The sequence below is a fragment of the Epinephelus fuscoguttatus genome, linkage group LG12, assembly GCF_011397635.1.
Source record: "Epinephelus fuscoguttatus linkage group LG12, E.fuscoguttatus.final_Chr_v1".
Lineage (NCBI taxonomy): Eukaryota > Metazoa > Chordata > Actinopteri > Perciformes > Serranidae > Epinephelus > Epinephelus fuscoguttatus.
The window spans coordinates 43,464,417-43,536,505 of record NC_064763.1 but is presented as its reverse complement, the minus strand read 5'-3'; the positions used below and the strand labels follow the sequence as shown (position 1 = coordinate 43,536,505).

The window sequence follows — 72,089 nt, the reverse complement described above, 5'->3', positions numbered from 1 at the left end:
CTTATCTCTGATCCCCACGCTCAGTTTGGTCGTTGCCACAGTGCAACACAACACCACTGACACTAGGTGGCGCCAAGCTAAAAAAAATCCTATCTGTTGCCTCTTCAAGAGCAGAAAATGTGAGTAGGTGATGTGTAAGTTGATGTTGTGTAGTTAGACGTGAATCACATGGTAAATAGGCACAACTGCAGTGTTTCTGGTGCAGCCTGAGTCTGTGAAGGGTTAGCATGATGTTACACAACAAGTCGGACCTGATTCATCATCAGTGCCACTTCTTTATCTTGTTTTCTGTGAACTGGAGCCGTTTACGGGAAATCACTCACACACACACACACACACACACACACACACACACACACACACACACACACACACAATGAAAGTTTGGTATGATGTCTCTCTGAGGAGAAGTATAAAAAGTAATTTAAAGTCATTTCCTTCTGTAGAAGGGCATAAATAATGTACGCATTAGAATATATTCATATCCTCACAGAGGCGTGGGGAACCTTACGGGATAAATAAACTGCGTTTTTTTCAAATAGTCAATGAGGCACAGAATTAAATTGGCATTGGAGATACTGAAAGAGATTCATGAGCCACGACTGGGAGAGGGAGTAGTGGAAGCCAGCGTGGACAAGTATGTACACATGAGCACGGCCCGAGTCAATATGGCCTTCTTAAAGAACAAACAATTAAAGAAATAAATTTGATATCTGATAATCTATCAGTACATAAGATGATACCTAGCGGACTGACTTTGACCACTGATGGACTGACTATGTTTTATAAAAGTGTGTGTGTTGTCTGTGTGTGGAGTAGCTGTGTGTGTGTGCAGCTGAGGGATGTGTGAAACCACACGCTTGCCAAGCTTGATGCAGCTTCCAGCGGTGCCTTAACCTTTTCCTACCAAGTCCAACTCTGATACTTGAGTTGCTTTGCTTGAGTTGTTAAACTGTGTATGAATGCATGTTTAAAACTGAACAAAGTAACTCAGGCTCAAAGCTAATTTTTTATAGCAATCATGGAGAGTGCTAAGAGTGACGGGAAAAAAATTTGGCGTAATATTAATGAACTAACAGGTAAACAGAATAAACAAAATAACTGTGAACTAGAACTTGTTATTGATAATAAACTGGTGAGAAGTCCAGACATTCTGGCCACTGAACTAAACAATTTTTTTTTTTTTTTAAATCAGTGGAGGACATATCCAAACTTTTTCCCCTTCGGAGTATGGCTCGGTCCCTATTAATTATGCACTGCCGGTATTTAACTTACAACAGGTCACAGAAGTTGAAGTGGCTAACATTACCGGCTCGCTAAACAACTCCAAGGCCAAGGACATCTACGGCCTTGACACTATGTTTTTAAAAGCTAATAAAGATTCTCTTGTTTTAGACTCCACCGCAAGCCCGGTTCTAGGGAGGCACATATGACGGGGCAGTCATAAATGTGAAGGGGGCATCATGCTCCAGCACATTTTTACCATAGGTAGAGCTGACAAATAAAGGTCACTCACTCACTCACTCACTCACTCACTCACTCACTCGCAGGATGTGGGGACGCTGTGTGAGTGCCCTATAGAGGGTGTCAAAGCACCGTGGTCTCAAATGAGATCGCCGCTTGTTTTGTTGTTGATAACAGTGTTTTCGACATTGAATTGTTGTTAGCTGTGTGTCCAACCCCCAACCTAAAGAAATGGACTGCACTTTGTCAGGCCTCTGCCCTAAGACCTGTCCAACTTGGGTGTCCCACCTGAAGACTAAGCTCCTGCTGGTATAGCTCTTAGGGTCTCTGAGACACACAAACCCCCTGACTACAATAAGGTGGCAATCCCTCAGGGAGGAAAACTGAAAAATAAAATAAACAAAAAATAAAATAAAAATTAAGAAAAAATAAAATAAAAATATCCTTCATCCAGGCACAACCAACATCTTAACATTTATCTCATTGGATGGCCATTAGGCATCTAGACATATGAAATAAATCTGAACCTAATAATTACAATAACCTCACTATAGCCAGTATTTACCAAAGCTAGTCTTATAAAGAAAACTTCTCAAACTAACAGAACTAACAAACACAACAGATACAGGCTAGAGCAGAACATTTTATATTTTGTTTTGTTTATTTTGTTAGCAATTTAACAGATTTCTCTTCACTCTCCTCTGAGCTGCTGAAAGCTGCAGGAGAGAAAAGTTAATAAAAGCTTTGTAAAAATCGCTGTGATTATCAAAGAACAGCGTGCAGAACTAGAGGCTGGGCGGGGCTTTATGTAGGGGTCTGACACACACAGGGCATTTGTCCTCAGTATGTGACATGCAGCAGGCACTCATCTCTCGCTGTGCTTGTGTGATTGAAGAAACGTTCGCACTGACAGGCTCACTCTCTGTGCTCACACTTCTCTCTGCAGCCGACTGCAGACAGTAACGTTAGATCACACACAGCCGGCACACAGCAGGAGTGGAGTGGAGACAGATGAGAAAACTTTTCAGTTTTGGGTCATTCCTGGATATTGGTGACTTTTCTGTCCCCAGGAAATAAATGTTAATATTTTATTTAAAATAAATGAAATATTTATGATGAAAAGCTTTTATTATAGATTGAGGTCTTCTTTATAAGATTAACACAAAATAATGCATGCAAAATATATTTATTTTAATTTTAATTACCTTTTTTTGGGAACATACACTCCTTTTTACAATGTCCCCAAAGCAAATTTTCAGTTTCAATGAGACACATATATATAATATAAATAAACAGAAATGTGCCTTTATTATTGTATAAATCAAGTTAAAATCTCTACTTATAAATATATATCAATGGAAACAATTGTTATTATTTATCATTTTTATAATTTACTTCGTGTCCTTGAAATCGTGTTCCACCCTGTTGATTTGTGGTTTTTATATGATGGAATAAGGGACACATAAGGTGTTATTGTTACAACCCAGTATGTGTCTAGGGGTAAGGGAAGCAACATAAAACCAAACAATCAAGTGAATAAGGCAAACTGACGTTTATTCATATACACAATAATTAAACAATACAAGCTACGCTTTGTAAAAAAAAAAAAGCGGCACACAAAAGAAAATCGTGCTCGCAGGCTCAGCAACACAACCCGGAAATCGGGCTTCACGAACGGAGCCTCGGCGGTACATTACATTTAAACAAACTCAGGGAAGGGCTGTGGGTGACGGCAAACCATAAAACAAATAAAACAAAAACTCTGACCTGTCACCAACAAAATAAATTCCCCAACTAACTTAAATAACAAAACTAAAAACAAATCTGCCTGTCTACTCTATGACTTACCTGACCAAACAAAACAACACTCAGACCGACACCCATAAGGCTGGTGATCTATACAGCAAACAAGCTACGTGTGAGTGAAAAACGGGTATGTGGCTACGCTAAGGAACTAGATCCTAAAGCCCTCAGATTCCCAAATACCACAACAATAACGACGAATTACAGCAGCTGAAACACTAAAAGGAGCGAGGCGGACTGCTCAGGTTAAATCACAGCCGCAATGGCTCTTGACTCCGTGCAGCTTTTAAAGGTTCAGACGAGGGGCCGGTGAAGCGGTGATTGGCCGGAACCGATGACGACAGCGAGGGGGCCGGCCGACCAGCAAGCGGGGGAACACTGAACAGCAGCAGAGGAGAGCGGGCTGGAGGCGTGGTCCGCCGGGGATTCCCTCCAGAAGAGCAGACAATTAGATACACACATAAATGAACGACAAGTGCTGGCCGAATAATTCCCATACTGACGTGCACAGCACATTAAACACAGAAAAAATAAATGTACTAAGGTCCGGAGACCGTAACACCCCCCCACATAAATACAAACCTGCCGGATTTGTTACCAAACAGACCACACACGTGACAGGGCGTCGGCTACGACATTATCAGCCCCTTTCTTATGCTTAATCACAAGGTTCCACTCTTGAACCAACAGGGCCCACCGCATGAGACGCTGGTTGTGATTATACATGCGCGCAAGGAATACGAGGGGGTTATGGTCGGTGTAAACGACGATGGGGAGAGTACACGACCCAAGATACACCTCAAAATGCTGGAGTGACCACAGTAAGGCGAGCGTCTCCTTTTCTATGGTCGAATAACAAAACTGGTGAGTTTTAAACTTTCACAAGAAATAGCTGACAGGATACTCGACGCCTGCCGCATCCTCCTGCAGCAACACCGCACCGGCACCAACCGCACTAGCATCAACCTCTAACTTAAACGGAAGCGCGTAATCAGGAGCGGCGAGTACAGGCGCATGACACAAAAGGGTTTTCACGCTCTCAAACGCGTGCTGACACTCGGGGGACCATTGGTAATTTACCTTGGGACTGGTTAAATGAGTCAGCGGAGCAACCACGTCGGAGAAATTCCTGCAAAAGTTCCGATAGTAACCAGTCATGCCGAGGAATCGCCGCAAAGCACGTCTGGTTGTCGGAACAGGGAACTCCGCTACCGCACTGACTTTGGCCTCTATCGGACGGACTTGGCCTTGACCAACCTGCCTGCCCAAGTACGTCACGGTACCCTTCCCGAACTCGCACTTTGCCAGATTTAAGGTGAGCGACGCGGCGGCTAAGCGACAGAAAACCTCACGCAGGCTTTTGAGATGCTCACTCCAAGACGAGGAGTAAACAATCAGATCATCTAAGTAGGCGTTACAATTTGTCACACCGGCCAAAACTGTGTCAACCAAACGCTGGAAAGTAGCGGGTGCGTTACACATGCCAAATGCCATCACGGTATACTGTAAAAAACAGTCGGGGGTAACGAAGGCGGAAATCTCAGAGGCACGCTCTGTCAGTGGCACCTGCCAGTACCCTTTTAAGAGGTCCAGCTTACTGACATACTGAGCATGACCTAAGTTATCCACACAGTCCTCCATGCGCGAGAGAGGATACGAATCAGGCACAGTGACAGCGTTAACTTTGCAAAAATCAGTAATAAATCTAGGCGAGCCGTCGGGCTTTCCCTCCAGCAGACACAGCAAACTCCACGGACTGGAGCTAGCGATGGCTAAACCATGTTGTAACAGATACTGAGTTTCTTTTTTCATTACCTCACGTTTTAATTGATTAACGCAGTACGGGTGCTGCTTAATGGGTTTTGCGTCTTTTACATCAATATCATGTTCTATCACAGTGGTCCGAGTGGGGATGTCACCAAAGAGGCACGGAAACTCCGCCACTAAGCCGGTAATATCGCGCTGCTGCTCAGGCTCCAGATGCGTGAGATGTTGTGGCAACTCAAACAGCATTTGGGAATTTGGCAAACGCGCACCTTGAACAGAGGAAGGACGCACGCGTAAACCATCTCCCTCATCCGCATTGGACTCGGCTACAATGAGAGCAGAACAGGCCGGCACTACAGGACTAAGTTCACCACCACGGGAGTGATAACGTCTCAGCATGTTAACGTGACAGACGCGAGTTTTCCGTTTTCTATCAGGGGTGCCAATCACGTAGTCAGTGTCACTTAATTTTTTCAGAACACGGTATGGCCCGGAAAAGCGTGCTGAGAGGGAAGAGCCAGGGATGGGAAGCAACACCAAAACTTCAGCACCAACTTCAAACTGCCGAGCTACAGCAGAGCGATCAAACTGTATCTTCATTTCAACTTGGGAACTGGCAAGAGCTTTCTGAGCAAGCGAGCGGGCGTGATGCAACCGTTCACGGAACTTGCTCACAAAGTCAAGAACATTCCGCTCCGGAGTTGACTCCGCTGAGAGGAACCTGTCTTTAAGGACATTAAGGGGGCTGCGAACAGCGTGACCAAAAACAAGCTCAGCTGGACTGAAACCCAGGGACTCCTGCACAGCCTCACGAGCAGCGAATAAAGCAAAAGGAATTCCCTCATCCCAGTTTTTTCCCATCTCTAAACAGTATTTGCGCAGCATGGATTTTAATGTTTGGTGCCATCGCTCCAACGCGCCCTGGGACTCAGGATGGTATGCACTGGACACCGCATGCTTTACACCCAAAGACTTCAGGACTTGGTTGAAGAGCCTTGACTGAAAGTTCGAGCCCTGATCAGTCTGCACGATACGCGGCAAGCCAAAGGTGGAAAAGAACTTGGTCAGCGCCTTGACAACTGCACCAGCGGTGATTTTACGCAGCGGCACGGCTTCAGGAAAGCGGCTGGAGGCGCACATAATGGTGAGTAGGTACTGATTTCCTGTTTTTGTTCTAGGCAATGGGCCGACACAGTCTACAATAACACGCTCAAAGGGCTCTCCTATAGCGGGTATTGGACGCAGCGGGGCTGGTGGAATTACCTGATTTGGCTTTCCTGCTAATTGACAAATGTGGCATGTGCGGCAATGTTTGACTACATCGGATTTTAAACCAGGCCAGAAGAAGTGTTGCAAGACGAGGTTGTACGTTTTGTTAACGCCCAAGTGGCCAGACCAAGGGCTCTCGTGTGCTAAAGTTAACACTTGTTCGCGGTAGGCTGTGGGCACAACAATCTGACGCACTGTACTCCAATCTGCGCCCTCAGCAGTTACAGGTGACCATTTACGCATCAAAATATCATCGTTTACAAAATAGTGCGTGGACTCACCGTCAGTCGGATCACTACTTACCACCGCAGCAAAACAACTCTGTAGACTCTTGTCCGTTTTCTGAGCAGCGATGAGCTTCTCCCAAGTTACAGGCAACCGAAACTCATGAGAAGGCGGTGCGGCGCTCGGAGCCTTCTCAGCTACAGGTTTAGCGCTGGGAACTATCACGGGAGTTTTTAACTCAGTGTCCTCCGCACAGGCTTTTGCTAAGACACAATCGGACAAATCAATCTCCTCGGGCTCACAAGCCTGAGCCTCAGTACCGAGTTTCCGAGCCTGCGCGCGCGTAATTACGCAGGAGGGAAACAGAGCCTGAGAAGAATCAGTGTCGCAACAGGAGGGGAGGGGGGTGGAGGTCAATACTTCGAGGGCCGGAGTTACTTTACCACCCGCAATATCGTTCCCCATTAACATTACTATACTGCGAATGGGCAGAGCCGGGCAGACTGCTACGGGGAAAAATCCCGTCACTAATTTGGATTGGATGTGTACACGATGCAGAGGCCGCGGAATGTAGCCCATTTCAACGCCCCAAAGTACCGTACTGGAACCACAAGCAGATTGGTGCACAGTGCACTGGCCAGAATGATAGACTGGGACCCCCCGGTGTCGCGCAGGAACTGCACAGGCTGCTGATCCTCCGGCGCGCCAGTGAGGGACACCAGACCATTATGAATAAAAGGTTTGAAACACGGATCGAAGCTGTTGTCGGCGCATGGGTCTGTACTCCCCTTATCTGATAATGAATTAATTAAACCGACACCTTTTGGCTGGCGAGCACCCGGAGACGGTGGCTGCTCCTTGCGTTTTAATGCCAAGCAGTTGGCAATTACGTGTCCTGTTTTATGACAGTAAAAACACTCCCGCTCCTCTTTACGCGGAGTCAGAACCGGAGGTTTATTACCACTGCTTGGGGCAACTGGAGCAGAACGGGGTTTATCAGTGACAGGAGAGGAGTATGTAACCTTGTGAGTAAGCACAAACTCATCCGACAATACAGCTGCACTAGACAGGGATTTAACTTTCTGTTCATTTAAATACACCACCATGCACTCTGGCAAACATTTTTTGAAATCTTCCAGCAGCATAAGCTCACGCAGGGAAGAAAAGTCCTGAACCTCACAAGCAGCACACCATTTATGAAATAGGCTTCCCTTATCCCTAGCAAACTCAACATAGGTCTGAGCTGGAGATTTACGGTGGCCTCTAAATTTCTGGCGGTAGGCCTCTGGAACCAGCTCATAGGCACGTAAAATGGATGCCTTAACCGTGTCGTAGCACAAACTATCCTGTAGAGGGAGCGCCGAAACCACCTCTTGGGCCTTGCCATGAATCTTACATTGCAGTAACAAAGGCCAAACATCTGAAGGCCACTTAAGAGCCAAAGCGATGCGCTCAAACGCACAAAAATATGAGTCCACTTCAGATTCTCGGAACTGTGGCACTAAAGCAATATGCTTACTTATATCAAAGGCCGGTACAGTGGGAATCAGGCTTGATTTTACAACAGAAGAGGCTGCTTCAGACACCAGAGCTTCTCTTTTCAGCTCAAGCTCCCGCATCCTCACTGCTGTCTCTGCCTCAATTTCCAGCTTTTTAACCTGCAGGCGGTACTCAAGCTCACGGTTTCTCTCCTTCTCATCAGCCTCCATTCGGAGACGAGCCAGGCGGACCTTGAGGCCGGCCTCGTTACGAGTCCCCTCAGAAGATCCAGGCGAGAGAGGATCGTACTTGGGGAGAATAAGCGGGGGCTTAATCCGCTCCACTCTCTCGCCGTCCCCTCCACCCTCTGCCTGCTCAACATCCTCTACCGTGGCACTGGGGTCTTCTCCCCCACGGCTGCCCTGAGACAGGGTGCCACCAACCTGCACTACGGACGCTGGAGGCGGTGCAGCAACAATCAAGCCCAACTCCACTAATTTACTGACCACAAGAGCCTTAATCTCCTTTTTAACCAGCTGCCTAGAAGCCGAAACACTGAAGTGGCCTGCAATCTGCAGCAAATCATCTTTCCTACACACGTCAAGCAAATCAAGGGAGGGAGTCTGCAAAAATTTTTCGAGATTGAACACCATCCGCGCACCGGAGACCAATCAATCAATCAATAAACAAACATGCAAACAACCACGAGGAATCAATTAATAATAGGCATATCCCGGACGAGCCCCCATTTATGTTACAACCCAGTATGTGTCTAGGGGTAAGGGAAGCAACATAAAACCAAACAATCAAGTGAATAAGGCAAACTGACGTTTATTCATATACACAATAATTAAACAATACAAGCTACGCTTTGTAAAAAAAAAAAGCGGCACACAAAAGAAAATCGTGCTCGCAGGCTCAGCAACACAACCCGGAAATCGGGCTTCACGAACGGAGCCTCGGCGGTACATTACATTTAAACAAACTCAGGGAAGGGCTGTGGGTGACGGCAAACCATAAAACAAATAAAACAAAAACTCTGACCTGTCACCAACAAAATAAATTCCCCAACTAACTTAAATAACAAAACTAAAAACAAATCTGCCTGTCTACTCTATGACTTACCTGACCAAACAAAACAACACTCAGACCGACACCCATAAGGCTGGTGATCTATACAGCAAACAAGCTACGTGTGAGTGAAAAACGGGTATGTGGCTACGCTAAGGAACTAGATCCTAAAGCCCTCAGATTCCCAAATACCACAACAATAACGACGAATTACAGCAGCTGAAACATTAAAAGGAGCGAGGCGGACTGCTCAGGTTAAATCACAGCCGCAATGGCTCTTGACTCCGTGCAGCTTTTAAAGGTTCAGACGAGGGGCCGGTGAAGCGGTGATTGGCCGGAGCCGATGACGACAGCGAGGGGGCCGGCCGACCAGCAAGCGGGGGAACACTGAACAGCAGCAGAGGAGAGCGGGCTGGAGGCGTGGTCCGCCGGGGATTCCCTCCAGAAGAGCAGACAATTAGATACACACATAAATGAACGACAAGTGCTGGCCGAATAATTCCCATACTGACGTGCACAGCACATTAAACACAGAAAAAATAAATGTACTAAGGTCCGGAGACCGTAACAGTTATAAAAAACTAAGTATTGTTATATATTTACAGAATTAACACTGTGTAGTACCTATGAATATGTCCCTAACAGCGTGGAACTCTCTCACAGTCCATGTCTGAACAATCCACCCATAATTATTATTATTTAAATGCTTAAGCTCTATCAGTAAAAGCTCCTGAAGGTTAAACATGTCATTTACCTGATATAATAAAAAAAACACAAAAAATGTATTCTTTTTTCCACAAAAGTTAGCACATTGAAAAGTCACCAATAGCCAGGAATGACCTTTTTGTGCCTTTTTCAGCGGATTTCATTTGAGGGGGCAAGACATTTGTTTAAGGGGGCATTGCCCCCTCTTGCCCCTGCGGAGAACCGGCCTCGCTCCACCGTAGACAACGGCAGCATTTCTCCGACCACGTAGCGAGCCACAAGACTGATAGGTTTAATGTTATCTCCGTTATTAGAACCAAACGACAGCTGTTGCTGTTTCGGAGCTGAAGGACCAGCGTTCTAAAAGTAACAGAAGTAACGGATGTCTTGTTTGAAAATGTACTCAAGTATATGATTACTCAAACAGCAAACTAACGCGTTGGGTTACTCGTTACTGCAAAAAGTAATCAAAGTACTCTAACATGTTACTTTGCTCATTTTGGTCTTCTTGAGGGTTCTCACCACCTCCTCTGTGTTGATGAAGAGGACAGAGTCGTCAGATCTCCTTCATCTCATGGTTTCACTCCATCACCCTGCAGAACAGGAACCGCTTACTGAACACGGTTAAAGTCTGCTCCAAAATCATCGAACATCCTGTCCGAGCTCTCACCACCCTGGACCCCTCTCATGTCCTGTTCCCGGTGGTTGAGTGGCTCCCCTCAGGACGCAGACTTCACTGCCCAGGCTGCAGGACTCAGAGGAGAAAGACAAGCTTTGTTCCCAGGGCTGTCCAGCTCCTGAACTCCCAACCCCACTGATTCAGCATCCGCACCATTGCCCCCCCACCACCACCATGCACTTTATATTGACTTATAGTATTTTCATGGACTTAAGCACTTCCATCACTTTAATGCATATCATGTAGCATCCTTTTAATTGTCTATGTTGTCAATTGCCTGTATGTGTTGTTGTGCTACTCTATGTGCCTTTCAATTTTCCCTCGGGGACAAATAAAGTCTTTTGAAATGAACTGAATTGAATTGAATTGAATTGGACTGCTAGCAGAGGCTATGCTATGTGGCTCCGCACCGGCTACAGGGGGCTGGCTAACTGCCGCAGCTACTGAATGGTTTTCCATGGTGCGGAGCCGCGCTTCTAATTCACTAAGCCTCGCCTCCAACGCAGCAAATAAGCTACACTTATTACAATTACCACTGTCGCTAAAGGAGGCAGAGGCATAACTGAACATTTGGCACACCGGGCAAGAAAGAGCAGAGGGAGAAGCCATCGCTAACTGTAAAGCTAATGTAGCTACCAAGGCTAGTAACGTGCAAACAACAGCTAAGAGATTAGCGAGAAAGCCGTAGAAAGGAGGAGAGCTATAAGTGCTTCAACAGAACTAACGTGAGTTAAGACTTGAAGTAGACGTTAAAGCAACTGAAGTGAGAAAGCAGAAAGCAGGCTAGTAGGATTCACCAGAGCAGCACAGAGACGCTGTCACAGAAACACCGGAAATGACACAACACGCTTACCGCAATACGTCAGCACGTCAGCATGCAGGCAGGCGAGGTTCTGAAAATTCTGAACCCTTCTCATCAGATTTTATTGGATGCTGACCCTGCGGGATTTACTGGGCTTCCACCCTCTGGTGCATGACCCGTGTCCCGCAACCACGTTCTGCCCAGTCAGGATCTGCTTGTAGGTTCTGACAATGTTTATCGATGTGGCCAGGTTCAACAGACGCCCAGCAGCTTTTGGGAGGGGCTTGTCTACCAAATGTTCCTCTTTGCGCTCCCCAGGAGGGCCAAGCAAACTGCCAAGCCTTGAGGAATTTGCTGCTGATTTTGTCCACCTCCTCCTCAGTCCTGTTTTCCACCTTTTGAGTTGTTTGTTGATGTACACAGCAGGGTTCTCATTGTCCAAGAGGGGCTGCTGTGCGATTTGCATTGAACTCAGTCCCGTCTGTTCGTGGGCTCACACAGTTTTAATGTCTCCCAAAGCTAGAAATTTCCCAAATGTCTCCCCTTCAAATGCCCTGATCCTGCCCCCTCCTAGACATTAGGCAGTCACGTAACCAGCCCAACAAGGTTGAGTGTTTGCCATGATGTGTAATGGCCTTGGGTGCCTTTATATATTGTCCAGAGTCAGTGTATCTCTCTGGAGGGTGTATATTAGGCCCATATCTGAGGTCATATATTTTCCTCCCTGTTGTTCCTTTTTATCAGGGTGCACTATTCCAGCCCGTCTTGTTATTTGCATGTGATCCAAATTTCCTTCCTCATCCTCTCCACTTTCACACACTTAACTTCCTGTCACCAAACTCCAGTTTGACTTTCTTTAACTTCTATTCACACTTCCTTTACACTCCCTGTCTTCCTTCTCAACTCACTGCGTCCTCTGCTCTCGTTCTCCTGACACATAATTTTAAAAACTCATCTTGTCTGCCATCTTGACAACATTCCTGGACCTCACTCTCTGACACTCAACAGTTTCCTTTCTCGGTGGTATCGTTCTCAGTTCTTAGTGTCTAGCAGTGATTTGGTTTGGTGTGCGAGGGCCGTGGGAGGTTTGAGTCTGCACATATAGCAGGCTTCGGCTGTGGCCCGTCAAGGAGGAGGCAGTAGGACTCTAGTCAGACAGCCAGTCTCAGAAGACCTGCTCACATAGTAAAATCTACACATCACACTGTCAAACACATTGATCAGGTCAGGTGTGACTGGTTTATCAAGCTTGACACACTGAATTTTATCTTAGCGATCCTCTAGTTCAAGAGTCTGAAAGTCAAATCACCTGGGGCCCAGTGGCCAGGTTGTTTCCTCCTAGATCTCTGCATAAATGCTAATGCTGCTTCAGACTGTATTACCAGAGAACAGCTTTGTCCTCACAGATAAGAGAAAGAACTGAAATCCAATTCAAACAAATAAAAATCATCAGTTGCCCAGGACCCCCAAAACTGTCTGTGCTCCAGGTTAACCCTTCTCCTCGGGGTTTAACGAGACATTTAGGTGTTAGTTATGTTCTGCTAAACCTGTGTGCTGTTGGCCCGGGGGAAGGGGGGTGATTTGGCACATCTGCTATGATGTCATTTACCTGTGGCGAGAGAGCTGCAGTTCTAACAATAACTGTCTATGTGTGTGTACTAAGGGGAGGAGTGTCTTTCCTCTCACACCTTAGTCAGTCAAGGGAACATTTATCTTTGCTGAATCAAACTTGTGCCAGCCCAAGCAACTACACTCTCACACTTGCCCTTCATCACACTGAGACCGTATCTTCTTTCACTTGAACTGGACAGCAAATATTTAAGGCACAGGTATCTATGTGTAGCACAGCTTTATGTGTTTTGACTTAACACAGTTGTGTGTGTGTGTGTGTGTGTGTGTGTGTGTGTGTGTGTGTGAGTGATTTCCCGTAAACGGTTCCAGTTCACAGAAAACAAGATAAAGGAGTGGCACTGATGATGAGTCAGGTCCGACTTGCTGTGTACTCAGACTCAGGCTGCACCAGAAACACTGCAGTTGTGCCTATTTACCATGTGATTCACGTCTAACTACACAACATCAACTTACACATCACCTACTCACATTTTCTGCTCTTAAATGGAAACTATTATTATTATTGTTTCCTTATTGTTGCTATCATATTTTGCTATTAGCAGTTTGTAATCACTAGTCGACTAATGAACCTAAATGACGACTATTGGTCCAGTAGGAAAATTCTCCGTCAGGGGCAGCCCTACCCTTGTCCCTGTTTTTAAGTATTATACAGGCTCTTATGAAGTGCACTCTGTTCTATGTGCAGTACTGATCTTCCTGTTTTCATGTATTGTCTGTGTTTTCTGTAGGTGTCATCACACCTGCCCGAGGAAGACAGCTGGCTGATCTGGCACATTAACAGTAATGTTTATCAATGAGCATTCCCCCCACTTCCAAAGATCTCAACGTTTCCTTTAACTCCTGTGACAGATCATGAGCTCCACCCAAATTCTCCTCTCTATGATGGGTAAACATTTACAGATGGTTGAGTTCAAAGTAAAACATGTCAGACTGGAACTTCTCCACCCACACACACACACACACACACACACACACACACACACACACACACAGCTTATGTTAGTGTAGCCGAGCATCCGGGGTTCGCCTAACTGAATAATACACCAATAAATGGGACAGAAGACGGTGTAACAGTTTCAACAGCAACCACTGCCCATTAATTTTCTTCACACCCCAAAAACTCTCACACATGCATGAGCCCCTTAAAACAGCGTAATGTCACCCCAAAACTTTTTCTGCCAGACGGCAACTCAAGAGGGACACACGATACAGAACAGTCTGCTACATAAGCTTGTATGTAACCTCTACAGTGGGTGAATTTGTGGATGGCGAAGGACTGACGTCATTTCTTCATGTCCAGACATGTCCAAACATGTCTGTCACTTCAAATCAAACTTACACACCAAAAGGTATCAACTTTGTTATCAGTCAGGAAAGAGTTAAGACCTGTAACTGATGTAACATCTGACTCCACCCTGATATCGCCCCATCTCTTCCTCATCCAATCAGAGAGCAGGCTGAGAAAGATAGTGCAGGTAGGAGAGCTGCTGTCCTCATTTTCATTGAATAGTGAGGTCTACGCTACAACAATCGGAGAGAAATTTGAACAGACCGTCATGGCTTTTTGGCGAGATTTTGAGAATTTCATCCACATTTCAGATGACAGATCTGAGCTGCAGATTAATATATGTGGAGAAGTCATTGGCGTGTTATTTAAAGATCTAACTGGGCTCTTAATTAACATATTGATTATGGGAGAAAAAAGCGTACCCAAAATAATTTACAACTTCCTCAAGTGTTTTAAAATGACTGGAGAAACCCTCGGCCACATACTTCTCCAGAAGTTGCTGTCTCTGGGGTCTCGAGGAAGTCTGTGGCTTTGGGGCAAGCTTTCATCCGTTTTACAACAAAATATCCCAGATGATGGCGCAGAGGACGAAACATCAACCGCAAATGGTGAAGTAATACATAATGAATCAATGTATGACATCATAGATGAAACAGCAACTTTGACTGCGGAGGCATGACATATTACCCCTTGAATGGTGTCCTAATACAAATTTGATTGACGCGTGACGGACGAAACAGCAACCGCGAATGGTGAAGTAATACATAATGAATCAATGTATGACATCATATCATCAAATCGACGAGTACTATTGTGTAAATTGATAAAACTGCGATTCTGAAATAAAAGCAATTGCTCAAATCACTCGCTTCCTTTTGTTGTTACTTGTTTCCAGTGTTGTACAGCAGGAAAGTGTTCAGGTAAACTTTCAACAAAGAACTGGATTGTTCTGAATGTAAGGTAAGGTGTTGTTGTTGACTGATTATTTAATATATGGGCCCTAGGCGTTTTTGGGGTATTTTTACTGCCTTTACTTTTAAGCTCATATCACAGTCATTATAAAGGCTACACAGACATGCTATATCTTGTTTTTTTTTTCAGGACAATCTGGGCTAACTAGATTTGCCATCATTCCATGTCCTTCTATGTGCCTGTATTTTATATTAATTTTATATCAATGAAAAAAACAAATCCGTGTGACTAAATTCTTACATGTTTACATGTATCTCAGCATAGCAAGTTGGAAAATGACATATTCTGCCATATATGAAGAGGGGAGACTCTCTGGAATCTGGCAATATAAGAACCATGATGCTGGGACATTCTGTCTCTTCACAGCTGTCCAAAACATGTGGTTTGTGCCAGGCGGACATGATTACCAGTATTTTTTAATTATTGCAAGAAATTCCATTGACTCATTCACAAGTCAAAAATGTGTTTTATCTGAAAGAAACATGCAATATTTACATCTAAGATCACAGAAAAATAGTCAACCCAGTGCAATGATGTCCTCCAAGATAATATTTGCCACTTTGTTTGCAGTAAACAAAGTTTGTTGTTGTTTTTCAGTTTCAGTTATATATTGGGGGGCATTTTGGGCATTGGTGGGGGGGTGTGTCCCCCTCAATGTATATGGTAACTACGGCCCTGTCAGCATGCATAATAAGGCCTCAGTTGTCTGGGTGCGCAAAGGTGAAGTGGCTGGTCTTGTCATACAAAGTTTGATGGAGTGTCAACTGGACAATATGGAGATATTTGCATCTTGAAAGCTGGACTACAAATGTGGATAGACAGGGAGAAACACACGCAAGCCTAAGACGTGGTAAGATACGATATTCCTCACTGTATGAAGTGACTGATAACAAGAGCTGTATAATGGATTGTAAAGAAATTCATCAGGTTTTTATTTTGTAGACAATCAATCTGTATTTATAGCATGATGCGATGACAGCACAGTGATGTGTGTGGTATCACTGGAAAGATTCTAGTCCTGCGCTTTCATGTGATGTGTGTGGCATTTCTGTGCGAGCCTGCGTTCGCGAGTAATCCATCCAAGAGTAATGTGTGTGCAGAGCTGTATGAAAGCTCTGTTATACATGATTGTAGTGTAACTTTATCATTTTTTTTAGCTGTGAAAACATTGAACTACCGACAAGTTTGTTGGAAAGCTACAATTCCGCTGTTTCGCGTGATATGCGTGGCTTCTCGCTATGACGCACGGTCGCTGAGAAAATTAATAGAGAAGAACAGGTGTGAATTTGGATGCATTATGCGTCGTTCGGGCCCATAGGGTTAATATGTCCTCTATAAACTTGAATGATAATACTTCTGTTGTATCAACAGACAAATGACAAACGACATTAAGTATAATGATGGCCAACAGTCACTCCGTGAGTGTCACTGTGTGCCATCAGAGCCTTTCTCTAAACAGAGATTGTGCTTCGATAACTCAAACTAAGATGAAGAACAGACTGGAATACATTCAGTTCATGGTCTGAAGTAATGCTGACCTATTGGCATGAGAGCCACTCTACCTCCTCTATGTCTACTGTATGTGTTTTGTCTGCGTGTATACCCCTCCCCTGTGTTTGTCTGTTTATACTAACATTCTGTCCCGTCTTATTAACACCCCACTCGTTATGGGGTGCCGTTTGTAAAGTGTCTCACGCTGAAAATAACATCAACATTTTGCCACATTTAGCTTCAAACAATGTTTAAAAAAGTATTGTGATTTTTTTAACGTCACCTTTTACCACATTTACAGCAATATTTGTTAACTTAGAAATATATTAAATAGTTAAATCTAAATATTAAATGTGGCACCTAAATGTTAAATGTTAAATCTAAATATTAAATCTAAATCTAAATGCTAAATCTAAATCTAAATCTAAATGTTAAATCTAAATATTAAATCTAAATCTAAATGCTAAATCTAAATCTAAATATTAAATCTAAATCTAAATCTAAATCTAAATGTTAAATCTAAATGTTTTGGGTGAAACTAAATATTTAGCTAATATGCAAATTCACACTGCCGGTCACCGGAAGTACCAAAATAAAAGCTCGAGATGGTCAGACTGTTTATAGAATCAAATAACGAATTAAAACCAACTTATCAGGGGAAATGGACACTTGAACATACATTAGCGTGATAATAACTACCTAAAATAACAAGAAACGTGTTTGGAGAAATTTTATTTGACGTGTACTTTGAGTTGTTAGTGTCCCTTCGGAGGGAATCACCTTGTTGTTTACAAATACTTCCGGGTAGAAAACCAGCAGAGTTTAGCAACATATATATATGCACATCTCACGTTTGTGTGCTCCACCTAAATCGAGTTTAAATTATGCTCAGCGTGAGTTCAGTCAGGAAGACTTTCTTTATGCTATATGTATTCACAGTTCTCTCTCTGTCCCACAGCTTCCTCCAGTCAGCTGACTGAGAGCGTTCCCTTTCCTGGTTAGCCAATCAAACGTTGCCACGACCTCCTTCAGCCAATCACATACTGCCACACTTTCAACCTGTTCTCCTCTCTGCTCCTGTCAGCTGGCATTTTAGGGTGGAGTCCTCCCGCCCTCATCCATCCAGGTCACCTCCTACCACCTGATCCAGTCCCTAATAAACTGGATAAAGTAAGAGAATCACTTTAAAATATTTGAAACATGTTTTAAATCCATCTCTATCTCTTGAGTCTTAAGGGTTTTGTATTTTTCAGTTTTGCAGTAAAAATCACTGAAAATAAAACATGAATATCTTGAAACTGAAGAACTTTATGATGATCATCATCGTAACACTCTTTATTATGTTCGATACAGCAGCGACACCTGCTGGACTAAAGTGTAACTACTACCACAGTGTGAGTGTGAGTCACTGCAGGACTTGTACTACAGCACTACACACACTGCAGTACTGCTGTAGTGTGTGTAGTGCTGCAGGAAATGTACTACTGTAGTATGTGTCGTACTGCAGGACCTGTACTACTGTAGTACTGTTATGACTGTGGTCATTTACTTGGTTGTTTATGTTGTCTGTACTGACAGCTCTCTCTCTCTCCTCCCCTATTCTGCAGTAGCAATCAGCCTGTCTGTGTGTGTGTGATGAGCTGCAGCAGGTGTGATTCCCCAATCAACCACGTGACCGGGTTGCTGCTGCTCCAACAGAAAACTGGTGCTGACGTATTGCGGTAAGCGAGTTGTGTCATTTCCGGTGTTTCTGTGACAGCGTCTCTGTGCTGCTCTGGTGAATTCTACGAGCCTGCTTTCTGCTTTCTTACTTCAGTTGCTTTAACATCTACTTCAAGTCTTCATCATTTAATCGCTGGCTGTCCAGGTGGTGTCCAGCAAACGATGTGGGTTTCATTAATAATTGGCAAACTTTCTGGGGAAAACCTGGTCTTATTAGGAGAGATGGCATTCATCCCACTTTGGATGGAGCTGCTCTCATTTCTAGAAACCTGGAAAATTTTATTAGTAATTTAAATCCCTGACAACCCAGAGTTGAGACCAGGACTCAGAGTCACAGTCCTATACACCTCTCTGAGCTTCTAGTTCAGTTACTGATGGACTTGGGGCTCATCCTACTTTCCAATGTGCTATGTGTGAGCTCAGTCCTGCGTGTTCTTTAATGAAGCAATAGGAGAAGATATTCGGTCTCAGTTAATGTAGTTTATTAAGCAGTAAAGGAATAAAATTAGAGAGCTCTGGGTCTCAACTTCACGTCCCTGACGAACAACAAAGGTGTGTCAGTTCACGAAGTCTGACCTCCTGTCCTTTCCCTGACCCAGTATATTTGAGCGTAACAGAGTGTCATTGTACGCAAGGCGTTGTCCTCTTCTCATTGGCAGTTCCACTTCCTCCTTCACCACACCACGCCCCTGCCTCGTGTTAATCTGACTCCTTCCTGCTGGCGGTGGGGGCGTGGTTCCTGTTTTGAAAGACAAGAGAACAACACAACTCCCTACACGCGCTGTACCTTACTATCTGTACATCACTTTCTATTCTTTTTACCATATATGAAACTAATTATCTAAGCATTGCGATATGTGCTCCTCAGACTTCATGTCTCTTCCTCTCCTGTACTTCTCCACTTCTGCAAAGCAAACACATTCAGATCAGCTGAAATCATCTCAGTATTCTCATTGTTCACACATCTAAAACTTATATAGTGAAACACAACTGATAGTAAAACACATAAAATCATTCTATTCCCAACATTACCCAGCCATAGTTTTCATAGTTTTATACAAACGGTGTCTGTCCCCCGACCACCTAAATTATTTAAATCTAAAATTAAACAAAGAGGAGCTGTGCATAACAACCTCATAAAAATTAAAACCTCTTCTGTGACAGAAAGACAAAACAGGAGAATTAAATGCGGACTGTTGAATATCAGGTCTCTATCGTCTAAAGCAGTGTTAGTAAACAAATTAATATCAGATAATCATACTGATTTACTCAGTCTCACTGAAACCTGGCTGTGTCAAGATGAATATGTCAGTCTAAATGAGTCCAATGTAAATGTTAAATCTAAATATTAAATCTAAATCTAAATGCTAAATCTAAATCTAAATATTAAATCTAAATCTAAATCTAAATCTAAATGTTAAATCTAAATGTTTTGGGTGAAACTAAATATTTAGCTAATATGCAAATTCACACTGCCGGTCACCGGAAGTACCAAAATAAAAGCTCGAGATGGTCAGACTGTTTATAGAATCAAATAACGAATTAAAACCAACTTATCAGGGGAAATGGACACTTGAACATACATTAGCGTGATAATAACTACCTAAAATAACAAGAAACGTGTTTGGAGAAATTTTATTTGACGTGTACTTTGAGTTGTTAGTGTCCCTTCGGAGGGAATCACCTTGTTGTTTACAAATACTTCCGGGTAGAAAACCAGCAGAGTTTAGCAACATATATATATGCACATCTCACGTTTGTGTGCTCCACCTAAATCGAGTTTAAATTATGCTCAGCGTGAGTTCAGTCAGGAAGACTTTCTTTATGCTATATGTATTCACAGTTCTCTCTCTGTCCCACAGCTTCCTCCAGTCAGCTGACTGAGAGCGTTCCCTTTCCTGGTTAGCCAATCAAACGTTGCCACGACCTCCTTCAGCCAATCACATACTGCCACACTTTCAACCTGTTCTCCTCTCTGCTCCTGTCAGCTGGCATTTTAGGGTGGAGTCCTCCCGCCCTCATCCATCCAGGTCACCTCCTACCACCTGATCCAGTCCCTAATAAACTGGATAAAGTAAGAGAATCACTTTAAAATATTTGAAACATGTTTTAAATCCATCTCTATCTCTTGAGTCTTAAGGGTTTTGTATTTTTCAGTTTTGCAGTAAAAATCACTGAAAATAAAACATGAATATCTTGAAACTGAAGAACTTTATGATGATCATCATCGTAACACTCTTTATTATGTTCGATACAGCAGCGACACCTGCTGGACTAAAGTGTAACTACTACCACAGTGTGAGTGTGAGTCACTGCAGGACTTGTACTACAGCACTACACACACTGCAGTACTGCTGTAGTGTGTGTAGTGCTGCAGGAAATGTACTACTGTAGTATGTCGTACTGCAGGACCTGTACTACTGTAGTACTGTTATGACTGTGGTCATTTACTTGGTTGTTTATGTTGTCTGTACTGACAGCTCTCTCTCTCTCCTCCCCTATTCTGCAGTAGCAATCAGCCTGTCTGTGTGTGTGTGATGAGCTGCAGCAGGTGTGATTCCCCAATCAACCACGTGACCGGGTTGCTGCTGCTCCAACAGAAAACTGGTGCTGACGTATTGCGGTAAGCGAGTTGTGTCATTTCCGGTGTTTCTGTGACAGCGTCTCTGTGCTGCTCTGGTGAATTCTACGAGCCTGCTTTCTGCTTTCTTACTTCAGTTGCTTTAACATCTACTTCAAGTCTTCATCATTTAATCGCTGGCTGTCCAGGTGGTGTCCAGCAAACGATGTGGGTTTCATTAATAATTGGCAAACTTTCTGGGGAAAACCTGGTCTTATTAGGAGAGATGGCATTCATCCCACTTTGGATGGAGCTGCTCTCATTTCTAGAAACCTGGAAAATTTTATTAGTAATTTAAATCCCTGACAACCCAGAGTTGAGACCAGGACTCAGAGTCACAGTCCTATACACCTCTCTGAGCTTCTAGTTCAGTTACTGATGGACTTGGGGCTCATCCTACTTTCCAATGTGCTATGTGTGAGCTCAGTCCTGCGTGTTCTTTAATGAAGCAATAGGAGAAGATATTCGGTCTCAGTTAATGTAGTTTATTAAGCAGTAAAGGAATAAAATTAGAGAGCTCTGGGTCTCAACTTCACGTCCCTGACGAACAACAAAGGTGTGTCAGTTCACGAAGTCTGACCTCCTGTCCTTTCCCTGACCCAGTATATTTGAGCGTAACAGAGTGTCATTGTGCACGCAAGGCGTTGTCCTCTTCTCATTGGCAGTTCCACTTCCTCCTTCACCACACCACGCCCCTGCCTCGTGTTAATCTGACTCCTTCCTGCTGGCGGTGGGGGCGTGGTTCCTGTTTTGAAAGACAAGAGAACAACACAACTCCCTACACGCTGTACCTTACTATCTGTACATCACTTTCTATTCTTTTTACCATATATGAAACTAATTATCTAAGCATTGCGATATGTGCTCCTCAGACTTCATGTCTCTTCCTCTCCTGTACTTCTCCACTTCTGCAAAGCAAACACATTCAGATCAGCTGAAATCATCTCAGTATTCTCATTGTTCACACATCTAAAACTTATATAGTGAAACACAACTGATAGTAAAACACATAAAATCATTCTATTCCCAACATTACCCAGCCATAGTTTTCATAGTTTTATACAAACGGTGTCTGTCCCCCGACCACCTAAATTATTTAAATCTAAAATTAAACAAAGAGGAGCTGTGCATAACAACCTCATAAAAATTAAAACCTCTTCTGTGACAGAAAGACAAAACAGGAGAATTAAATGCGGACTGTTGAATATCAGGTCTCTATCGTCTAAAGCAGTGTTAGTAAACAAATTAATATCAGATAATCATACTGATTTACTCAGTCTCACTGAAACCTGGCTGTGTCAAGATGAATATGTCAGTCTAAATGAGTCCACTCCTCCCAGTCATAATAATACCCACATTCCTCGAGGCAGCGGCCGAGGAGGGGGAGTTGCAGCCATTTTTAACTCTAGCCTGTTAATCAGCCCTAAACCTAAACTAGATTATAATTCATTTGAAAGCCTCGTTCTTAGTCTTTTACATCCGACCTGGAAAACCTCGCAGCCACTTTTATTTGTTATAGTGTACCGTGCTCCTGGCCCGTATTCTGAATTTGTATCTGAATTCTCAGAGTTTTTATCCAGTTTAGTTCTTAAATCAGATAAAGTTATTATTGTAGGCGATTTTAACATTCATGTCGACGTTGATAATGACTCCCTGGCTACCGCGTTTATCTCATTATTAGACTCCATTGGCTTCAGTCAGGGTGTACATGACCCCACTCACTGTTTTAACCATACCCTCGATCTAGTTCTGACGTATGGAATTGAAATTGATAATCTAAAAGTCTTTCCACAGAATCCCTCGCTATCGGATCATTATCTGATTACTTTTGATTTCTTTTTACTTGATTACACGCCACTCAGCAACTGTTACTATACTAGATGTTTATCAGATCGTACTGTTGCAAAATTTAAGGAAAAGATTACTCCGTCGTTAAATTCAATACCAGGTCCCTCAGTAACAGAGGTTTCCTGTACCGACTTTCATCATTTTGTCGATAGCACCGTAGGCTCGCTGCGAACAACACTCGACTCTGTAGCTCCTCTTAAAAAGAAGTTAAAAAAGCAAAGAAAGTTCGCTCCTTGGTATAACTCTCAAACCCGTAAGTTAAAACAAATATCGCGAAAATTTGAAAGGAATTGGCGATTAACCAAACTGGAAGAACCTCGTTTAATCTGGACAGACAGTCTCAAAACTTATAAGAGGGCCTCCATAATGCCAGAGCAAACTATTACTCAGCTCTAATAGAAGACAATAAGAACAACCCCAGGTTTCTTTTCAGCACTGTAGCCAGGCTGACTGAGAGTCAGAGCTCTATTGAGCCTTGTATTCCCTTAGCCCTTAGCAGTAATGATTTTATGAGCTTTTTTAATGACAAAATTCTAACTATTAGAGGCAAAATTCATGACCTCCTGCCCTCAGATAGTACCTATCTAACCTCAAACACAGCTGTAAAACCTAATATATATTTAGATTGCTTCTACCCAATTTCTCTTCAAGAATTGACCGCAGTGATTTCTTCATCTAAATCATCAACGTGTCTCTTAGACCCCATCCCAACTAGGCTACTTAAGGAGGTCTTTCCTTTAGTTAACACTCATATATTAGATATGATCAATATATCCTTATTAACAGGCTATGTACCACAGTCTTTTAAGGTAGCTGTAATTAAACCTCTACTAAAAAAGCCCACCCTGGATCCAGAGGTGTTAGCCAACTATAGACCAATATCTAATCTTCCCTTTATGTCAAAGATCCTTGAGAAAGTAGTTGCAGACCAGCTGTGTGATTTTCTCCAGGATAATAATTTATTTGAGGAATTTCAGTCAGGATTTAGAGTGCATCATAGCACTGAGACAGCACTAGTTAAAATTACAAATGACCTTCTGATTGCTTCAGACAAAGGACTCGTCTCTGTACTTGTTTTATTAGATCTTATTGCGGCGTTTGACACAATTGACCATCAAATTCTACTGCAGAGACTAGAACACTTAATTGGCCTAAAAGGTTCTGCACTAAGCTGGTTTAAATCTTATTTATCTGATCGTTTTCAGTTTGTTGACGTTCATAATGAATCATCCTTACGTACCAAAGTTTGTTTTGGAGTTCCATGAGTTCTGTGCTCGGACCAATCCTGTTTACTCTATATATGCTTCCTTTAGATAACATCATTAGAAATCACTCTATAAATTTCCATTGTTATGCGGATGATACTCAGTTGTATTTATCAATGAAGCCAGAAGAAAGTAATCAATTAACTAAACTCCATAATTGCCTTAAAGACATAAAAACCTGGATGAGCACCAATTTCCTGATGTTAAATTCAGACAAAACTGAAGTTATTGTTCTTGGCCCCAAACAACTCAGAGACTCTTTATCTGATGACATAGTTTCTCTAGATGGCATTGCTCTGGCCTCTAGCACTACCGTAAGAAACCTCGGAGTAACATTTGATCAAGATTTGTCTTTTAATTCTCATTTAAAACAAACTTCACGGACTGCATTTTTTCATCTGCGTAATATTGTGAAAATTAGGCCTATCCTGACCCGAAAAGATGCAGAAAAATTGGTCCACGCTTTTGTTACCTCAAGGCTGGATTACTGTAACTCTCTATTATCAGGTAGCTCTAATAAGTCCTTAAAAACTCTCCAGCTAATTCAGAATGCAGAAGCACGTGTACTAACAGGAACTAAGGAACGAGATCATATTTCTCCTGTTTTAGCTTCTCTGCACTGGCTCCCTGTAAAATCCAGAATTGAATTTAAAATCCTACTGTTAACTTATAAAGCTCTAAATGGTCAAGCTCCGTCATATCTTAGAGAGCTCATAGTGCCATATTATCCCACGAGTAACCCTGCGCTCTGAGAACGCAGGGTTACTCGTGGTCCCTAAAGTCTCCAAAAGTAGATCAGGAGCCAGAGCCTTCAGCTATCAGGCTCCTCTCCTGTGGAATCATCTTCCTGTTACGGTCCGGGAGGCAGACACCGTCTCCACATTTAAGACTAGACTTAAGACTTTCCTCTTTGATAAAGCTTATAGTTAGGGCTGGCTCAGGCTTGCCCTGTACCAGCCCCTAGTTAGGCTGACTTAGGCCTAGTCTGCCGGAGGACCCCCCTATAATACACCGGGCCCCTTCTCTCCTTCTCTCTCTCTCTCTCTCTCTCTCTCTCTCTCGTATTCTATTACTGCATCTTGCTAACTCGGCCATTCTGGATGTCACTAACTCGGCTTCTTCTCCGGAGCCTTTGTGCTCCACTGTCTCTCAGATTAACTCATATCACAGCGGTGCCTGGACAGCATGACGTGTGTGGTTGTGCTGCTGCCGTGGTCCTGCCAGATGCCTCCTGCTGCTGCTGCCATCATTAGTCATTAGTCATACTTCTAGTGTTATTATACACATATGACTATTGTCACACATGTATACTGCCAGATATTAATACATACTTTCAACATATTGTACCACAGTAGCCAGAACTATAACTATAATATTATTACTTTCAATAATGTTGTTGTAAGCTACTGTCATTACCTGCATCTCTCTCTCTCTCTCTCTCTCTCTCTCTCTCTCTCTCTCTGTCTCATTGTGTCATGTGGATTACTGTTAATTTATCATGCTGATCTGTTCTGTACGACATCTATTGCACGTCTGTCCGTCCTGGAAGAGGGATCCCTCCTCAGTTGCTCTTCCTGAGGTTTCTACCGTTTTTTCCCCGTTAAAGGGTTTTTTGGGGAGTTTTTCCTGATCAGCTGTGAGGGTCATAAGGACAGAGGGATGTCGTATGCTGTAAAGCCCTGTGAGGCAAATTGTGATTTGTGATATTGGGCTTTATAAATAAAATTGATTGATTGATTGATTGATTGATTGATTGATTGATTGATTATAGTATTGTGATATTTTTGTGTGGTGATATCGTGTCGGTACATGGATGCTAAGTTTCAAATTTTTCTGATTTTGATTATTATTATTGACAATATAAATAAACTTCAGGCAGCTTTATTAAAATAATATAATCAACTGATTTCAGTTCCCTGGATGAAAATAAACAAAGAGATGAACAGACTGAATCTCATTGATGAAACAGTTGTTTGTCTCATCTGGATCTGAAGAAGTCGATTGTTGAGACACCAACAGGAAACTGTCTTTGTTTCCACTTTATGTCTGTTCACAGCATCATCAAGGTAAAATCACCTGATGAACTGACGTCACAGTCCAGAGGGGGGCGCTGTTTCACACCTGAGGATCAAACTAAAAAAAAAAAAAGGCCTCACAAACACAGTTTGGGCCTAACCTTCAAAATAAAAGCATGTCAAAAACACAACAGCAGAATCAATTTATTAATTTACTTTTTCCCATAAAACAACATTTTTATATGTATATTATTATTTTATATTATATTCATATTAATGTGATTTCATTACAAATATTATATGTCTATATTTTAAATCTATAATAAACTGGACTGTCGGTTACTGGATATGTTTACCCTTATTTAGATTTACATTTGTGTTTATTTAGATATTCACCCTCTGTTTGCATTTCATATTTAACTTTCTGTGCATTTTATATTTTTCACAATTCCTTATTTAATGTATTTTTTACTTTTAAGCACCTTCTACAAAAAGTCCATCTGCCATCTTTACAATAGAATTAATTTAGATTTCATTTAGTTTAAAATATTGGGGCTGAGACACACAAAAAGGAAATACAGTTAATTTTGATGAGAAATATTTGTTGAAATAAAAACAATTCATTCTTGAAATACTAAAATGTATTTTGGTTACTTTACACTTCTTTATCAACACACAACAGCTATTTTCAAATCTAACAACTTTTCAACTTTTCCAGTTGTGATTTTACTTTAAAATATGACATCTATTCCATTACATTTAAAAAACAAAACAACAACAAAAATAGGTTCTGCTGGGATTTTGTTGTTGTTGTTGGTTTTTTGCCAATATTGTGAATTTATTCTGAAATCTGGAAACAAATGAGAAGAAACTTTGACCCACTGAAATACTGTGTGTGATAATGACAACAATAATAATAATAATAATAATAATGATAATGATAATAATAATATTCTGATTTCATGTAAGATCTGTCACATCAGTTAAAAGTTTCTGTAGCATCTTCATATTTTACCAAAATGTCCATCTGTCATGTTTACAACATAATTAATTAATATTTTATTTAATTTGAAATCTTGAGGCAGAAACACACAAACTCTGAAAGTATTACATTTTTTAAATTTTCCATATTGTGACTTGTTTGACACAGGATGAGAAGTTTCACCTGCTGTTATGATTTAATGTTTAAAATACTGCGACACTAAAATGTGAGCAGGGGCCTGTATCACGAAGCGAGATCAACCTATCCTGGGTTACCCAGACCTATCCTGGGTTGACTAACCCTCACAATGGCAATCAGGATAATCGGTATCACGACGCTGGATATCAACTCTGTAACTCAACCCAGAGTTGCTTTATCAAGAGCCGTGAATGCGCACGCAGCGGACCAATCACAATCATGAGAGAAGCGCAGCGTCACTGAGCGTCCTCACAGAGCGCCTATGGCAAGCCGTTTTAACATTTAATCGCTACGTTTGACTATCCGGAATTACCATTATAGATATCTACAACGTCATTTTGACTAGTAGTAATGTCATTGTGACTAGTATGAATTTTAATTTAAGATATCTATAATGTCATTCTGACTAGTCAAAACTGAATTACAGATATCTACAACGTCATTTTGACTAGTCATAATTCAGATGCGGATATCTATAACGTCATTTTGACTAGTCATAATTCAGATGCAGATATCTACAACGTCATTTTGACTAGTCATAATTCAGATGCAGATATCTACAACATCATTTTGACTAGTCATAATTCAGATGCGGATATCTAAAACATCATTTTGACTAGTCATAATTCAGATGCGGATATCTACAACATCATTTTGACTAGTCATAATTCAGATGCGGATATCTATAACGTCATTTTGACTAGTCATAATTCAGATGCAGATATCTATAACGTCATTTTGACTAGTCATAATTCAGATGCGGATATCTAAAACATCATTTTGACTAGTCATAATTCAGATGCGGATATCTACAACATCATTTTGACTAGTCATAATTCAGATGCGGATATCTACAACATCATTTTGACTAGTCATAATTCAGATGCAGATATCTACAACATCATTTTGACTAGTCATAATTCAGATGCGGATATCTAAAACATCATTTTGACTAGTCATAATTCAGATGCGGATATCTACAACATCATTTTGACTAGTCATAATTCAGATGCGGATATCTAAAACATCATTTTGACTAGTCATAATTCAGATGCGGATATCTATAACGTCATTTTGACTAGTCATAATTCAGATGCGGATATCTAAAACATCATTTTGACTAGTCATAATTCAGATGCAGATATCTATAACGTCATTTTGACTAGTCATAATTCAGATGCGGATATCTACAACATCATTTTGACTAGTCATAATTCAGATGCGGATATCTATAACGTCATTTTGACTAGTCATAATTTCGGATATCTAAAACATCATTTTGACTAGTCATAATTCAGATGCGGATATCTACAACATCATTTTGACTAGTCATAATTCAGATGCAGATATCTATAACGTCATTTTGACTAGTCATAATTCAGATGCGGATATCTAAAACATCATTTTGACTAGTCATAATTCAGATGCGGATATCTACAACATCATTTTGACTAGTCATAATTCAGATGCGGATATCTAAAACATCATTTTGACTAGTCATAATTCAGATGCGGATATCTAAAACATCATTTTGACTAGTCATAATTCAGATGCGGATATCTACAACATCATTTTGACTAGTCATAATTCAGATGCGGATATCTAAAACATCATTTTGACTAGTCATAATTCAGATGCGGATATCTACAACATCATTTTGACTAGTCATAATTCAGATGCGGATATCTACAACATCATTTTGACTAGTCATAATTCAGATGCGGATATCTACAACATCATTTTGACTAGTCATAATTCAGATGCGGATATCTATAACGTCATTTTGACTAGTCATAATTCAGATGCAGATATCTATAACGTCATTTTGACTAGTCATAATTCAGATGCGGATATCTAAAACATCATTTTGACTAGTCATAATTCAGATGCGGATATCTACAACATCATTTTGACTAGTCATAATTCAGATGCAGATATCTACAACATCATTTTGACTAGTCATAATTCAGATGCGGATATCTAAAACATCATTTTGACTAGTCATAATTCGAATTCAAGATATCTACAACGTCATTCTGACTATCTGAAACTCAATTCAAGATATCTAGAAAGGACCATGTAGATATCTTCAACTGATGATAATTAAAGATATCTTGAACTTGAATTATGACTAGTCAAAATTAAATTGTAGATATCTCAAACTGGAATTACAGATATCCACAATTCAGTTGCAGATATCCGCAATAACAATTGCAGATATCCACAACTACATTGGAGATATCTATAATGACAAACCCCATACACATGAATGGCAAAAACAGTTTGAATCTTACTAGTCAAAACTGAATTACAGATATCTGTAATTAGAGTTTTGACGAGGCAAAATTATGTTGCAGATATCAGGAATGAATATCCAGTCTAGCGATTAAATGTTAAAACGGCTTGCCATACGCGCCGTATGTGAGGAAAAAAAGTATTTCTCATGTGAGGATCAGAGATTAATTCTACTAAAATATGAGGAGGAGAAAAGCAACATTAGAGAAAAGGCCAACACCGTGGCAGCTGCAGGAGGAGGAAACATGCGTGGCAACGCATAACGGGATGAATAATGTTTAGTTTTAGTTTAGATTAATTTATTTGCACATAATGTTAAAAACAGACAGTATAACATTTACAAGATTAAAAAAAGAAAAGTGCCGGAGAGGTTAGAAGCCACTGAAAGCTTATCAAAGAAATTCCCCTGTCAAAACATCAATGAAATCACATGATAGAGAAGAAAAGAAACGGGTGAGGAAAGAAGAAATAGAGGAGGAGAGAGGGAAAAATCAAGACAACACAAGGCAGCAAATAAAATGATGTGTAGGTTAAATGACTCATCACTGGTTCAAGTAGCTACAGTACCTGTACCTGTACATCTGACACTGATCACACCCTTGAATCCCATGAAATCAATGCTGCGCAGATGAACTGCGTGTATTACAATTATTGTCTAACATCACTGCGTCTGATAAACTGGTCTTCTTTGTCATAACGTTATATATGCTACAATAAAGCTTAAAGCTGACGCCACAGTTAAATCATATCAACACCAAACTGATAGTCTGAATAAAATCATCCTGATATTGAGCTGTGTTAGAAATTAACAGCTGTGCAGAAATATACCTAGTGTCCCTCTTTAAGAAACAAAAAGGAAAATCCCTCAAACACCATGAAGTGTAGACATGATAGGCTACTTTCACATTTCCAGCAGCAAAGCTGTCAGTTAGGCCCATTATCTTTAACAGGGATCATTTCCTCCAACAAAACAAAATGTTGGCACTAATTAATGGTGCTATTAAGTGTCCGCTAATGATCAGTTTCTTTCTTATGAAGGGCTGGGATGAAAGTTCCACTTCTTTCCACTCCTTTTTGAACAATCTTTTCATTGTCTGTTGTTGTTGCTTTCTTTTCTTTTTTAATGTTCAAAATAAACTTTCAAATCAAAATCAATCAAATGAATTAAACTTCCCGTCATGACTGGGCTGCATTTCTGTCAGCCATCAACAGCTGATTGGCCAGTGGGTGGTGCTTTTTATAGGATCAGATTCAACCCTGAACTTACCCTGCTCCGGAGCAGGATAGCCGTTCAGAGTAAGTTACCATGGTGATCTACCCCGATAAGAACCCAGGGTTAACCCTGAAGTTACCTCGCTAAGACATTAATCCTGCTTCGTGATACAGGCCCCTGGTCTATAATATCTGTGTTTATCTTTGGAGTGTGTCTGTTCTTTGTCTGACTCATTAAAACTCACTGGAGGTAAATTTCAGCTGAAATGGATACAACATGAGAAATCGAATTAACTTCTAGGTTTTACGTTTTATTCTGAAAATCCCACACAGCGCAAAACGGAAGCGATATATTTGAGCTGAGGTCGAAACCGGAACCTTCAACTGTTTTCTGTCGATACTACCTGAGGCTGAGAGGAGCTGTGTTCTGATTGGACGATTATAGATGCGCTCACTCTGACCAATTAGAGAGCAGCAGGTAGAATATATATATATATATATATATATATATATATATATATAAAAGAGGTGAGTTAGGGCGGTGAGTTAGTAAACTTTGATCGTTGTTGACGAAGAAAAATAAAACAAGATGTCTGGTCGTGGTGGCGGAAAAGGCGGGAAGGCGAGAGCCAAGGCGAAGAGCCGCTCATCTCGGGCCGGGCTTCAGTTCCCTGTCGGCCGTGTCCACAGGCTCCTGAGGAAGGGCAACTACGCTCAGCGGGTCGGTGCCGGAGCTCCGGTGTACCTGGCGGCGGTGCTGGAGTATCTGACCGCTGAGATCCTGGAGCTGGCTGGGAACGCTGCCCGCGACAACAAGAAGACCAGGATCATCCCCCGTCACCTGCAGCTGGCCGTCCGCAACGACGAGGAGCTCAACAAGCTGCTGGGCGGAGTCACCATCGCTCAGGGCGGCGTGCTGCCCAACATCCAGGCGGTGCTGCTGCCCAAGAAGGCCGAGAAGCCTCCCAAGAAGTAAACACCCGGCTACAAACAAACGAACAAACGGCTCTTTTCAGAGCCACACACACTGAACTAAAGACTCTGATCCTGTTTTACTGTCTGAACATAATGAACATGTTCTTAATGTCTTTGCAGAGATCAACCTGTTAACAGAACACAAATATAAAGCGGGAAAGAACTTCTATTTGAATTATTGTAAACAAATCGTTGATATAATGACGCAAAGTCTGATGTCATCACAGGTGAGACATGATAACATTTCACCTGATACAGCTGATGACCTCATCAGTGACTGTTCTTTATTTGTCAGAGACACTTTGGGATCACTTTCAGTTGCCAATATCAATTTAATATGCCCGTTTTGGAGGGAAGATATATATATATATATATATATAGATATATATATGGCCTCTTGGACCATTTATATCAGAACTGATTACTGCTTTAGCATTAAAATATATCATATTAAAATAGCCTATATATTATTATTATTACTGTCCCCTTACTGTACAAACTGTAAATAAATCTTTATTCCTGACTATGTGACGTCACCATTAATGTGTTTGTAGTTAAAATATTGATGTTTGTTTTTAATTTTTTATGTTTTGGTAGATTGGCTTATGGGGTGATTTTGAAGGAGTAATTAAGTTAATCTTCTCATAAGTGGATGTAATATGTAGAGATGCCATCTAGGCCGTTTTTCTTCGTTTTGTTTTTTTAAAGTCTATATTTTGCTTTACAAAAACGTGAAAAAGCAGCTGTGACCAAGCTATCACGAGGTGAGTAGCATTGTAAGCATGATTAATAGCGATATACTTCAGTTTGTCTGTGTGTTTTTGTATGCAAGCGGGTCTGCTGACAGTCCAAAATGGCGGCGGTAGGACGAAACCATGGGCGAGTCTGTTGCTATGGGGCGTTCTGTTGAGCGTCGCCTCTTGGTATCCATGCTCTTTGACCGTTTCTCAATACTCAAGTTCAGCAGGACTTGTGGACTTGGCAAGTCCGCGTGAGAGTCCGGACTTCCCAAGAACGGGAGGACGGGAGTAGGCTAGGGTCATTTCTGCTTTTGGAACAGCAGCGAACTTGATGATGTCACCACCTCTGCTCGCCTTGGCTGTTGTACTGTGTTGTATACATGCATGTAGAATAAACCAATATAAACACAGCCCTGCGGCTTTTCATAGACATTGTAAGAAATGAATATGTACATGTTTTTAACATTTCAATATACGTATATAACTGACACACTACAAAAACATAGAAATAGCCAAAATATTTTCATAAAATGTCTTTTAAAACCTTTTGATCATATTTAATCTGTATCCAATTCCAGCAGCTGGTTGAGATGCGAGATGGAAATCAAAAATCAATAGCGGACATGGATCGGAGAAGGCGTCTTGGCGCAGTTATTGCAGCAGGAGTGCTGTACCTGCAGGCTGAGGAGGAGGCTGCCCAGCTGAGGAGGAGGCTGCCCAGCTGAGGAGGAGGCTGCCCAACTAAAGAGGAGGCTGCAGCTGAGGAGGAGGCTGCAGCTGAGGAGGAGGCTGCCCAGCTGAGGAGGAGGCTGCCCAGCTGAGGAGAAGGCTGCCCAACTGAGGAGGAGGCTGCCCAACTAAAGAGGAGGCTGCCCAGCTGAGGAGGAGGCAGATCCCAGAAAGACAGCGGAGAATGAGGCGGAGGATGAGACGATATGTTCGATATGTTTGTCCAGTTGTGGACAAAGTACCAGGAAAAGTAGTAATATCACAACAAAGAACAAAAACTCAGTCACAAGTCAAAGTGCTGCAAATGTGACTTGAGTAAAAGTACCTGGGTATTGTCAGCAGAATGTAGGACTACTTCAAATGAAGAGTTCAAAGTACTCATGATGCAGAGTGACCCAGTTTCAAGTGTTGTGATCATCATACACATGAATATGTATTGAGTAGTAACTGATCAACGTCGGCTTCATGTGAGCAGCATTTAAATGTTGTCATGGTAGAACTCATTTTAACAGCTGTCTCTGGTGCACTAGTCTGATCTGTAACAACACACAGCAACTTGTAAATATGAAACAACAACATATAAAACAAACTATCTGAACAGTAATTATAGATATCAAATAAATGTAGCTTGAGTAGAATGCACAGTATTTCCCTCTCAGTATAAAGTAGCACAAAATGGAAATACCCAAAGTACAAGTACATCAGATTTGTACTTAAGTACAGTAGCTACTTGAGTAAATATACTTAGTTACTGTCCCTCACTGCATTTGTCTCATCATTATGCTTTCTGTCTACATTTTTATGGAGACTTGACAGTTTACTTGGTGCACCTAGAACAAACAACAGCAGTTTAACATTTTATTGAAGTGTTGAGTTGTAGATTGTGGTGCTGTTGAACTGTACTGGATTACACTGACAGCAGTTTGTCATTTAGTCTGTGCTCACCAATATAAATGGATCAAACAGGTCAGATGTGAAGAGGAGAAGTTTATTCAGACATCAGGTATACGATTCATATCAGATAATCAATATTTAAAATGCTGTTGAATAAATACTACAATAAATACAATTAATCTTTAAATACAATAAATAAATTACAATAAATTCTTAAAATCATTATTGAATGGTAAAAACACATCAATAAGCAAAAGAATACAAAGAACATTTAATAATATAATAATATATCTTATATAGTGAGACTGAATGTTGCCCATTAGACATTCCCCAAACAAATTACATGTCATATTTAACCACTAGAGATATCAGCGATGAGTTTAAAAGGACTACGGCAGCCTGAGCGCTCATACACACGTTTATTATCTATGAGCGCTGACACCGCTGTCATCTAGCGGACCTCACATTCAACTGGGCTCTATATTAAAACATCGACCACGAGTCTGACATTTAAACTACGCATGAAAACACTACGTTCTGTGACAACACAACAGTCACATATCGGTAATTACGACTTACAATTGTGCGCCTGATTGCTGAGAAATGCATGCTGGGATACCTGGCTGTCTGAAGTCCACACAAGTCTGCTCCGATGCATCCCCGGTGAAATGGGCATGGTGAGAACACATTTGGACTGAACTTGGCCAGATGTGAACTTTGAATTGGAACAGTACTTGGGCTGTGGCTGATGACGTGTCACAAGTCCGCACAAGAACACAAGTCCGCACAAGAACACAAGTCCGCACAAGAACACATGTCCGCACAAGAACACATGTTGAGAAACAGCTTTTGAGTTGACTGTTGAGACACCAACAGGAAACTGCCTTTGTTTCCACTTCCTGTCTGTTCACAGCAGCGTCAAGGTAAAATCACCTGATGAACTGATGTCACAGTCCAGAGGGGGGCGCTGTTTCACACCTGAGGATCAAACTCAAAACGAGGCTCCGTCACAGACAGGTGCTGCAGGGCTTCACCTTTTAGAGGTCACATATATAAGTCACATGATAAATATGAAGTTATTCTGGCTCAGTTTCAGAATCAACAGGAAACAGGAAACACATGAAAGGACAATTTGTTTATGATCACAATAAAGAATCATTTATTTATTTTTTGTTCCTTTTGGTGTCAACTTTAGTGTGACATAAATAAAGGAATAAAAAATGTGGTTTTGTTTTTCTTATTTTTGATTGAACCAAAACTAACTGGGCACCAACCAGCACACTGAGAACTAGACCACTAACAATAATAATAATAATAATAATAATAATAATAATATCAATAACAATAAATAATAATAACAACAACAATAATAATAATAATAATAATAATATGTAAAACTTAAATTAAAAGCTGGGTGTGTCTGTATGTTCTGACAAATGAACCTCGGCCAGGTGCAGGGTCAGGTCTCAGCAGACGGCTCAACTCAGGTCGTTGAGCTGCTTCGATCACATATACAAATATAAATGTTTAAAATGTGTCTGTGATGAGACTCTCCACGTCGTTAGCTCACTGAGACTCTCCACGTCGTTAGCTCACAGAGACTCTACACGTCGTTAGCTCACAGAGACTCTCCACGTCGTTAGCTCACTGAGACTCTCCACGTCGTTAGCTCACAGAGACTCTACACGTCGTTAGCTCACTGAGACTCTCCACGTCGTTAGCTCACAGAGACTCTACACGTCGTTAGCTCACTGAGACTCTCCACGTCGTTAGCTCACAGAGACTCTACACGTCGTTAGCTCACAGAGACTCTACACGTCGTTAGCTCACAGAGACTCTCCACGTCGTTAGCTCACTGAGACTCTACACGTCGTTAGCTCACAGAGACTCTCCACGTCGTTAGCTCACTGAGACTCTCCACGTCGTTAGCTCACTGAGACTCTCCACGTCGTTAGCTCACAGAGACTCTCCACGTCGTTAGCTCACTGAGACTCTACACGTCGTTAGCTCACTGAGACTCTCCACGTCGTTAGCTCACAGAAACTCTACACGTCGTTAGCTCACTGAGACTCTACACGTCGTTAGCTCACAGAAACTCTCCACGTCGTTAGCTCACAGAGACTCTCCACGTCGTTAGCTCACTGAGACTCTACACGTCATTAGCTCATTGAGACTCTCCACGTCGTTAGCTCACAGAGACTCTCCACGTCGTTAGCTCACTGAGACTCTCCACGTCGTTAGCTCACAGAGACTCTCCACGTCATTAGCTCACTGAGACTCTCCACGTCGTTAGCTCACAGAGACTCTACACGTCATTAGCTCATTGAGACTCTCCACGTCGTTAGCTCACAGAGACTCTCCACGTCGTTAGCTCACAGAGACTCTACACGTCATTAGCTCACTGAGACTCTCCACGTCGTTAGCTCACAGAAACTCTCCACGTCGTTAGCTCACAGAGACTCTCCACGTCGTTAGCTCACAGAAACTCTCCACGTCGTTAGCTCACAGAGACTCTCCACGTCGTTAGCTCATTGAGACTCTCCACGTCGTTAGCTCACAGAGACTCTCCACGTCGTTAGCTCACAGAAACTCTCCACGTCGTTAGCTCACAGAGACTCTCCACGTCGTTAGCTCACAGAGACTCTCCACGTCGTTAGCTCACTGAGACTCTCCACGTCGTTAGCTCACAGAAACTCTCCACGTCGTTAGCTCACAGAGACTCTCCACGTCGTTAGCTCACTGAGACTCTACACGTCATTAGCTCACAGAGACTCTCCACGTCGTTAGCTCACAGAGACTCTACACGTCATTAGCTCACTGAGACTCTCCACGTCGTTAGCTCACAGAGACTCTACACGTCATTAGCTCATTGAGACTCTCCACGTCGTTAGCTCACAGAGACTCTCCACGTCGTTAGCTCACAGAGACTCTACACGTCGTTAGCTCACTGAGACTCTCCACGTCGTTAGCTCACAGAGACTCTCCACGTCGTTAGCTCACTGAGACTCTACACGTCGTTAGCTCACTGAGACTCTCCACGTCGTTAGCTCACTGAGACTCTACACGTCGTTAGCTCACTGAGACTCTACACGTCGTTAGCTCATTGAGACTCTCCACGTCGTTAGCTCACTGAGACTCTACACGTCGTTAGCTCACTGAGACTCTACACGTCGTTAGCTCATTGAGACTCTCCACGTCGTTAGCTCACTGAGACTCTCCACGTCGTTAGCTCACTGAGACTCTACACGTCGTTAGCTCACTGAGATATATTTAAAAGTGGAGACAAGACAGACCCTCAGAATTACCGTGGGATCTGCATAAATTCATGTCTGGGAAAGGTTTTATGTAGTATACTAAATTCACGAACCATAGACTTCATTACAGAACATCAGCCATTAAGTAAAAGCCAAATTAGATTCCTCCCTAAATTCAGAACCACAGACCATATTTTCACACTGCACACTTTAATTGATAATTATGTGCACAAAAATAATGAGAAAATTTATGCTTGTTTCGTGGATTTTCAAAAAGCCTTTGACTCACTCTGGCACAAAGGCCTTTTCTTTAAATTAATTGAAAGTGGTATTGGAGGAAAAGTATATGACCTGATAAAATCAATGTATACTAATGGAAAATGCTCAATTAAGATTGGAACCAAGAAAACAGAATCTTTCTTCCGGAGACGTGGAGTAAGGCAGGGCTGTAACCTCAGCCCCACCCTATTTAACATATATATCAATGAATTGGCAAAACAAATAGAAAAGTCTCCTGGACCTGGACTGAAATTACAAGAGACTGTAATAAAGTGTCTCCTCTATGCTGATGACCTGGTCCTGTTGTCTCCAACAAAGAGGGGCTACAGCTACACTTACCAGAACTGGAAAAATACTGCCAAACCTGGGCCCTGACAGTTAACCAACCCAAAACCAAAGTGCTTATTTTTCAAAAAAGATGCAGATTACAGAGAAACAATAACTGTTTCAAAATTGGAAAAAACTTCATTGAACAAACAAACCATTGTACATATTTAAGACTAAACATTTCAAACACAGGGAATTTTAACATGGCTGTGAATGATCTAAAAGACAAAGCAAAAAGGGCTTACTATGCCATCAAGAGATCAATAAACACTGAACTACCAATAAAAACATGGCTCAAAATATTCAAATCAATCATCGAACCCATTGCATTGTATGGCAGCGAGGTGTGGGGTGCACAAACTCAGCAAGACTGGACAAAATGGGACAAACATCCAATTGAAATCCTGCATGCAGAGTTCTGCAGAAGTCTCCTCCAGGTGCAGAGAGGAACTCCAAACTCTGCATGCAGAGCTGAACTAGGCCAATATCCTCTACTGTTAAATATTAAAAAACGAGCCCTAAATTTCTGGAACCACATTAAAACAAGTGACCCACTCTCACTTTCCTATAAAGCCTTATGCTGCCAGGAGCTGAACCCACAAGGGAGTCCCCTCTACCTGCTTGTCCAGAGTCTGACCGAACCTTCAACCACTCAGGTCACTACATCACAACCACCTCAGCATCAGGACACATGCCCCCCGAAAATTAGACCCAACCAAATTATGACAAAGAAAAAGAAAAATACAGAGAATATTGGACAGAACTAATAAAATCCCAGAGCAAAATGGAAACGTATAAAGCCCTCAACAGACAGTACTCTGTGGCAACCTTCCTGAGCACAGTGCCTGATAGGAATATGAGGAAAACGATGACTAAGTACAGACTGAGTGAGCACAACCTGGCAGTAAAGTCGGCCGACGCAAACAGAGCTGGCTGCCCAGAGAGGAGAGGTTGTGTTCTCACTGTGACCAGGGAACAGTAGAGACTGAGCTGCACTTCTTAACTCAGTGTGACAAATATCAATGCATTAGAGAAGAGTATTTTGCAAAAATAATAAAGATATTCCCAGCGTTCTTGCACTTGAATAACTTAGAGAACTTCCGGTCCTACTGGGAGAGAGGGAGGACTGTTGTGTACTGGCGGCAAAATATGTAACAGCCTGCCATCAACTTCACATCACACATGATGATTGATAATTGTTTATATACTGATAATTAATCGGTTGTATAAATTCATTTCTTTATGACTTTTACCCTGCCATAGCCACCCATGCTCTCCATGTTTGTTTGTTTGTTTTTTAATTGAAATTATTATAATATATAGTATTGTTATTGTTTATGCTCGTTATATTTGTGTTATATTGTGTTAATATGCTTTGGCAACATTGTTTTGAATGCAGTCATGCCAATAAAGCAGCTTGAACTTGAACTTGAACTTGACTCTCCACGTCGTTAGCTCACAGAGACTCGTCACCACGTGATATGTGTTTACCAATGTAGTTTCACCACAGCTGATACACCTCAAGTCATATTTAGGCATTATGGATCCACTGCTACAGGTGAAACTGGTTTTGCACATTTGTGGATCACTTCCTGTCAGTTTGTGTGTCATGTGACATTTGAACCTTCCCTCCTGTGTATTTGCAGCAGGATCAGTGTGAGGTGCAGTTACTCTGCACATCAGCAGGTGGCGACATTTCCTTCCGTGAGATAACTGGACCAAGCAGGTTAAAATAAAGAGCCTATGGAGCGCACCATCCTGAAGAACAACACCTGGACACGGGGTCAGAGGTCAGCTGCTGTTAGTTTGTCTCCAGAGAGCACATGGAGTTAATCCCTCTCAGCGTGAGCACATATTTCTGTCTATGTTCAGAATTTCAAGTAAAAAACGGATCATTTGTAATGATAATATTATCACGATGCTAATTTTCAGTAGCGCATTAATGGTAATTCCCATTATGTGTTAGCATTGAGCTAACGGACTGCTGTGACACAGGGTTGCAGTGGTGGTACTCTAATCTTTTACTCAGGTAAAAGTACAAGAGAAACAAAAAGTAAAAGTTCTCATCATGCATAACATTATCCATCTCAGATCAAACCGCTGATGCATTCATGTGTTCATCACTTTAATGTTGAGGCAGGTCTTATGTTTATCCATCATCAGTTATTCATGATATATTTTCTATTATATTAATACACTTTCACACTGTGCGAGTCAAAGTTACTTCAGAGTTAAAAAAAAAAATCTTGAAAATCAGATCATGTGTTAAAAAGTTAATCACAAAGAAATAATACAATAAACATGTAAAACTGAGAGAAAACATATTAACAGTGTATGATGATGTAAACCTTGTATTGTCTTATTTATTCACATAAATCAAAGTGTTTACATTAATGTCATGACAACATGTGTTTCTATGATGAGACGTTTCCCAGTGTTGTATCTGAAGAAGGAGCAGACCTCCTGTGTTCAGAATAAAAATAATCCGTTTACGGAAATATTAAATAAAACATCACAAAGGCACAACGTTTATTTATGAAGCCTAAAACTTAATTATTCTTATTTGAATTTATTCTCGTGTCATAACAGAAGTTTTCTGAACAGCAGCAGTGACTTCACATGACGTCAGCAGCCCCTCAGTAATGATGGATTAATAATCCTGTGGGCGAAATGTGACTGGACATGAACTGTGCAGGTGTGTGTGTGTGTGTGTGTGTGTGTGTGTGTGTGTGTGTCCTGACTGATGATGAAGAGTTAATGATGTCACATATTAATCTGAGTGTTCCTCAGTTTGTTCTGGTGAGTGTGTTGCTGGGCTGAATGTGATCACAGTGTGTGTGTGTGTGTGTGTGTGTGTGTGTGTGTGTGTGTGTGTGTTGTTGAATGTGATCACAGTGATGTCACATGTAAATCTATAATGTGATGATCGATGCACGCGGCTCTACCTGTGACAGGTAACCGCCCAGATTCACCGGCAGCACCCGTGTGTTTACCACCACCGAAAAACTGCCTTATTAAAACTAAAGTAATCAGATTACTGCGGCGGTGTCAGTGTGGTTACATCCCCACGTGTCTCTGCTGACCGGAACACCGCTGTTACTCTGGATAAAAACACTTTGAGACGTTTTTAGAGACGAAATGTGAAGAAAACTCGCTGCTCGGTGCTCAAAGTGACTGCGCGTCAGAGAGGTTTGAAGCCTCCTGGAGTTCAGCAAACGAGTCCCGGTGTCCAAACATGAGCTCGGTGTGAAGGGAGGGACGTGTTCTCTCTGATACGGTAACACCGGGGCTTTCAAACGGTTCTCTTGGGTGAATTTTATCCGCAAACTGCGGAAGAGAAAACACAAAGTGGCGCCGCTTTGCAGCGGGGCGGCGGGGCGGCGGGGAGGGTTGACTCTCCACGGTTCTCATGTGCTTCATAAAGGCCGCCTCAGTCTCAGAGGCTCCTCAGTCACTCACACACACAGTTAGACAGACAGACAGACAGACAGACAGACAGATGGCCGATCAACCTGCAGCAGCTCCCGCGGGGAAACCTGCCTCCAAGCCCCAGAAGAAGAGACGGACCTCCCGCACCAACAGGGACGGACTCTCCCTCCCGAAGCTCATCATCACCGTGGTGTCCGAGGCCAAGGACGGGAAGCGGGTGTCTGTGTTCGCCATCAAGAAGGGCCTGGCGAAGAAAGGCGTCGACGTGTCGAAGCGCAACAAGCAGATCAACCACTCGCTGCGGAGGCTCGTGCTCAAAGGGTTACTGAAGCAGGTGAAGGGGAAGGGCGCTTCCGGCTCCTTCAAGCTCGTCAAGACCCAGGTCAAAGTTCTCAAACCAAAGAAGAAGAAGAAGAAGAAGACGCCTAGCACCAAGGGGTCACCAACCAAGAAACCAAGAAAGAGGTCGCCATCAAAGAAAAGGACACCGGTGAAGAAAGTGACCAAGAAGAAGGAGACGAAGCCAAAGAGCCCCAAGAAAACCACGGCTACCAAACCTGCTGCCAGGAGAAGTCCTGCAAAGAAACCTGCTCCCAGGAGAAGTCCTGCAAAGAAACCTGCTCCAAAGAAAACAGCAAAGAAAGGAGGAAAGAAAACTGCAGCAAAGAAAACAGGAGGAAAGAAATCTGCAGGAAAGAAGTAAAGTGGATCTTTAACCCGCACTCAGTGCAACAAAAGGCTCTTTTAAGAGCCACCACATGTTCTACAGAACTTTGTTCCTCTGTGACATCACACACCTCACTCACACTGACACACCCTCAGATCATGTGTCGGCTCATGAACAAATAATATATATATATATAAATATAGTTATGAACTCTTATGACACACACAGATGTTCTGAAACAGCACAGAGACACTTTATAATTTCATTCAGCTACGTTATAATCAAACTCACCACATTGTGGAGGCACGTGAGAAGCTGCCACACCCCGGGATCGAACCCCCGACATCCTGACTGAGAGGCGGCAGTGCTGACCTCCAAATATCCATGACGGATATCTGTACATTTGTCTCGGAGAAGACAAAATGGCGTCAAAATGGAGTTAGACACAATAACCTGTTGACATGATCCAGAATCCATCATTTGTTTAACTGTAAAGCGTTCAACACCGGGAAACATTATGTGACAGCTTCTGACTTTTGAAGCATATTATTATTATTATTATTACTATTATCATTATCATTATTTACAAGATGAATTTAGAAACAATATGACAGTTATTACAATGATTAAATTCATCCTCCAGATTCATCAGACACAGCATGAGACATAAATGTTTACACACAGACGATACACAAAAAAAGTACAATACATTAATTAAACAGAATTAATCTTATAATAACCATTCCCTCATGAAAAGATTATATATATATATATTATTATATTATTATATTATAGGCTGACAAGGTGTTCGGTTTAAGAACTCTCACCAGATTATTTTCTTATAATACAAACAGATAATCTGATGGAGTTGATGTAGATGTCAGCAGCAGATGAAGGTCAGTCAGCTGCATCAGTGTTTCCTACAGAGAAACTTGTTCACATGTTGTGTTGACTTCACTTCTGTTCGTGTGCAGGTAACGATGACGACTGTCAAATGACTGACTTATCTCATACCTTAATAAAACCAGAGCAGGTGTTATAGTGTGTTGGTCCATGCATCATTATGCTGCACATGCTAAACTCATGTCCAAATAAATAAATTAATAAATAAATAGGGTTGAGTTTCTTCACTAATATCAGAGGAAGAACAAAACATTAATAACTAAAGACATGTTGGAACTTTGGTAGAAAACATGATGAGGACAGAATATATCATTATAAAGAACAAGAGACACACAACACAGCATTTACAGAAGAGAGGTCGTTCTGTTTGAGCTTTTTATTATGAAACAGTATAATGTGCATGTATTTTATGTCACACAACATTTTCTGTTGTTGTTGTTGTTGTTGTTTTCTCCACAGTCTAAAGGCCCTGACACACCAAGCTGACGGTCGGCCGTCGACCAAAGTCGGGCCGTCGGTGAGCATCTGTTGGCCTAGTTTTTGCAGTGTGTCCTGCACCATTGGTACTTAAGTGTCAGCGACTTTTCGGCCGATTGAGCATGTTGAATCGGCGGCGGAGCTTGTCGGTGAGAGAGATCACTCTGATTGGCTGTTCAGGTTTTATTTCCTCGCCCCTGTAGCGAGTGAATCTGCCTGTAGTGAAACCGGGGCTAACCGGTGCTTCCTCCTCAGGCTCCACTTCACTCAGCTGCCCCACAGACCCGCTGCTTCTTCACACTTTAACCTGAATAACAAACCGGAGCTAGCTGGGAGCGGCTAGCGGAGCGTTAGCCGCAGCATGACCGGAGGGAAGCACAGCCAGTTAGCCGTTTGGATCCAACAAGAGCACAGAGCCCTGGTTTGTTATTCAGGTTAAAGTGGGAAGAAGCAGCGGGTTTATCGGGCAGCTGAGTGAAGTGGAGCCTGCGGAGGAAACACCGGGACCGTCTGGATGTAATAGTCCGTGGAGGTGCTGCGGTGCTCGGCTGCACAGATAGGAAACCCCTCGGCTGACAGGATGTACCACTCTCTCACTCCGCTCTCTCTCACGCAGGCGCAGAACGTACGTGCTACTTGGCCGTCGGATGTAGTCCGTGTAGTGTGTTCAAATGCAACTGACACAGGGCGACGTGAGGCGACGTAGACGACGCAACAGTCGGCTTTCGTCGCCGCTAGTTCTTTGATGTCGGTTTGGTGTGTCTGCACCTTAACAGAGCCAAACATCAATAACGTCTGTAGGAAAACATGCTGTATATTTATCTGAGTATAACAAATCTGTATTTGTTTGTGCAGAATCTGTAAATACACAAAACATCAATCATTTAATGACTTTAATAAATCAGTTCAGTATTTTGCTGCTTCATCAAATGTTTCTGTCAAAAGTTCAGGGTTTATTTCTTTAATAAGTTTATACACATAATCTATGGGAACATCTTTTATTTCAAATATTCATTTTGTTCTGTGTTTGGTGTTTTTATTACCTGATGCTTTAAATGTTGTGTGGATGTTTTTCACCTGTAAATCACTTTGTGTCTGAAACACACTGATGAAGCTGCGTCGTCACCACAGATCACACTGACTGACCTTCATCTGCTGCTAACATCAAGACCAGCCCCATACAACATCTGTAATAATCTGACAGGTGAACGTTCTATCACTTTGTCAGCCTTTAATGTATTTATGATTTTTTTGATGATTTTATAATAATAATAATAATAATAATAATAATAATAATAACACACCTGATCAGATGCTACCAACACACTCAGTGCACACACAAACACAGAGATGATCAATGACAGTTTGGAAACTGCTGTCACAAACAGCTTTAATGTGCACAAAGAGTTCAGGCAGCAGCAGAAGCCAAAGACTCATCAGGCTGCTCAGTGTGTCTCTGGCCTCTGAGCCCCCCCCCCTCACTCACCTGAGCCCCCCCCCTCACTCACCTGAGCCCCCCCCCTCACTCACCTGAGCCCCCCCACTAACAAAAGACAGAAGGCCAGTGTGTCTGCGACAAAAGCAGGAAGTGTTTTAGAGGCAAATATATAGTTTGATATTTGTTTCTGTCAATTCAAAATGTTTGTTCATTTTCTGTTGTTTATAAAGAAAAATCTGCTGAAAATTCAAATCCATTGTTGTATTTTTTTGGTTTTTGCTATTACACACTGTTGTAAGCATTTAAACCATATAATGACAAATACTTCCTCCTGAACTCTGTATGTACACTGATCTGCAGCTGTGTAACTTCGTCCAGTTCGAACCTGGATGTTGGCACGGCCGGACTCATCTTCCTCTCTCCCTCATCCTCATCAGTACCTCATCAGATGATCATTGATCATTCCTGACCGTGTCCGCTTCATTTTTTCTCCTCTCCAGTTTGTCGAGGTCAGCTGATGTTACACAAACACACCTGGAGGTCTGCACTGAAGAGTCCTGGCTTTCCTCTTCCGGGTTTATCCTGACGTGCTGATGTAATGAACTACTGTGTGACGTCAGGAGCAGTGATGGGCAAAGCAGTTCTTTAGATGTTACTGAATCACTAGAATCAGTTCATTAAAAAGATCCGTTCAAAAGGCTCAGTTCAGTGCTTGGCTGGAAACAAAGTCGGTTCAAACAGTGGGGAGGTGTGTGGTTGTGTTCATGTGGCTTGACTGCTGGCTACATTAGCCATTAGCTTGGAGAAAACGGTCCCTATGAAAGTGTATCACTGAGAAGAAATGATTTGAATCACTCAGGGATCGGGGTTATGCTGTTCACCAACTGATTTGTTTGTCGAGTGATTTGTCACGCAGTAGGCAGTCCCTCCCTGCACCCTCGCTGCCTCGCGACTCGCAAGTAATTCATCGTTTGCACGGACCGAATCAGCAGTTCCACTCCTGGCCTGAACACTCGCTGCTGAGCTCAACTGAACTGAGAAATGAACGAATCAGTTCCAGAAGTGATTATATTCAGTTTCACTAGCAAGGATCACACCACAACAATATGAAGTTAAAGGGCCAGTGTGTAATATTTGGCATGGTTTATTGTCAATCTGAATCTGAATCTGAATATTCTGCCCATTAATATGTTTATACAAGTGTATAATCACTATAAAATAAAATTTGTTTGGTTTTCGTAGCCTTATAGTTATGCTTTTATATATATACGTAGATAGATAGCAAGGGCCTTGCTTTAGAGAGGTCGCCATCTTGCGCCGCCATGTATGTACGGCAGACCGAGCGGACAATCCAGCCAGCCAGAGAACGCGTTTCGCGTGTATAAATAAACCAACGAAGAAGACAGCGGAAGGAAGGAAGAAGGAGGAGGAAACAGCAGAGAGTGTTAGTAGTTCGTCGATAGAGAGTAGTGAAAAGTTTTTTTAGTTATAATGTTTGCGAATGGACCACACTTACCACGCAACAGGAGAGAATGAACCTGAACCGTCATCTGCGAGGAAAAGAAGAAGTAACTTCACTCCTTGTGATGCACTCTCTGCGGCGCTTTTCCTCCTGATGATATATCTCCCCAGCGATGGTAGCAGTAGCACTGAATCCCATTCTGTGCATTCAGCCTCTCTTCTCGCCCGCTCAGCATCAAACACATAGAGTTCCTCATCTGTATGCTCCGGCTCAAACAGGTATGGCTCTGGGTCTGTGCCCGCTACAAGAAACTCTTCAAAATCGTGTTCAAAGTCGTCCATTGCAGCTACTATAGTCCGGAGATATTGCTAGGCTAAATAAACAGCTGAGCTCTGTTTACAGGCTACGCTGTCAGTCAGTGTGCGGGCTGGAGATTGGTGGAGCAGAGAGGGGAGGGGGTGCCCACTCAGTATGGTAAACGAGTATGTGTGTATGGAGTGTGTCTGTTACGCTAGAAGAGTCAGAGTTTGGGACGGAGTCTTTTACCCCCTGGAGTGTTACCGGAGTTTTTGGAGTACTCAAATAAACGGGCCTTTTACCTGAACGCTCCTCTGGTCTCCTGCGCGTGAGGGATTCATTACAATATCGTAACATGGTTCTAAATAAACATTCACCTCGTCACTAGATAGACCTACTCCTGAAAAACTCGTGTGCAAGGCTTTTTGTCCCTACGAGGCCACCGTCATTTACCCGACGGGAAGGGTGAGCGAGTGACCCCTTCAATCTAGAATTTGACCACTGATGTCACTGTTTTCAACCCATTTTACACACTGGCCCTTTAAATATTATAATGAATGTTCTGAGGTATGAGATGACGTTGATGGTGAGTGAATGTAGAGGGGAGGAGCAAAGATGGATGGAGGATGTCGTCTGCAGGCTGGTCCGGAGGGTACGCTGGGCAGAAGGAGACTCAGTGTGGGGGTTCCATCTCAGCGTTATCTGCCCAAGCTGATTATGGACCCCTGGACTGTACTGAGAATGAGACATGGGAGAGATATGCACTAGATGGAATTGGAAGAGATGAGAGGAGTAGTGGAGATGATGAAGAGAAGGGGAAAGGGTGGGCGGGTTGAGAGATCTGAGACAAACGGGGCTGGATGGGTTGGTCAGGTATAAGTAGGCTTGTCAGGTGATTAGAGGTGTGGTTGAGGCGTGACCCTGCTCCCGAACCTCAGTTAACTAGTTAACTTCATATGTTCACTCACCAACGACACAAGCAGGTCAGGAGCAGGTTAAACAGTGAATGTAAATATTAAAATGCTGGGATATTTACAGGTCATTGTGAGATATTTACAGGTCATTGTAAGATATTTACAGGTCATTGTGAGATATTTACAGGTCATTGTGAGATATTTACAGGTCATTGTGAGATATTTACAGGTCATTGTGAGATATGTACAGGTCATTGTGAGATATTTACAGGTCATTGTGAGATATGTACAGGTCATTATGAGATATTTACAGGTCATTGTGAGATATGGACAGGTCACTATGGGATATGTACAGGTCATTATGAGATATTTACAGGTCATTATGAGATATTTACAGGTCATTATGAGATATTTACAGGTCATTGTGAGATATTTACAGGTCATTATGAGATATTTACAGGTCATTGTGAGATATTTACAGGTCATTGTGAGATATGTACAGGTCATTATGAGATATTTACAGGTCATTGTGAGATATGGACAGGTCACTATGGGATATGTACAGGTCATTATGAGATATTTACAGGTCATTGTGAGATATTTACAGGTCATTATGAGATATGTACAGGTCATTATGAGATATTTACAGGTCATTATGAGATATGGACAGGTCACTATGGGATATGTACAGGTCATTATGAGATATTTACAGGTCATTGTGAGATATGTACAGGTCATTGTGAGATATGTACAGGTCATTATGAGATATTTACAGGTCATTGTGAGATATTTACAGGTCATTATGAGATATGTACAGGTCATTATGAGATATTTACAGGTCATTATGAGATATGGACAGGTCACTATGGGATATGTACAGGTCATTATGAGATATTTACAGGTCATTGTGAGATATGTACAGGTCATTGTGAGATATGTACAGGTCATTGTGAGATATTTACAGGTCATTGTGAGATATGTACAGGTCACTATGGGATATGTACAGGTCATTGTGAGATATGTACAGGTCATTGTGAGATATTTACAGGTCATTGTGAGATATGTACAGGTCACTATGAGATATGTACAGGTCATTATGAGATATGTACAGGTCATTATGAGATATTTACAGGTCATTATGAGATATGTACAGGTCATTGTGAGATATGTACAGGTCATTGTGAGATATGTACAGGTCATTGTGAGATATTTACAGGTCATTGTGAGATATGTACAGGTCACTATGGGATATGTACAGGTCATTATGAGATATGTACAGGTCATTATGAGATATTTACAGGTCATTATGAGATATGTACAGGTCACTATGGGATATGTACAGGTCATTATGAGATATGTACAGGTCATTATGAGATATTTACAGGTCATTGTGAGATATGGACAGGTCACTATGGGATATGTACAGGTCATTATGAGATATGTACAGGTCATTATGAGATATTTACAGGTCATTATGAGATATGTACAGGTCATTATGAGATATGTACAGGTCATTATGAGATATTTACAGGTCATTGTGAGATATGGACAGGTCACTATGGGATATGTACAGGTCATTATGAGATATTTACAGGTCATTGTGAGATATGTACAGGTCATTGTGAGATATGTACAGGTCATTGTGAGATATTTACAGGTCATTGTGAGATATGTACAGGTCACTATGGGATATGTACAGGTCATTATGAGATATGTACAGGTCATTATGAGATATTTACAGGTCATTATGAGATATGTACAGGTCATTATGAGATATGTACAGGTCATTGTGAGATATTTACAGGTCATTATGAGATATGTACAGGTCATTATGAGATATGTACAGGTCATTGTGAGATATTTACAGGTCATTGTGAGATATGTACAGGTCACTATGGGATATGTACAGGTCATTATGAGATATGTACAGGTCATTATGAGATATGTACAGGTCATTGTGAAATATGTACAGGTCATTGTGAAATATTTACAGGTCATTATGAGATATGTACAGGTCACTATGGGATATGTACAGGTCATTATGAGATATGTACAGGTCACTATGGGATATGTACAGGTCATTATGAGATATGTACAGGTCATTATGAGATATGTACAGGTCATTGTGAGATATTTACAGGTCACTGAAATATTTACAGGTCATTGTGGGATTGAGATGAAATTGAGCTGTGTGTGACCCATTCTAAAATGAGACACCTCTGATGTAACTATTCTGTGCTTCATAATACTCAGTGATGAGCACATGTTCACAAACAAAAGATATGTGATTTGAACATGTAATCAACCAGATGTTTCTCTGCAGTTTAAGGTGACAGTAAAGATCTTCAGTTCATCGTGACTGTGTCATATTACAAAGACACTCCTCACAGTCCTTACAGTCAGAATAATGAAGAGGGAAATCCCAGGATAATAAGAACCTTATACACATGTGTAAAATCACATGTTTATTATCTGTAGTGATACCAGAGACTGTTTTTTTCCATTTAACTTTTACTGAGCAATATTAAGATGACTGTGGATCATTTTATATTAATTTTGAAGTAGCAGCAGGAATATATTTTATGCATAAAGCACTTTTCATAGAACTCAAAGACACTTTGCATTAGTTAAAAACAATGACAATATATTAAAATACATCAACATCATTCACACGTTACAAGTCGTTTGAAAACTTGAGATGAGTCATTTCAACTGACAGGAAGTACAGTGGTAAATATGAACTCTCCTCTGATTGGAGGATGGGAGTCGTGCTCACTTCGGCCAATCACAGAGCAGCTGCTGTAGCTATATAAGGCAGTTGATTGCGCGTTATTGTTATATTTCTATCGTTAAACGCCAAAGAAGATAAACAAGATGTCTGGTCGTGGTGGCGGAAAAGGCGGGAAGGCGAGAGCCAAGGCGAAGAGCCGCTCATCTCGGGCCGGGCTTCAGTTCCCTGTCGGCCGTGTCCACAGGCTCCTGAGGAAGGGCAACTACGCTCAGCGGGTCGGTGCCGGAGCTCCGGTGTACCTGGCGGCGGTGCTGGAGTATCTGACCGCTGAGATCCTGGAGCTGGCTGGGAACGCTGCCCGCGACAACAAGAAGACCAGGATCATCCCCCGTCACCTGCAGCTGGCCGTCCGCAACGACGAGGAGCTCAACAAGCTGCTGGGCGGAGTCACCATCGCTCAGGGCGGCGTGCTGCCCAACATCCAGGCGGTGCTGCTGCCCAAGAAGACCGAGAAGCCTCCCAAGAAGTAAACACCCGGCTACAAACAAACAAACAAACAAACGGCTCTTTTCAGAGCCACACACACTGAACTAAAAACTCTGATCCTGTCTGGTCTGTTAACATATATATTAATAACTGTGTAAAATTAATAAGAATGCACTTCCATTTTGCAGAGACACAATGATGGCGGACAGGCTCCTCTCCAACACTTCGTGAACTCACTCACCCAAAAACCAGTTCAGTTAATCAGTGTTGATGGCAGCAGAGCCTGTCCACAGGGTGGACTAACACAAGGACAAAGTAAGGAAACATCATCCAAACCCTAACCCACTGGAATTTCTCAACTGTGGGATCAATAAAGGTCTATTTTATGTTATCTTACATTTTTGACAAATACAAAAAAGCATTGTGTGAATCGTCTAAACTTGACAGCACGCCACAGAAACCTGTCGCCGCTGACTAGTGTTTGAGGTGTAACTGCAGAGTGACACAGACACACAGAGGCTCTGCTGCACAGCTAGAAATCCCACTTCAGGAGCACAGTTCAACACTTTTAATTGGTTTACATATTAAACGCATGCTGTCCATACGAGTGAATACATGTTTAAAAAAATGAACATCATTTTTTTTAAACATGCCTGAAGAGGAATAAAAACATGTAAGAAAATAAATGGTGAGTGAGGATGTAACAGCGGGTAAAGGGTTAAATTTGTGCAAATAAAGTGTGTAACGCTGCCTCTGTCTCTAAATCACGGTGTGCAAACACACACTGAACTGTGAGCCATTTTCTGTGTATTTTAACTGTTAGAAAACGCACTTATATCTTAACACTGTTTAGAAACACCAGAGGGAAACCAGCTGAAGCTTCAACTCTTCCTGTTTAACATGTGACAGTTAGTGAAGCAACAGTTTGACCTTGTGCAGTGGAGACTGTAGTGAGAGACAGCGGGGGAAGTGACTGAGATCGAAGGAGAACAAGTGTAAAAATGATCATCAAAACCTGATACTGACAGCACGTGAACGCAGCACGATGGTGGAGGGTTAAATAGCTGCTGACAGCACGTGAACGCAGCATGATGGATTGCTGGATTGATCACGTGCATGCTGTGATGTTACCAGTGTGTGTCAGGGGACGTGTAGCTCTGTTAGTGTGTGTTGTGGCTCTTAAAAGAGCCGTTGTGTTACTGAGAGTGGTCTGAGATCAGCCTCAGCTGGTGCGGGCTGAGTCTAAGCCCTCTCTCCGCGGATCCTGCGGGCCAGCTGGATGTCTTTGGGCATGATGGTGACCCTCTTGGCGTGGATGGCGCACAGGTTGGTGTCCTCGAAGAGACCCACCAGGTAAGCCTCGCTGGACTCCTGCAGAGCCATGACGGCGGAGCTCTGGAAGCGCAGGTCGGTCTTGAAGTCCTGAGCGATCTCCCTGACCAGGCGCTGGAAGGGCAGCTTGCGGATGAGCAGCTCGGTGGACTTCTGGTAGCGGCGGATCTCACGGAGGGCCACGGTACCGGGCCTGTAACGGTGAGGCTTCTTGACTCCGCCGGTGGCCGGGGCGCTCTTGCGGGCAGCTTTGGTGGCCAGCTGCTTCCTGGGAGCTTTTCCTCCGGTGGATTTACGGGCGGTCTGCTTGGTTCTTGCCATCTTGGTTCAGTAGCTCTCTGTGTGTGTTCACAGCGAAACAAGGAATACTGACACACTGTCAACAGCCGCCTTATAAAGGAGCTGCCGGAGACAGGGCGGCGCTCATTGGTCCAGGCCGGGACCAATGAGCACGCGCGCTCAGGCTCATCAGCTATTGGTCAAAACAAATTCGAAATATAAAGCGCGCGCACAGAGGCTGGTCTAAAGAGAGAGTTTGAGACTCAAAGTGAGACAGGTGTACGATCATTATCGCAGGTGTTCGATCAATAATCCCAAATGTACGATAATTTGACCGTTTCATGAATGTGTGGTTGTAATCAGTATGCCGGAGTGTTTTGTGAGCCCTGAAGGCATCTGTTCCCATGTGACATGTTTCCAGCCAATCGCACTTCGAAGTTGAGCGAGAATGAGATTCAAAACAGAAGAAGAAAAACAGAAGCAATGAAAATGGAAAATAAAGTGAACACTAGAGTGACTATATTTAAGCAACATCACACTGGAGGTCGTGACGTTGTACTGTGTCATAGCCGTGACGATATACAGTCCAGCGTCACTCCCTCCAGTGTGATGTTGCTTTTATACAACAGGTCAACAACAGCTTAAACAGCAGTGCTGAGTGAGGAAATGTTCACAAAAGGTGATGACATAAATTATTTAAGTATGTTATGTAGCTCAGCGGAAAAGAAAACTGTACGGGACCAGGCTAAGTGCACAGAATAAATCTCCATGGCAACATATGTGCCTCTGCTTTCGAATCAACGCTAAGTTAAACCAGGATAACCAACATATCCCGGCTTAATCCCTTATCTAGGTTTCCAACAACAGGCCCCTGGATGTTGGCACGGCCGGACTCAAACACACCTGGAGGTCTGCACACAAGAGTCCTGGCTTTCCTTTTCCTCGTCCTCTCCTGACGACCTCTCAGAATTTAATTCAGATGTAATTTTGGGGAAAATATCCATCTTCTTGGTGTAACGCTGTAGTGTCAGTTTGTGTCAGTGTAGCGAGTGTGACAGCTGGTTAATTATTTATATTTATAACACCTGTGAGCGGAGTGATTTTACTGTCACATGTCCCAGTGATGTTATACTCTATATCAGCACTCACGGACGGAATGCCTCTCGTCCAATCAGATTACTCGGTCGGGACGAACTGTTGTATAGCTGCCTATAGCGCATCAGTTGGTTGTTATTTTGGTTATGACGGATGAACGATAATTTCCCTCAAAATACGATAATTTTGAGTCTCTGCTACGATAATCCTACATTTCCCACCTGGCAACGCTGCAGACACAATCAGACTCAGGTGTTCTTCACTGTTCACCTTTAAACACACGTTTATATTATCAAATATTGATGTGCAGAAAATATTGACACCGAAATGCTGTGCTGACGTCACTCAGTGTCTTTAGAGACATGATCAGTGCTTTATTATCCTCCTGGGACCCAGAAGAAAAAATGTTTTGATATCAAGATTTGATTTATGTACTTTAAGTATTAGACTTGAAAGAAACATTTTGCAAAAAAAAAAAAAAAATCAAAAATTTTATTTATTTATTTTTTATCACATGTCCTCTGTAGAGGACATTGGGACTTAGTCTGGTCTTAAATTTCCAGAGTTAGTCAATGAGTTACAGTTGAGTTACAATGGGACTATGGGGTGTTTTATGCTTTATCTCTAAATAAATGAGCTACTAAGGACTGTTACTGCCCTGGAATTATTATGTGGCTGTCTTCAGTGCTTAACACTATGATGGATAGCTGTAGCAAGGTAGAGTGTATTCTTAATAGCTATACCAATGGGCCTGACGTTGCAGTCAGGGTGCAGGATTGGTACCCTGTACCACTGGGTTTAAGGGCCTAGTGGTCCACCTGCACTCACCCCTCACTATCTATGATGTGATGAGGTGTAATGCTTGCTATGTAGTCATTTAACACTCGCCCAGGCAATAAGAAGTGATGGGGAGCCCCATAGTTTGACCCATGACCCCTATGTGACGGACCCCAAGGACCAGGTAAACGTTATTGTGTGTGGTGGCCTAGGAAGGGTAAAGAACAGTGGAGTGAAGCTTTATTGATAATATTGTATGTGTGAATACACTCTCAGCAAGAATTGTCATTGTTTAAAGGAAATAGAGCAAGAAGTTTCTCAAAATCCTCCTTTTAGGTAGTACCCTACCATTGATGCATGGGAATGTACGTTCACCTAAGGTGTTCTTATTTTCCAATAAACCTCCAGACTCTTGCATACACATTACTTCAGAGTCTCACTCCAAGCCAAATTTCTGCTTTCACACTGACTAACCTTTAAAATGTAATGAGATGAGAAAAAAACAATCATTTCCCTTTAATGGCCTTCTGCCACTGAATCATGGGAACTGGTTAACAAACAGGGGGTACGAAGTCCTGATGTCCTTTACAGAGGACACTGAATAAAAGGTGTATTTTGAAAAGGTTAAAATTACTCTGGATTTCTGAAATCTCTCTAAATTAAAGTTAAGACCCTTATGTTCAGGAAACTAATGAAATATTAACAAAATAATCATAACTTTTGCCAGAAAATGATCAATTACCACTCTGGCAGCAAAAAACGAGAAAAATGTAATGGCAGCCATTTTAAAAAGGGTGTGTGTTTGCCCTGTTAACCCCACCCACATAGTGTTTACATCATGAGAAAGCCCTGGATGTCCTCTTCAGAACACAATTTGACCCAAATGGATAGCATAAAGAATACTTGAGTTACACTAGTTAGACTAATGTCCTCCACAGAGGACAAAAATGAATGGTCAGGACCCAGGAGGATATTATTAATATTTACAGCACTTGATGATTTAAAGAACATGTTGAGTTCTTTAAACTCTGGAGTCCTGCAGGTGCAGATGTTTGGTCCTGATGTTGTGCAGTGCTCCGTCACACACTGAATGAACTCTGCTGTTTGTGGTAAAAACAAGGACTTTATTCATCACTGTGTCTCAGTACAGTCTGAACGGTGGTTACGTACTGTAACCCCAGATTCTATCAGTATAGGCGCAGCCCTCTGAGAGCTGTCGCTATTGGGTTTATCCCCGCACGCTATACGACATAGAACCACATCTGTCAAAGACGCTCTGCTGCTTTATTACCACGTTTCCAGTGTGTGTGTGTGTGTGTGTGTGTGTGTGTGTGTGTGTTGAATTGTTTGAGGAAGACATAATCAATTTAATCCGACCTGGAGATGAAGCTGTTGCACGTTTCATATTCAGGGACCAGTAACAGGCCAAGCTCTGCAGAGTGCGAGTGTGTGGCTCTTAAAAGAGCCTTTGTGTTGTAGCTGTGTGTGTGTGTGAGAGCAGGGGTGTTTACTTGGAGCTGGTGTACTTGGTGACGGCCTTGGTGCCCTCAGACACGGCGTGCTTGGCCAGCTCCCCGGGCAGCAGGAGGCGGACGGCGGTCTGGATCTCCCTGGAAGTGATGGTGGAGCGCTTGTTGTAGTGAGCCAGACGGGAGGCCTCACCGGCGATGCGCTCAAAGATGTCGCTGACGAAGGAGTTCATGATGCCCATGGCCTTGGAGGAGATGCCGGTGTCGGGGTGGACCTGCTTGAGCACCTTGTACACGTAGATGGCGTAGCTCTCCCTCCTCTTCTTGGACCTCCTCTTCTTGTTGCCCTTGGTGGTTTTAGCCGCGGCTTTCTTTGAGCCCTTCCGGCCCGCTGGAGTTTTGCTTGTTGCGTCAGGCATGGTTGTGTCTGATGAGTGTCGCTCGACGGGTAATGTGGCTGTGCTGCAGCTGGTACAACTTATATGCGCCTCATGCAAATTTGACTGTGCTGTTGCTCGTACGGGATTGGCTGACACGCTCTGGACGCAACAGCGCATGCGCCACACATGAGCTCCTCAATCCTCTGAAGCCTGAGCTCATTATGTCTGTCAGATACATCAATCAACCAATCAATCAATCGATCGATCAATCAATCAAATGATAAAATTACATCATAAATAAATATATATATAAACTAAACTAGGGAAATATTACATTTGTAATTATTACTGTTAAATTTTAAAGTTGTGTTACATTATTATATTATATATTATATATAATACATACATACATACATATATATATATATATATATATGTATTATATTAATATTTTCAGGTCATATTCTTGCTCCTTTTTTTCTCTTTACTAATTTCTGCACATGTGCAAATGGGCCCTTTTTGCATATTTAAAATCTGTGACACAAATGTACATGGTGAACAGTTTTTCTTTCTTTTTTAAACAAATAATAGCTTTACTTTTTCTAACTTTAACTTTTTAAAATAAATAATGGACTATTAAAATAAACAAAAGCTTCGGAAAATTATTTTAAGAATTGAGAACAAACTATTTTTGTAATTATTATTGTTATTATCATTATTACATTTTAGAATCATGTTACATTGTTATATTATCATTGATATTTTTAAACTCTTTTTCTTGATTTTTAATTTTCTCTTTTTACATATTTTGAACCTCTAACAAAAATGCATGTCTTTATAAAACATGTCCATCAGTATTTGTTTACTTTTTAAAAAATGAATAACAGCTTTGAAAAAAAAAAAAATTTTAAAAATAGGGGGAAATTATTTTTGTATTATTATTATTGTTATTACAGTTTAGAAATGTGTTACAGAATTACTGTAATTTTTAAGTTCCCTTTTCAGGTCATTTTCTTGTTTTTAACTTGTTTTCTTACAACTTTTCTCCGTTCACTAATTTCTGTACATGTGCACTTTTTGCGTATTTAAAATCTGTAACACAAATGTACATGTTGATCAGTTTTTCTTCTTTTTTTTAAAAAAAAAAACAAATAATAGCTTTACTATAACTTTAACTTAAATAATAAAAATAAATAATGGCCTATTTAAATAAACAAAAGCTTCAGAAAATTATTTTAAGAATTGGGTAAAAAGCTATTTTTGTAATTATTATTATTTTTATCATCATTACATTTTAGAATCGTCTTACATTATTATATTGTCATTATAATTTTTAATCTCTTTTTCTTGTTTTAATTTTCTCTTTTTACATATTTTGAACCTCTAACAAAAACATATGTCTTTATAAAACATGTCCATCAGTATTTGTTTACTTTTTAAAAAATGAATAATAGCTTTGGAAAAATAATTTTAAAAATAGGGGGAAATTATTTTTGTATTATTATTATTATTATTATTATTATTACAGTTTAGAATCGTATTATTATTTATTGTAATTTTTAAGTTCCCTTTTCAGGTCATTTTCTTGTTTTTAACTTGTTTTCTTACAACTTTTCTCCTTTCACTAATCTCTGCACATGTGCACACGGGCCCTTGTGCAGATTTCAACCCTCTCACACAGATAAACACGTCTGTATAAAACATGTCCATCAGTTTGTCTTTTCTTTCTTCATGTTCATATCATTTGACCATGCAGCTCAGCACACACTGTCACTCCTCTCTCAGTGCTGGTTATACACGATCCATTTCTCACATTATAGTTTGTACATTTTCCAGCTGGAGCTGGATTTGGTTTATAATCTGCAGCTGCTGCTCCGATGTTGGAGGATCATCATGCAAACGTTTGCCAGTTTTGGCAGTTTCAGTATAATATAATCAGTGGACTTTCTCCATTTCAATATTCTGATGAATCTCAGTTGCAATCTGTCGCCAGTAAGGTTTAAGTTTTGGGCCCAGAGAATGAGAGATTTCTGGAGGTCACAGTCAGAACGAGTTACAACTTCCTGTTCGAAATTGTCTCTGTTGAGCCACGTTAATGTGTTTATTGTGTTTGAATCAACTAAACTTTACAGCATTTGACAGAAACCTCAACCTGTGTTTGGAGGTGTAACTGTAGTGACACACACACACACACTGAGTATAAATACAAACAACTGTGTATTTTTAAGGGACGGTTATAAAGGTTATGTTGGGCTCTGTCAACCAGTCACTGCGTTAATGTAAGAAACAGATGAGCTGCTCTGTCACCAAACTCCACTTAGAAATCACTTAATTTAACTTTTACAAGGAAACAACCCTGACGAGTTTGACTCATGACGTCACCTGAGTCAGTGAGACGAAGGCTGCTCTTGTATTCGGCGTAAAGGGACACACTGGGCTCGTTGTTCTGTGGTTACAAAACACCCCAACATTTGTTTCACTACACACTGTTCATGATCACTGACACTTTAAACCAACACAGTGACTGTTCAGCACATGAAGGAGCGTGTTCTGAGCTTTGCTAGTTTGTGATTTTAATCGTGTTGTTCTATTAATACAGTCTCGTGTCAGGACGCGTCTCTTGAGGTGAGAGTGTGCGGCTCTTAAAAGAGCCTTTGTGTTGTTGAGTATCAGCGGGTCAGTGAGAGTTTAACCTCCGAAGCCGTACAGGGTGCGGCCCTGCCTCTTGAGAGCGTACACCACATCCATGGCGGTGACCGTCTTCCTCTTGGCGTGCTCGGTGTAGGTGACGGCGTCACGGATGACGTTCTCCAGGAAGACCTTGAGCACCCCGCGGGTCTCCTCGTAGATGAGACCGGAGATACGCTTCACTCCGCCGCGGCGAGCCAGACGGCGGATGGCGGGTTTGGTGATTCCCTGGATGTTATCACGGAGAACTTTGCGGTGACGCTTGGCGCCTCCTTTACCGAGTCCTTTGCCTCCTTTGCCTCTTCCGCTCATGGCTGATGCTTCGATGATTCGACAGTGCCTCCGCTCCGAAGGCACTCAGAGTATAAATCGTGTCTGCGGACGTAAAAGAGAGCAGGCAGGAGGATCTGATGGGAGGAGCCAGACTCTGATGCCCCGCCCACATTTTTAAAACATGTTTCCGTCATCATGAAAACTGCGCATGTGCCAGTCTGAACAAGGAGGAAGTTTTTTTATTTTCTGATCAGGTATCGATATTTAATCAATGAAGCAGCTCCCGTTTGTACGGAGGACTTCCTGTTTATGCTCCTGCTTCAAAACAAAAGCATGAAAGTGAACTAAAAATGAAATTGTTAAACAGAAAAATCACCAACAATACTGTCATTTATTATTCATAAGGAGTTTATTTTAGAAATGAAAACTTTTATCATCATATCAATATAAATATTAATCAGTCTGACATCAGTCTCCTCTGGCTGTTTCAGATCGATGACTGCAGCTGAGTCTCAACATATAAAAATTATATTTAAAAAAAAAAAGAAGGATTTCCTTAAAAAATTAGGAAAGTTTGTCAGCTTGTGGAACTGTTAATTTTTTTTTTTATTTTTTTTTTATACTTTATTAATCCCTGAGAGGAAATTCAATTTTTCACTCTGTCAGTTACACACAGGTCCGAACACACACATACACAAGCAGGACCTATACATGCACTAAGTGGAGAGATGTCAGAGTGGGCTGCCCAGGACAGGCGCGCTGAGCGGTTGGGGGGTTCAGTGCCTTGCTCAGGGGCACCTCAGCAGTGCCCAGGAGGTGAACAGGCACCTCTCCAGCCACCAGTCCACGCTCCATATTTTGGTCGGTACGGGGACTTGAACAGGCGACCCTCCGGTTCCCAACCCAAGTCCCTATGGACTGAGCTACTGCCACCCAAATTATTATTATTAAATGTATATATATCGATATTCACATTAAAAGCCATCATCACTGGTAATATATACACTCAGAGGCCACTTTATTAGGGACACCTTGCTGGTACCAGGTTGGACCTCCTGTTTAATTCTTGGTGTCACAGACTCAACAAGGTGCTGAAACATTCCTCAGAGATGTTGGTCCATATTGACATGATGACATCACACAGTTGATCCATGATGAGAATCTCCCGTTCCAGCACATCCCAAAGGTGCTCTATTGGACTGAGATCTGGTGACTGTGGAGGCCATTGGAGTACAGTGAACTCATTGTCATGTTTGAGATGATGTGAGCTTTGTGACATGGTGCGTTATCCTGCTGGAAGTAGCCATCAGAAGATGGGTACACTGTGGTCATAAAGGGATGGACACGCTCAGCAACAATACTCAGGTAGGCTGTGGTGTTTAAACCATGCTCAGTTGGTACTAAGAAAATCTCCCCCACACCATTACACCACCAGCAGCAGCAGCAGCAGCAGCCTGAAGCGTTGATACAAGGCAGGATGGATCCATGCTTCCATCTGAATGTGGTTTTTCCAATCTTCTATTGTCCAGTTTTGGTGAGAAAACCCGTGTGAATTGTAGCCTCAGTTTCCTGTTGTTAGCTGACAGGAGTGGCACCTGGTGTGGTCTTCTGCTGCTGTAGCCCATCTGTTCAAGGTTGGACAAGGTGTTGTTGCTTCAGAGATGCTCTTCTGCACACCTTGGTTGGAACCAGTGCTTATTTGACTTCCTGTTGCCTTTCTATCATCTTGAACCAGTCTGGCCATTCTCCTCTGACCTCTGGCATCAACAAGGCATTTTGGCTCACTGGATATTTTCTCTTTTTGGGACCATCCTCTGTAAACCCTAGAGATGGTTGTGCTGAACATCCCAGTAAATACTCAGAGCAGCCCGTCTGGCACCAACAACCATGCCACGTTCAAAGTCACTTCAATCACCTTTCTTCATCATTCTGATGCTGCATTTGAACTTCAGCAGCTCGTCTTCACCATGTCTACATGACTAAATGTTAATGAGCTGCTGACACCTGATTGGCTGATTGGCTGTTTACATTGATAAGCTGTTGAACAGGTGTACCTAATAACGTGGCTGGTGAGGGTATATTAAAAAACCACCAATAAGCACAAATGCAAAACTTCCCTGTGTTACAAAACAAAGGTGTTGGTCTGTTGATGATGAGCTAAAAAACTGACTTTATCCACACTAAAAATAAACTCCTCAGAGACGAAACGTCGGACGATTATGAGACGGACCAGTGATTTATTATTTGGTTATTTCTTATTTGATGGTTTTGGTTTATCTCCTCTGATTATTAAAAGGCTTGATTTGTTTAGATACATATCACAACCATGAGTGCTGTTAATTTAGCTTTTATTTTCTATGATTAATGTATAAAAAATAAAAAATAAGAGGGGGTAGGGGCAGAAATCTTCTTCCCCCTAACCCTTTAATATTTGAGTGAGTTTCTCATTTGTTGCTGAATTTGATTTTATTTTTATTTTCTGTCTGTATTATTTTAACATATTCAATAAACGGACCAAAAAAACCCAGAAGTTAATTTTATAGTTTTGTATTTATTATTATGCAGTTTGGTAAATATGCTGTTTATAGTCTGATACAGCAGGGGGCGCTGTGCAGCTCATACGATGGTTCGCGGTCCGCCATTAAACTAAAGAAGAAGAAGCTGATTCAAACATGCTAACACTCATGGCTAACACCTGAAGTTGTCCACAGATATTCCGGTGATTAAATCTGTCCGCGCCATGTTGTCACGGTGAGTCACCTCCTCTCAACACAACCTTTGATTCTCCTCCGAAACCTTGTTGTTATTGTATATTTATTTTTAACTCTGACGCTGATGGGTGTGGTGTGCTAGCAGCGTTAGCATGTGGTAGCTAGCTGCCAAAGACACTGAAGGCTTCAGACAGAAAGGATAAATACATATTTAATGAATAATAATGTTCTGGTGTTTTCTCAAAGTAAAGGTTATTTTATGTTTTTATCATCTACGCTCAGATATCTTCACTGTACTCAGTTAATGTAAGAGACAGAAGCTCCGTTATATCGCCAAACTCCATGTGGAAATCAATTAATATGACGTTTACATGAAAACACAAACGTCACGAGTTTGACTCAACACCACACCTGAGTCAGTAGGACGTACTCTTATATTCGGCATACATATTATAGAAAGCAACACCCGTTTAAATGGATTTAAACCTACAGAAGTGGTTTTCCTCTCGTTTGTTCGCACAGTCTCCCTCCGCTTAAACGACCCTCCACACTGACTGTAATTCAGTGGTTTTATTTTCACTGTGATCTTTGCACAGCATCTTTTGAGTGTACTTGTGTTTGAATCGGGAGCTTTGTTTCTTTTACAAACTTATTTATGCAATGATAGATAATGCATTTATTTGACATAGTGCCCTTCACGGAAATTAAAGTGAAGACAGTAAAATCTAATACCACAAAATGAAAGTAAAAGAAAAGTGAAACATTAAAGTAATAAGTGCATGTGGACGCCACTGAAAAGAAAATCATTTTATTTATTTAACCTTTGTTTAATAAGAAAAATTAGTTTACAGATAATTTTATAAAAAAAAAATCCCAAACTATAGAAACACAATAGAAACATGTTCTGTGAACGCAGAGCAGTTTAATGCACATTCATAAATATGCTGGAAGAAGGCCAAGAATAATATATCACTCAGCAGTACCTAAAATATGTCGTGTATCTGGACTCCACCAAACCCTTTCAGTCCAGCACCTCTGGAACCAGCAGTCAGCCTTCAGACATGGTACCTAGACCCTCGGTGTGTTCAGACAGTCCTCTTAAATGTGGGCGGGGTTGTTGTCACTCACTGCTCCGTCCAACACTCGCTGTATTTCCTCATCAGCGGTGACACAGATGGAAGTCTGCACCTGGTTTATCGTCCACAGAACGAGGCTGCACGCCCACATTTTCACAACAAAATAGAACTCAGCCCTGAGCAGAGTGAGCGTCCTCTACTGACCAATCAGACTGCAGGGTTTCTAGCTCCACCTTTTAGTACCAGATCTGTGTGCTCGGTACCCCAACAGAGGGGGGACCAAACATGGGGACGCTAAGGAACGCTTCTGTTGGGACCATCCACAACTTTCACTGTGGAGACAGAAACAATGAACCGGACTGGTCGGTGGAAACGAGGCTTTTGTTACGTTCCATTGAGTTACTGTTAACAGCGATATCCACCAGCTGTCACCTGCCAAATAAAAATAATAATTCCCCTCAAACAATCACGGAGCACCAACAACATCTCCTTTTATGGGGTCGTTGCTCTGACATCATCTCAGCTTCAGTTTAAGGGTTTAAACCTGCGTCTGCGACAAACTCACATTTACATCCGTCAGAAGCTGCAGAGTTACCTCCAGCTGTGATGTGGCGCCTGAAGGCCACCAGAGGTCACCGTAGAGTTTCATACTAGCTTCATGATCCACACTCTGCGTGTTCCTGAGATCAGGTGTGGATGTTGGTGCATGTTGGTGTTGATTGGTGCAGAGGAGCTGACAGATGTAATGTGGCGCTCTAACTCCTCTTGTGACTCTCTCCTCTCTGCAGCCGAATATGGAGGAAGTGAACTTTGTGTCTCTTGCCGCTGGGAGATGTGTGGACGCCTGCTGCCTGCTGCTCGACCTGCTCGTCAGGACGTACAGCTGGCTGCTTCGCTTCCTGTCCAGCGTGGGCGCTTCCCTCCACAGCACGCTGAGCGGCTCCAGTTTGGTTGAATACTGGAACTTTGCTGTTTTCTCCTTCCTCGCCGCCACCGAGGCCGTCTCCAGGACCGCCTGCGGAGCCCTGCACGCCGTGGAGGGCTGGCTGCAGATGCTGGGAGGCGTGTTTGAGAGCTTCAAGATGGTGGGACACCTCTCCTGTCACGTGGCGTTGCGCACCAAGGAGGCGCTGCACTGCTGGCTCATCTCAGGGAGCTGCATCCTGCGACAGACGTGCGAGGGCGTCTGCATCGTGCTCAGCCTCGCGCTCTACTTCGTCAACACGATGGTCAACATCGTCCTCATCAGCATGCAGAACTGTCTGTGTGTGTTGGCGGGCGTCTGGGAGGTGGTGGCGGAGCCCGTGCACAGAGTGGTGGAGCTGGCTCTGACTGTGCTGACCTTCCTGTACAGCTGTCTGGTCGGCACCTCTGTGCTGCTGTGGGCGCCCTGCCAGCTGCTGCTGGACTTCCTGGGCGCACTGGGTCGTGTCTTCTTCACTGTTTTCATGGTGGACTCACACGGCCTGCTCATCACAGCGGCCGTCGTCTCGCTGGCTCTGCTGTTACTGAACCCCAGGCTGCCTGTCCTCGCCGCACAGCTGAGCCTCCACGTGTTCAACGCTCTGCCGGGAGCTCGTGGCGTCCAGACAAACATTCGCAGGCTGTACGCAGTCATAGTGGAACAAGCTCTGGCCAATCAGGAGGTCCACAGGAGGACTGCACAGGAAGTGAGTAGGACGGGGCTCCCTCAGCCTCACACAGACACTGGTGCTTTAATCGCTGAGGCTGACTTGCTGCCAGCGAGTGAGCCGAGCCAGCCGGACTCCCCGCAGCTCCCCGCTCAGCAGGACGGCGAGGTGGGGAGGACGAGCGCATCCGTTCCAGAGGGCGGCGGCGGCCCTCCAACTGATGGCGAGCTGCTCAGCCTGCTAAAGGAGCAGGAGGAGAGGAAGAAGTGCGTCATCTGTCAGGATTTGAGCAAGACGGTGCTGCTGTTGCCGTGCCGACACCTCTGCCTCTGCCGACCCTGCGCCGACATCCTGACCCAACGCCGACCCGTCCAGCAGCGCTGCTGTCCGCTCTGCCGGCGGCCCATCACACAGACCATGGACGTCTTCCTCTGAGGGCCACGAATACAAAGCCTGTGGGCGTTAAACCTGCTCGTCTTCTGTCCTCTAATAATGTCACTCACCTGCAGCCTGTCACATCATTTATTTATTCTTTGTTCCAGTATTTTCTAAAAGAAATCAGAAACTTTTCTAACTTCACTGAACAATATTTATGATGATTCATCTGAAAACTTGAAGATTATATTATTTATTCAATATATCTTGTGTAAATTTGCCAAAATACCAAAACAACAGAGAAGCTCTTTAATCTCTTGATATGTAGGAAGGAGGGTGTAACGGCACACGTGTTCATGGTCAAGTGTTCGCTGCACAGTGAAACACAACATGTCTCTGTGTTTTCTACATGTCAAAGTCAGAGGCCGTTTACATGTTGCCGGCTATTTTCATAAACGGACATTTCACCGTCTCCGTTTTCAAAAAGATCTTTGTTTACACTTACCCGTGTATATATACACACAAGAGCACGCCAAACCTGTAGGTGGCAGTGTAACGAGAAGCTCAAGCCTTCCATGTATCCATCGTCACCATAGCAACATAGGTCGCACTTTTGACACAGGCGCAAGTTCCAGCGCATACTGTGACGTCGGCTGCCTATAACTCCGTTTATCTCCGTTTACATGCAAACGTGCAACCGGAGTTTTCCAAAATCTCCAGAGGAGAAATCTCCGTTTGCGTGTAAACGAAGGGCACAAACGAAGGAAGATGTCTCCGTTTATCAAAATCACCATGTACGTGTAAACGGCCTCTCACATTTGACACGTCACAAGCAGTTTTATAAAAACAGACTGTAATCAAAATAAAATGCAGAGACAGATGTGTTGATTCAAACACACAATAAATACACACATTAAACACACATTAAATACACACATTAAACACACACACAATACACACATTAAACGCACATTAAACGCACATTAAACACTAGGGATGCAAACAATTAATTGATTATCGATTAATTGTCAATAAGAAATTACTCGATTAAAATAAATTCATTGCAATTAGTTGTGTTTTTAAACCCGTAATTCCCCGTCAGTCCATGAGAGGGCGCTCTTGACGCCAGACGTACTTGACGCGAGAACACGTGAGAAGCAGGGCTCTGACGAGAGCAACATAAACACGAAGCGGCATGATGAAGCGGACAAGACGGAGTGCAGTGTGGAGCCAATTTAAGTTGGTTAATGACGCCAAATGCACAATATGTGGTAGCTTTTTAAACTACAACAACTCCACAACTTCGTTGAATTACCACCTGAATACGACACGTTCAGTCGTGCTACACGGAGCGAGTGGATCGGCTTCACAGCCAACAAGCACCACAGCATTGGGACGGACGGTATGTGACGCTGGGAAAGCGGAGGGCATTACTCAGCGAATATGTATCATGGTTACAAGTAGCCTGCGTAATACTTTGATATTTACTGTTCAGAATATCTTTGATATGCTACCAAAATACTATTGCCTGCCCTGAAGTGTATCCCAAATATATCCCAAATAAATCTTTGATTAAGGAATATGATTTGATTTGTTTCTGTATATCATGAAGAAGATATAGATAAATTAATCAATAATTTGCATCCCTATTAAACACACGTTAAACACACATTAAACGCACAGTAAACACATTAATCACACATTAAACACATTAATCACACGTTAAACACATTAAACACACAGTAAACACACATTAAACACACGTTAAACATGGCTTAATAGAGACAGTCTCAAACACAAATCAGCTTCACTATAACTCGCAGCATTCACAGACAAACACTTGTCTTTATCTGGACACATTTTCCCCACAAATACAACATGCTAATGTTATTAGCACAAGCCTATGGCATTTTACATTGTATAAATTAGCCTAGCAGCTAGCGATCTTTTCCTCTACTCATATGAAGCCAGGGACAACAGCAACATTTAACAAAGGTAACGTTACAGAATTCAGCTCCATTACATCTCACAAGGTTCACTGACAAAACAACTGTCTTATACTAAACACGTTTATACACAAATACAACATGCTAACGTTATTAGCACAAGCCTATGGAATTTTACATTGTATAAATTAGCCTAGCAGCTAGCAGACTTTTCCTCTACTCATATGAAGCCAGGGACAACAGCAACATTTAACAAAGGTAACGTTACAGAATTCAGCTCCATTACAGCTCACAAGGTTCACTGACAAAACAACTGTCTTATACTAAACGTCGACTGTTCGGAGGCAGCTGTAAATGGAAGTTTGTGTAAAAAGTATTCCCTCAGAAAATAACTCGAATAAAGAGGAGATTCAACGTCCAGTTGCATTTTTTCTTAATATCGTATATAAGCAAATATACAAGGTGTGATAACTGTCATCTTTTATATGACGTTATACCTTAAAACCGGTGTATCGCTGAGACCCTGGGATTCATACATTTACATTTATAAAAACAAAAGGACATTTCTCTGGCTGTATCACACATGTACCGAACGCTGACACCACAAACCGTGAATTACTGTTACACCCCTCGTAGGAATTGAGAACTGTGCAGCTTCTGGTTATTATGAGTTTCTTTGTGTGCTTGTGTGCGTGCATCTGTCTGCAGCTAATCTTGCCAACTACTGGACCAATCAGCCTAATATTTTGTGTGCACATTTACCACTGTATGCTCAAAGACGTCTGGATGTTGAGATGACTGCCGACTCCTCGCACCTTTTAAAAAGCTGGTCAGGGCTGCCAGTTTTGTTGAAATCGTCTTGGCACAAAAACAAAACAACAACAAGCCTTACGTCTGTTGCAGGACACATTTTGTTCATCAGGTCTCAAAAACCGACATTTGTAGAAAGTTTGGTCTCGTTTTGAACCGGAGCGTCTGCAGGTTAATTTTATACCTGAATGTTTACTTTATATACAAAGTGACAAGCTGTATGAAAGCGACTGAAAAATGATGACACGTGTATACAAAAATAAGTAAATAGGAACACAAATACAAATAATAATAATAATACTAATGATAACTAACACTGGGGCCTCTGTATGACAGACACTGATACGAGTCGTTCATTACACACTGTTTAATACATTTACTTTGTACAAGTTTTAATGCAGAGGTTGTGATTATGACTCAACATACAAGATAAATCTTTGCCCCTGAGATATCTGATAAACATTGAAACCACTCTTTTTTCATATTTGATTGTGTCTGTATTTTTTTCCAAAGGAAAACACATCTTCAGCCAGCGTCCAGAGCTGTGTCTCTGTGTTTCCATGTCAATGCCATAAATCTTTTGACTTGTACAATGACATTGATAAAAATGAGTTCACTGCATTTTATTTTGAGTCCCTATGGATAAATGCCAAGAACAAAAAATGTAGGATCTCTGGTTAATTGCGTTGATAAAATCTCCTGCACTAAACGTCACACATCTGTCCAGTATTCCATAGTCTTTGGGCAACTCCATAACCAATGGAAGAATGTCCCTTACACATGTCCAGGATTTGGGGGTGAAATGTGTTGAATTTTTCCAATTTATTTGTACTTCTTTTTTGGTTTTATATATTTTTTGTTATTTTATTATATTTATTTATTTTTTCCGTAGTGATTGAGCTACAGTTTGTGTTCGCTGCTTTCAACGCCCAAAGCTTTAATTCCATTTATTTATTTTATTTAATTTTATTTTTGGGGGGATGTCACAAACATTTTTTAATATAAATGTCAGTATGTGAAGGACTGAATATCTGGGCACCTGGTGGCTCAGTGGGCAGAGCAGGCGCCCCGTACACAAAGGCAGTGTCCATGCCGCGGTGGCCGTGGGTTTGATTCCAGCCTGTGGCCCCTCGCTGCATGTCATCCCTGATGTTTGAGTTCATTCCTACGAAACCCCCTAAGTAGTACTTTTAAAAAAAATCATTTGCAACAGATAAAAAAAATTAAAATTATAATCATTTTGACATGTTGAGTTTATTTATTTATTTATTTATTTATTTATCTTTTCTCTTAATAAAAGCTTCAGTTTAAAGTTTCATTCCTTGATTTTATTCTCATTCCTACAAATCCACAAATGTCCTCCAGGATCCCAAACTGTGTGTGAACATCTTTATAAGTCACTCAACTTCTGTCACTGGAAATGTGTCTGTTGTTTTTCAGTAAATAAAGATGCTGCTACAGTTTGAATATAAAGTGAAGGGTTTCTTTACTGTCGCTGTTGTTCAGCCTGTGGTTCGAGCTGTGAAACAAATGTCAGGTAGCATGAAGCAGAGCTGTAGTTGAGACAAATATAACAAGTGTTTTCTTTTTGTTTTGTGTTTTTGAAGAATTAATGTTGAATCAGAAACTTTTTTGCTCAGTAGATTTGCACATACAAGGACTTAATAAAAACAGTAAGAGACGTGCAATGATAAAAGAATGTATTATAAAAGGAATACATAAAACCTGTCTGAAGGAGCCACAGTTTCATGCAGGAATGTGCAGATTGAGTTCAGTGGTTGTTGAATTATACGTTTTAATTTCCACTTTCTAACTTCTCAGTCAGTCATGTTGGCTTAAAAACATGAATTTGAAAGGTCATTTATTACTTTGGAAACAGACGTTGAGGTCCAACTCTTCTATAGCAGCATGTCTGTAGTTCCTTTGACACTTCCTGTTCAAGGCGTGAATGTTGCTCTGTCATGCCGCCTCGCTGTGCTGAATAAATGGTTTGATTATGGAATTGGGATACAGAGTTGTCTGGCCTTTAAACCGACAGCAGTGGACAGGTATGACGTTTTGATGACATGCATGCAACCCACCAGGAGATTTAAAAAGCAGCTAGCAGCAGTTAGCAGCTAACTCAAACAAGAACAACAGGCTGAAAATATATGCACATTCGGAAAATGATGACGTCCAGGAGCTCTTTAACCTCCGAGCAGAGGACGAGATCAGCTGCCATATAACAGAGATGGTAAGTGATTGTTATTGACCTGTCATGTCATTGTTATTGTTTATGAAGTGCTGCCCACTCGAATGTTATGTATGTTACATGTCACACCAGATGCTGAGGCTGTTGTGTTACATGTCATGCTAGTCAAGCCTCTTTTGCTTCCAGAATGCTGACATTGTTTGGTTCTGTATAAAGAAGCAAAGCTGCTTAATGAAAGGACTTCGTAGCGGCCTCATACCGCAGGGTCTCTGTGTTAGCATGCTTAACTAGCTTAATTAGCTGGTGAACATGATAAACATAATACCTGTTTGTTAGCACTGTGGGAGCATGTTGATTTTGAACAGAAGAGGCCCAAGAATGGAACCTTGGGGAACTCCGCATTTTTCAGCAGGTTAATATCGTTATTGTTAGCATGCTGACGTTAGCATTTAATTCAGCGTACAGCCTGACAGAGCTGCTAGGATGAGTCTTGGTATTGTTAGCAAAATGTATTTGTTAATTTGACTTATTTGTATGACTGTTTTTCACAAACAGGAAGAACAAGAAGTGCAGTTGTTTTGATCATTGAAGTTATTTTTCAAACAAAAAACTGCAGAGAATGTGCAAATTGCAGCTTCTCAGCTGTGAGAATTGGCTGATTTTATTTATCTTATCTGATGATAAACTGAATATTTTTCATTTTAAAGTCTTATAAATTAAACAAGGTTAATTGATGAGCGGCAACACAGTCTTTATGTATCACGGTGACAGGTTGTCCTGTCGGAGCAGCAGCCGGTCAACCACGAGAAACATAGATTCATACAGAGGTACCTATATTCATCACATGTACAGTAGAAACACTTGTTTGGTTTCTTGGTTCATCGTCTCTCTTTCACTGTATGGTTTCCTGTCACTGGGTTTATTAACGTTCTGTCGGTTATAACTGAAAGCCGTTTGTTTCCTGTTTACCAGTTGTCTAACAGCAGAATATTTAAATCTGAGGTCAGTGGTTGAGTATGAGCTGTGTGGGTCATAAATATTCACAGTGTGAGAGAAGGTTTTCATTTATTTTAAGAATCACTGATGAGAATGTTTCTTGAGTCAGACTGAAGCAGAAACAGACGTCACTGTGAACAAACTCCTGCAAGAAAACAAGACGGTTTAGTGAATCTGAAGCAGCAGAGATGATTCTTCTGAACATCATCATCATTGCCGCTCTGATGGTAACATCAGCAGCTCAAGGTAGGACCCACTGCGCTGTGAATTAACTATAACAATAATAAGAAAAATTTGTTAATTTAAAAACAATTCCACAAATAACATTATCTGTCTGTCCACACTGATTATCTGAGCAACTACTGAATGGATTGCCCGAAATGTTTTATCACCACTAGGCTGATATTTAGCTGATAAATTGTGATGAAATGTGGTTAACTATTCATGTTCCTCTCAGGATGACTTTGTTGAGCCTCTGATTTTTCATCTTGCGGCATCATCAGGTCAACATTTTTAATGTGTTCAATACTTTGGTTTATGACCAAAAACAATCACTTAAGCCTCAGCTGAACTCTGTGTTTGTTGTGTTCAGGATGAACTGTAATAACTTCAGTGATCCTCTGACTTTTCATGTAGCGCCTGCAGAACTAATGACATTCACTTCAGCCTCAGCTGGACTCTGTGTTAACTGATTATTAGCCAATGCTAGCAGGCTACACTAATCTGGTGGACATATTAAACATTTTAACAGTTTATCAGCATGTAGATGTTGAAGAGAAGAGGCCCGAGAATGGAGCCTTGTTGAACTCCGACAGTCATCACTGTCCTCAATATAAGATTTTAATTAATTTTCCAGTCTGATTAGTGGTATATTGAGGTTGATCGTTGTCTATGGGATTTAATGACCACTTAGTATGATGGGAGGACCAGCTGCTAACAGGTCGTCACAAAACCTGAACAAAAATCTCAATAGCCTCAGCTCTACACTTTAATGTGCTTATTATCAAATATGGAACGCTAACATGCTAAAATGGGATGGTAAACATCATAGATATAGAAACATAGATGCCTCATTGGCTACTGGATTGTACGTCGATGTTGCCGCCATATTGGAGACGCTAAGACCTTCCTGTAAACAAATACAAGTGACGGGAGCTGTGTTTTTCTGGATATAAAGCACTATAACATTTACACTTCTCAGCCCACTGTAATGAGTCGTTTACATATTCATGGATTTATGAACTACGTGTGGTA

At 41.9% G+C, this 72,089-nt stretch overlaps 6 protein-coding genes and 1 long non-coding RNA gene across 7 annotated transcripts; 5 read left to right on the top strand and 2 right to left on the bottom strand.

Annotated features, from left to right (window-relative positions):
* Positions 1–15,558: 15,558 nt before the first annotated feature.
* Positions 15,559–18,982, top strand: LOC125898800 (uncharacterized). The gene is made up of 3 exons (XR_007450655.1): positions 15,559–16,006; positions 17,606–17,817; positions 18,255–18,982. It is a non-coding gene; the product is annotated as an uncharacterized LOC125898800 (long non-coding RNA).
* A 12,393-nt stretch (positions 18,983–31,375) lies between these two features.
* Positions 31,376–31,811, top strand: LOC125898789 (late histone H2A.2.2-like). Its single transcript, XM_049592733.1, has one exon. It carries the CDS (start codon positions 31,394–31,396, stop codon positions 31,778–31,780), a length of 387 nt encoding a protein of 128 aa, XP_049448690.1. The 5' UTR covers positions 31,376–31,393; the 3' UTR covers positions 31,781–31,811.
* A 9,252-nt stretch (positions 31,812–41,063) lies between these two features.
* Positions 41,064–42,146, top strand: LOC125898777 (histone H1-like). Its single transcript, XM_049592722.1, has one exon. It carries the CDS (start codon positions 41,412–41,414, stop codon positions 42,132–42,134), a length of 723 nt encoding a protein of 240 aa, XP_049448679.1. The 5' UTR covers positions 41,064–41,411; the 3' UTR covers positions 42,135–42,146.
* An 8,222-nt stretch (positions 42,147–50,368) lies between these two features.
* LOC125898788 (histone H2A-like) lies at positions 50,369–51,534 on the top strand. The gene has a single exon (XM_049592732.1). It carries the CDS (start codon positions 50,464–50,466, stop codon positions 50,848–50,850), a length of 387 nt encoding a protein of 128 aa, XP_049448689.1. The 5' UTR covers positions 50,369–50,463; the 3' UTR covers positions 50,851–51,534.
* Positions 51,535–51,931: 397 nt separating this feature from the next.
* On the bottom strand, positions 51,932–59,148 carry LOC125897868 (uncharacterized). Its single transcript, XM_049591321.1, has 3 exons — positions 58,830–59,148; positions 55,801–56,297; positions 51,932–52,466 (listed from the first exon to the last, which is right to left on the bottom strand). Exons 1-3 carry the CDS (start codon positions 59,136–59,138, stop codon positions 52,049–52,051), a joined length of 1,224 nt encoding a protein of 407 aa, XP_049447278.1. The 5' UTR covers positions 59,139–59,148; the 3' UTR covers positions 51,932–52,048.
* On the bottom strand, positions 55,797–56,217 carry LOC125898791 (histone H2B 3-like). Its single transcript, XM_049592736.1, has one exon. It carries the CDS (start codon positions 56,175–56,177, stop codon positions 55,797–55,799), a length of 381 nt encoding a protein of 126 aa, XP_049448693.1. The 5' UTR covers positions 56,178–56,217.
* A 2,487-nt stretch (positions 59,149–61,635) lies between the features above and the next one.
* LOC125898760 (E3 ubiquitin-protein ligase RNF26-like) lies at positions 61,636–69,043 on the top strand. Its single transcript, XM_049592701.1, has 2 exons — positions 61,636–61,850; positions 63,675–69,043. Exon 2 carries the CDS (start codon positions 63,681–63,683, stop codon positions 64,950–64,952), a length of 1,272 nt encoding a protein of 423 aa, XP_049448658.1. The 5' UTR covers positions 61,636–61,850; positions 63,675–63,680; the 3' UTR covers positions 64,953–69,043.
* Positions 69,044–72,089: the final 3,046 nt, after the last annotated feature.

Excerpts from the sequence above, each read along its gene's own strand:
- LOC125898789 (XM_049592733.1), top strand. The coding sequence starts at position 31,394 with ATGTCTGGTCGTGGTGGCGGAAAAGGCGGGAAGGCGAGAGCCAAGGCG.
- LOC125898777 (XM_049592722.1), top strand. The coding sequence starts at position 41,412 with ATGTGCTTCATAAAGGCCGCCTCAGTCTCAGAGGCTCCTCAGTCACTC.
- LOC125898788 (XM_049592732.1), top strand. The coding sequence starts at position 50,464 with ATGTCTGGTCGTGGTGGCGGAAAAGGCGGGAAGGCGAGAGCCAAGGCG.
- LOC125898791 (XM_049592736.1), bottom strand. The coding sequence starts at position 56,177 with ATGCCTGACGCAACAAGCAAAACTCCAGCGGGCCGGAAGGGCTCAAAG.
- LOC125897868 (XM_049591321.1), bottom strand. The coding sequence starts at position 59,138 with ATGAGCGGAAGAGGCAAAGGAGGCAAAGGACTCGGTAAAGGAGGCGCC. Across the intron at positions 56,298-58,829 it reads CCCTGTACGGCTTCGGAGGT|AGCGTGTCAGCCAATCCCGT; the intron begins TAAACTCTCACT and ends TGTTGCGTCCAG. Across the intron at positions 52,467-55,800 it reads ACCAAGTACACCAGCTCCAA|AACCAAGATGGCAAGAACCA; the intron begins GTAAACACCCCT and ends AGAGAGCTACTG.
- LOC125898760 (XM_049592701.1), top strand. The coding sequence starts at position 63,681 with ATGGAGGAAGTGAACTTTGTGTCTCTTGCCGCTGGGAGATGTGTGGAC.